The sequence below is a fragment of the Hibiscus syriacus genome, unplaced genomic scaffold (genome assembly GCF_006381635.1).
Source record: "Hibiscus syriacus cultivar Baekdansim isolate YM2019G1 unplaced genomic scaffold, ASM638163v2 tig00110160_pilon, whole genome shotgun sequence".
In the NCBI taxonomy this organism is placed as follows: domain Eukaryota; kingdom Viridiplantae; phylum Streptophyta; class Magnoliopsida; order Malvales; family Malvaceae; genus Hibiscus; species Hibiscus syriacus.
In genome coordinates, this window is record NW_024062608.1 from 2,146,602 (window position 1) to 2,218,690 (window position 72,089).

The window sequence follows — 72,089 nt, forward strand, 5'->3', positions numbered from 1 at the left end:
AGGTGAGAATATCAGTAGATGTAACATCCCAAAAACTGGGTTAGTGACTAAAATAAAAGTTTTTGAAATTTGGTGATCAATTTAGGAAAATTGATAAGTTCATGGATTTAAAGTGAAATATATGGTTATTGGATTAAATAGTGAAGATAGAAAGAATGAAGGGTAAGGTGGTCTTTTCACTTAAAGGATATTTATCTCCTTATTAATAGATAATCATGTGGGGTTTAGAGAGTTATCTGGAAACTTATTTTCTCTGGTCTTCTTCTTCCCGTTAGTTCCAGCTCAAAGGTGAGTTGAATTATAATGGTTTATTTCTTGAATTTCTAAGTTGGTTTTTTTTCTTTGGGTGTTATATAAGCTTAAGGAAAGCTTAAGATGGTCTAAAACTAAAAGATGGATAAGTTATGAATGACTTTGTAAATGGGGTTTTTTAAGTGAATTTATGGAAAAGAATGAGTTAAGGAATTTTGAAGATATATTTGACTTGTCATAAGTTGAGATAAGAAGTATCAGGTGTTAGAAATAAATTTAGAACACATTGAAAGTTTAGTAAAATTCTTAAATTCAAGAATTATAGTGAGATATTGAAGATGGTGATGTGTTATAGTGCTAAAAGATGGTTTAAGTATGTATAGCTAAGTTTAAAAGCATGAAGAGAGTTAAATAAGTAGAGTTTGGGGTAAAGTGTTAGAATTTTCGGGTTTAAGAAATATATTATGAGTTAGTAGTATCAATATTGGTTGATTGAGTATCGATACTACAAGGCAAATTTTGGGATAATTATGCGTAGGGTATCGATATTGCATGAACAGTATCGATACCATAAGGAAGAAGAGTGATAGATCTTCATGAGGTATTGGTATTGAAGTGATAGTATCGATATCAGGTGTATCGATACCAATAGGGAGGTATCGGTACCATTCTTGCAATGAAATTATAGTATTCAAAATGGATATCGATGATGTGGAAGGGTATCAATACTACAAGAATGAAGGTATCGGCACTATAACTGTAGTACTGATACTATTTAAATTGGAAATAGGAAATTAGTGATTTGTTTAGTTTATATTAGTAAGAATCTTTTCGAATAGTTCAAATTCCAATATTTATTGGATTGTGTATTCGTGTAGATATCGATCTAAAGTAAAGTCCCGACAAGTCGACAAAGTAAGATTTACCGAGAGAGCGATAAGAGATTTGTATCGACTAGTGAGACCAAGGTGAGTACATAATATTAAGTATAGGTTATGATAGAGAATTAAGACTTGCGATGAGTCTAATTCCAATATTAGATTACATGAGTACCTGAATACAAGCATGTGGTGATATAATGCTTATGTGTACATGAGTATGTGTATATGTCTAAATGTTAAGTGCATCTTTATATGTGATCTATATGAACGCATGTATGTGTGATAAATTATGTGTGACAATAAGTTATGTGATCATAAGAGATAAAATATATGACAAGAGATATGTGAAAGTGATATATGTGATTATATGTCTATATGAATATAAGAATATTACATGATATATGTGATATGAAGCTAGGAGCTTATATGACTATGTGATATGACTGTGTATATGTGAAAAACATAAATGCTAATGCCCATGTTATGTGATATGATAGCTAGGGGTATAGTTGGCATGCCAAGAGTCGAGGGTTTTATGTGGTCCTTAGGGATATATATGTAATTCTTTGGAACATGTATGCGGTTCTTCGGGACACATATTTAGTCATTTGGAATATATATGTGATCCTTAAGGAGTGGTCCTTCGGGACATCTATGTGGTCCTTTGGGACATTTATGTGGTCCTTTAGAACAAATTCTATGTACCTCTAGTGGGAATTTATACGAGCTGTGGTGACAGTATATGTGCACAACCTCTATGTACTCACATATCTTTAGTTCTCAGAAGTATATATGGGCTAATAAAGAAATAAACAAATACACTGTATGTGATATATATATGTGACATGTTATGTGAAATAAATTATAGAATTTGTGTGTATTGCTTGGTTAATGTATAATATGATGATTACGAATGTTATGTATAAGAATATATAATTATAAGGACTAGTGATAAGATTGATAATAATGAAAATGATTGTACATGAGTAAGAAAGAATTGGTATATGATTTGGTGTGATATTATTGTATTTAATGTACAAGCATTGTTAGGTAGTGAAAGTTTTTATTAGTCATTTATATGTCTCACTAAATCTATGACTTAGTGTGTCAGTGTTTCACACGTAGGATCCGAGAAGTATCAAAGAGAATATAGGTAACAGAGACAACATAACATCACTGAAGATCATATCAGAAGAAATTTTATCAGTATGTCTCTTTGTTGTAATATGTATATATAATGTTGGCATGTACTTAAAAGATGAAATTGTATAAGCTCTGAACGGTATTTGTAAACCTTTTTAGTTGATATATGTAAATTATATATGTTTAAATTATATCTGAATTTTCCTTTATTTTATATAATTAAATGATTTAATAGGTTGATGTGACATCTCAGACTTGTATTCGGGTCGGATACGGGTTGGAGGTGTTACAGATGGCCTGGGTATTTTATGAGAGTCGATGAGATTAATGGATTGGTTTTCATTATCAGATGTAGTGGTGTTAAGAGGTTATGGAGTGATAGTTTTTTTAGTAGAAGATAGACTGATGGGTAACTCGGTAATAATCGATAAAAATTGAAATTCAGACTCACTCTCTCCCTGGATTTCGGTTTTTGAGAAGAATGGTTTATGCTCTTGAAAAGTGACATCCATAGATGTGAAGAACCATTTTGTAGAAGGAGAGTAGCAACGATAACCTTTCTGATGGAATGAATAACCAACAAAGACACACCGAATTGCCCGATGATCAAGTTTAGATTTATGAGGATTATGGTCATTGACAAAGGTAGTACAACCAAAGACACGAAGTGGAACAGAAGAGGTAAAAGTTTTGAAGTGAGGGGATTTAGTGGAAATGATATCTCGTTGACACTTAAAGGCAAGAATCTTACTAGGCAAACGATTGATTAGAAAAGTAATTGTTAAGAGAGCCTCACCCCAAAGGTATTTTGGAACATTAAAAGAAAAAAAGAAGTGCTCAGGTTACCTCAAGAAGATAACGTTTTTACGTTCGACGACCCCATTTTGTTATAGAGTGTCGACACAGGAAGTGAGGTGGACTATTCCATTTTCCTGGAAGAAAGATCCCAACGACTGAGAGAGGTATTCCTTACCATTATCAGATTTAAAGATGCCAATGGAACTTTGGAATTGTGTTTCAACCATTTTGTTGAAGCGTTTGAAGATGATAGAAGACTCAAATTTATCTTTCATAAGAAAGTTCCAAGTGGTACGAGAGTGGTCATCAATAAAGGTAATAAACCAATGAATTCCATGTAAACCTGTAACTCGTGAAGGTCCCCAAATGTCACTATGAATTAAGGAAAAAGGTTTAGGTGAACGGGGGGAGAACAGGGATAAGAGCTCCGAATGTGTTTGGTAAGAGAACAAATTTCATAAGAACATGATGCGGGATTTTTGTTAATAAATAATTTGGGAAACAATTTTGCAAGATAAGGAAAACTTGGGTGACCTAATCTAAAATGCCATAACACAATGTCGGCAACCGCATCTGTAGGAGAAACTGAAATAAAGGAAGAAAAAATGGTGCGAGTGAGTAGTTTGGAACGGGAGCATAAGGAGTAGCGTTAAGGATGTAGAGTCCACCACGACGCCTAGCATTGCCAATCACCATCCCCGATGTCAAATCCTGAAATTCACAATGATCACGAGTAAAATGAGAAGTACAACCCAAATTGGTAGATAATTTTCTAATCGAAAGAAGATTGCAAGTCAAACATGGAACAAATAGAATATTAGACAGAATAATTCGGCTATTATTGTGAACCAAGCCACTGCCCTTAACCAGTGATAGGGAGCCATCAGCAATACGAACACTGCATGAAATACCATTTTTTGAAATGTTGAAAATAAACTGAAGTTGCTTATCATATGATCACTTGCTCCAGAATCAACAATCCAAGAGACACAACCAACTGAAAGGGATAAAGAGGCAAAATGAACTACCTTCACTAACAGTGCCGACAAACTTGGGCTTAGTAGCAGATGGAATCTGTAAATGACCAAACATCTGTTGTAGATCATCCAGCTGTTGACGAGAAAAAGAACCACTTTCCAATGTTGTTATAGCATAGCTACTATGGGATGGACGCGAAGAGGATTTTGATGGAGTCCAGTTGGTCAGACGACCATGTAGCTTTCAGTATTTATCACGAACATGACCAGGTTTCCGACAGTGATCGCACCAGGAACAACCTTTTTTGATACGGGTGTCACTGGAAGAATTGGTATTCAGGGCAGAACTTTCAACAGATGGCGGAAGCATCAGAGAGCGGTGACTTTCTTCGCGATCAACCTTAAAGAACACTTCGCGAAGAGACAAAAGAGGCTTGATACCCATAATCTGGCCACAGACATCATCAAGAGAGAAGAACAGCCCCAACGGGAATTGAAAAATATGTCATTTTTCAAGCAGCCCTTTGTAGAGTTTGGCATCTACATCGGTTTGCCAAACGAGAGCTTTGAACAGATCAATTTGCTTCTATAAGTGAGACAGCTAAGTGAAGTATTCTATAACAGTAAGATCGCCCTGCTTCAAGTCATTGATCCGACATTCAATGGCAAACAGAGGGGACGAGTTTTCCTGATTGGAGTATGTCTCCTTGGAAGCATTCCAGATTTTTGAGGCGGTGTTGTAGAGCATGAAGTTCGCGCTAATGTTAGGCAACATAGAGTTGAGGAGCCACGACATGATTGTGGTGCTCTCGGTGAGCCAAGTGTCGTATTGGGGATCAGAGGGATTGGGGATCGCCTTATTATCCAAGAGATATTGTTATTTTTGGCGACTAGTGATGAACAGACGCACTGATTGAGACTAGGCAATGTAATTCTCACCATTTAAACGATGACAAGTAATGGACGAGGAAACCGAGTCGGAAGGAGACGACTAAATAATGGAATTTGCAGCCTCGGTTGGAAGATTAGATGAAGAAGAATACACCATAATAGCCAAGAAAAGGAATTGAAGGATGTGTTACGGGGAGACCGAGCTGGCCGAACAGTGACCAAACAGCGGGGAAAGATTGATGTTGTGATTAGAGCAGCACTGGACCAGTGATGCGATGAGAGCAGTACAGCGAGGAGAGCAACGGCGCGATTATGCAGCAAGGAGGATGAGTCTGCGACGGGGTTGTGCTGCGATGTGAAGAGAACAACATTGCGATGATGACGGCACTACGAAGGGTTTGTTGTTGTGATGTGTACGTCGTGTTGACTGGATTTTATGATTGGGAGGACGACAAATGGCGGTGGCAACGAGGCTGGGATCGACGCCGGCGACTGATACCATGTAAATAACCAGATTTTTCCGGTAGTGAAGGAATTGAAATACTTTTATTCAAAGGAAAAAGTGAATCTTACATGAGAGAGGACATGGGGTATTTATATACATGAATTAAAAACGTAGATAAAATAGGAGTCATATTTTCTACAAATTAGGAGATAATTTTAGAGATAAATTAGGATTAAGAGTTTAACTTAAACACTACTTACAGAAATAAGCTCACCATTAGACCATCTTGTTTGAGATATCAGGTTACAATCATTTGTTTCTTACTTCCATTATGTGCAAGATAATAACGGAAATGGTTTTAGGTAAAACCATGTTCTCTATGGTTTCATCTATGAGCTCAAGCAGACAATCCAAGATGCCATGAATCGGAAAGAGACCAATACATACCATATCAAAGGGACAAGCAGAAGAGAAAACCATCCCATCTCATGGATTAGATATAAGGAATGAAACAATTTAAATCCATGCAGCACCAAGCATGTCACAAGAGTAAACAAGTTTACAGTAGCAAGACCGTAAATAAACAAACCGAAATGATTGGTCATATCAGATGAAAAAGGCATATAGTAGATGATAAAAGCTCAAACCACAAGATCAACAACAGCAGGCCAAAAACTCACAGATAGACTCCATTATTAATAAGCGTTGAACAAAGCAAACAGAAAACTATAGATATCAGAGAGATAATTGCTAAGCTGTTTGTAACTAGTAATAGTTGCACTATACAATGTTAAAATGTCAAATCTCCGGGATTGATGCCACGACCTATATACAATCTAATCAGATTGATATGGAACTCTTGTAGCCTTTATAATTATCTACTTCGTCACTTATATAATAATGGTATAGCCAAGATCCATGCTAGAATGGACTTGTAATACTAATTTTCTTCCAATCTATCATTTACAATGTCAAAACATTTTTATTGAAGGCGATTTTGAAGTATAATACATTAGCTAATTTGTAGTGAATTTTCAAATGAGATCTGAGCATTAATGAAAAGATACTATAATTTTTCTTTTTAGAATTTTTTGAAGGCCTTTACTCGCACTCATCTTATGTAAAGAGAAAATAGGAGTCACCCAAGGTATTGTAGTTGAAGATTAAGAGTAATATAAGAGAGATTTTGTTTAAAATTATTTTCCTTTTTCTTTTTTCTAAGTTGATTTTTTTTAATTTTTCTATTAATACCTATTTTTCTTTTTATTCTTTTAAGTTTTTTTTTTCTAATTTTTTAGTAAGATTATTTTCTTATCTCTTTTTTATTTAATTTTTCCATTTTAACTTGATTGATTTTATTTATTTAACTTGATTTTTATATTTATTTAATATTTTTAATAATATTTTTAATTTTAAATAATTATTTTTATTTTTAATTTATTTGTTTATTTTTAAATATTTTGTATTTATTTATTTGGTATAATCTTTAAATTTTGCATTTCTCATTACTTTTTGATATTAATTTTTTTTTGCATATTTTTTATTTTGGTACTCGTAACCATTCATTTTATTTTCGTAGATTAGAATAACTTAATCTCATATTTTTCTTTTATTTAAAATTCTCATATTTTATTTTATAAAACTCTCAAAGGTAAGTCATTTGAATTTTTTTCTTTCAATGTTGGCTCAAATTTTAATTTTCGACGCTCGAACCCTTTCAAATGAATTTCCGATAAGACGTAGGTCCGAAAAAAAGTAAAAAAAAATAGATACACAACCTTACCTAATCTAAAAGGTTGATGATAACTTTAAAGAAGATAAAATTTACTTTAAGTCTATATTCGATCCTGAACCACTCTAAAAACCGTTCAGACAACATAAAGTACCCATTGATGTCGGATATATCCATCCTTACATCACTTTGTTTTGATTTTATTTTTCTAAAACATAAAATCGAGTTAATCGCACTATATGTCTCTAAATTATGGCTCTCATTTTAAAATAGTTTCTAAAATTTTCAATATTTTAATTTTATCCTCAAACTATGATACTCATTCTAAATTAATCCTCAAACTTTCGAGCATTCCACTTTCATCCTAAAAAATATGACCCTTATTCTAATTGATCCCTAAATTTTTAAATCTTCTAATTTCATCCCCAAGTTCATCCAAATATGTAATTAATTTTAATCATAGTTTAACCTAAACTTTATTTTTTTCAAACATATAATAATATAACTTGAACTAAAGATTTTATTAACATGTGATTAGTATATACATATGATTTGGAATGAACTTAAAATGATGAAAATGTTTGGGGATCAATTTAGAATGAAGGATATAGTTTGGGGTGAACTAAAATGTTTAAAAGTTTGAGGACTAATTTAGAACGATAGTCATAGTTAAAGGATCAAATTAGAACATTTAAAATGTTAGGGATTATTTTAAATAAGAACCATAGTTTGAGGACGTATGGTGCAATTAACTCCACAAAATCAATAATTTTATTTTAAAGATATAATATAATGAATAATTATATATTTGGACACAACGTTACGTTCAGACCAACCCCTAAACCCAAACTTAATCAACCCAGATCTTTAAAACAATATCAGACCCAGATTCACTAGGCCTGGACACTCAACTTTTTTTTAACCCAAATCAAACCCGACACTAAAATTCGTACCAGACCACCACTAATGGTCGAATTTAATCCCAAGAATTCTATCCCCAAAAGTTAAGCCATCTATCCCAACAAATCTACACGTAACTGAATCTTAAAATCTTTTCATTTGATTTTACACGTAGACCTCCAAATCACCTTTTATCAAAGAGTATCTTTAAAAAAAGAAGAAGCAATTTTTAAGTGTTTAAACATACATAATCTAAAATAATCAATAACTACTTCATCTTTAAGAAAATCTATTTTCAAGAAAAATATGTTTCAAACGTAAATAATTACGGTTTATTCTGATTTTATTTTATATTTACACTCCAATCTATCCCGTACTCACTGCTAAAAAAAATCTACTCCATTTAAGATGAATTGATATAAAATGTCCAACAGTTCAAATTTGTAATCTCTAATTCAATATATATACAGTAAAATATAATTATATATTATAAATTCAACTTTTTCTTTTTCTTTTACAAGCTAGGTTCTTCCTCTCGGGTTAACATAGCAACCGCTTCGGGGTGGTTCTTCCCTCTCATGCGATCCCTGAGAAAAAGGCCAAGCGTATTTGACTAACCCATTGGTGACCCAATTTCCTTGTCGTTTTACCTATTATACACATGTACATATGCATATATAAACCTCTAAAAGAAAACTTGAGTTCTAAATTCCAAGTATGGTGTGTGCGACAGTGCGAGTGACCTTTTCTTTCCTGGAAATGCCAATTAACTAACCAACCCCAGAAGTGATATTTTCAGGCTTTTGGAAACACGAACTGATTAGCACCTATTATGACACATGAAAGGCCAGGATATGGATAAATTATATCACATGCATGCATAATAATGATCATATGATCATGATGTGATGGTGATGGGAACTAAACGACAACGTGGCAGGTCCTCTGAATTTGTTCCTATCGTTTGCCATGGTCCCCCCTCTCACCATGCAATTGCCGACATATCAACCTTTTCTTGATCGATTATCTTTGAACAACTCGGTTGTTTTTAAACTATGATACTCGGTTAATTGTAAAACAAAACATCTGGTTTCTGTCTATGATTTCTCTTACAATTTCAGCTCTTTTAGGGCAGATAATCCTTAGGTTGTCTTGATAATTTTCCCTTTAAGTTTAATGTAAAGTTTTAAGGTTTTTAGGCGATGTCCCCATCCTCCCCAAACAAAACATTGAAATAGATGAACACTGAATATCCTCAATTTCTTGGCACGGAATTAAATGTTTTTATGTTTCTTTTTTCTTCCAATTATTTAACAACTAGGCTCATTTGAAGCAAGTTGGTTTTGTTTTTGCTCTGCTTTTCTTCTGGGAAATTAGTGGAGACAAATAATATCCCAAACATGATGGACAGTTAAATATATACGGGGAAAGATATTTTCTTAAAAAATAGTTAATCTCAACTTTTGATTATTCTCAATCCAACAATATTAAAAAAATATAAAATTAAAAGAATTTTACACAATATATACATATACGAGTAAAAAGTATTTGATATACTGTTAGTTGTTTATAAATTTCACTAAAATGTATTTAACTAACTTCAAGAAGTCGTAGATTTGAACGTTTTCAAATACACATTATCGTTTAATTTAAAAATCTAAATAATTGAAGTATTGTGCAAAGAATTTACTAAAATACTTTTATAGATTATATTTGTATATAATATAATAAACAATATCAATTAATTTTTTTTTCACATTTGTGAATTTTAAAAATACCATGGACTCAATAGATTATTCACAATGTGGTGTAATTGTTTTTCTTTTTTAAATATTAGTCCAATGATAAAAACAAAACTTTGTAAAACATTGAAGGAACATATGTGATTTTTTTTTTTTTTTGCTTTGAAAATGTGTGTGAAGAAGGAGGTGAGTTAATTTTGGGTAGAGTCAAAATTTTTAGAAGACTTGATGGTAAAGTCCCATCCTGTTCTTTGCAAGGATTTACTCAGATGCGGGGTAGAGGGAGCATAACATGAGCGATAGAATAGGGCCCTGGAATAGCAAGGTTAAAAAAAATTAGATTTATTACAATAAAAATTTCATTTTTTTTTTTGGAGTTTAATTTCATTTTACTATAAATGAACTCATTTTCATGATCTCTCTATTTCATACTGTTAGGATTTGAGTTAGTAATATCACCAATTTCTCTATATATATTGCATTCAAGCTTTGCAATTTTTTCTAAAGAAATTTGCAAGGGCCAGAAATAACGAGAACATCTTTTTAAGAATTTACACAGGACTTCCAACGTCGTAACCCGATCCTGAATTTACTGTAACTAATTAACGAAAAGAAGGGAAATGTAGAAGTTTGTAATATAATACTGAAAAATGTAAGAAAGAAAAAAACATGGAGGGCTGTGATTGTGTCTGGGTGCTTGGGATTACAAGTCAAGCGCATGTTCCCAACGTGTCGCCATACAACTCAAAGGACATTTCAAATCAGGAAAACGCATGCGTATTGATGCGACTGTTAAAGGGAGACGGAGGAATGGATTAAAAAAAACAGAAGGTTAGACGGAGGGGACGTGGTGCATAATGTTGGGGATTCGGCCAAGCCAGGGCCGCTCCCTCGTGTCGGATTCGTGGCACACAAATTTGCTAAAAACCAAACAAATTAACAATTTCAGAGAAATGACACCTCCTCTCTTGCTTGTCCCCACCTTTCAAAGCTGCACTCCAATTTTTAACAATTAAACTTGCCAATTTGTGATTAAAAATCATGTCTTTAATGAATAACATGAAATATTCTACTTCATTAAATCTCAAGCTTATTAAATTTAGAATCATATCAAATTCGCTTTATAGAAAACACGAAGAGAGTGGGATTAATAATGGAATGAGGTTATAATATGCCATAAAGTTTCGATCATTATTTTTTTGTCCTCATAGTTTTAAGGTTTCGTCTTGATTATTCCGAACAAATTTGCATCGCACACTTAGTTTTGGTGAGTGAGTCTCACAGCAGGTATTTTCTACATATACAAATACTCGAACTTGAAACCTTACTTAAACGATATCAAGTTGCTTACCACTTGAATCAATCTATGTTGGTTTCAATCGATATCTAAATTGTTTAGAAAATTGCATGTATTGGTGTATTCATAAAGGTCAAATGTAGGTCTTTTCAAAGGGTACTAGCAGTGCCGGTTTTGACTTTTTATTGACCCGGGGCAAAATTTAAAAAATAGGCCCTAATTTAAAGGAATATTAAAAAATATGTAATGTAAAATTTTAATTATTTTTTTATTAAATTAAATAAATATTAATTCATTACAATATCAAAAATGTCAAAAACATATTTAAGCATATAAATACTTATAAAAAAACATTGCCTTCGAGCATTTCTTGATGCAAAATCATTGATGATAGTGTCAACATCAATACTTTCCAACATATTTTTCTCAATATATAACATAGCTAGCCCATTCAATCTTTCTTGTGACATTGTTGACTTCAAGTAACTCTTCAATAATTTTAGCTTTGAAAAACTTTTTTCCGCGGATGCTACCGTTACCGGCATTGTTAATAAGATTCGATAAGCAATTGAAACATGAGGATAACAATCTCTAGCTTTAACAAACTCAAGAACTTCAAGCGTTGACATGAATACATTTGGCAAAGTCAATTGCAACACTTTCATTTCAGGAAAAAAATCATCTTCATCAACATCCGACAAATTATTATGAGAAAAAATAATCTTAAAATTATTACAACATTCTTTTAATTTACTGTCATCCAATGACTTCAACCTTGTAGAATCAATTAAAAATCCAAAATAATTTTCAAAAATCTTTAACTACTCATATCAATCTTTCAAAGAAGCAACCGCCATATCAACATCAACAAAATAATTAACTTTAAAAGACTTCTCTGCTGATTGTATTTCTTCATCATGGTCATTCTCATCAACTTGTTTTTTTCTAAAAATACGACGCTTAGTCGAAAAAATTGTCTCTATGTTCATATCTAATGCAAGACTTTTAGCAATATCTATACTAGCTTCGAACCCCTTATTTCTATAGTTTTCAAAATTGACATTATGATTAATTTAGTTTTTAGTGTTATGATGAGAACAATAAGTCAATAAAAAATAAGTTTATGGGCCCTGCTTTTAATTTAGTTTATTAATATTTATGGGTCCTGCTTTTAATTTAATATATTAATATAATTTTTAACGTTATGATGAGAAAAATAAATCAATAAGAACCAAGTTTATAGGACCTCTTGCATTAATTAAGAAAATAGTATATTAATATTTATGGATCCTATTTTTAATTTAATTTATTAAAATATAATAAATTAATATAAATTAAAATTATAGGACCTGGGCGGGTGCCCCTGCCCAGAGCCGGCCCTGGGTACTAGGGTGAAGCTTAGCTTCCTATATAATATATGCCCCCGACTCACCGTCCAAGAACAGAAACATGGAACGAGAAGCTCTCATTTTAGGTCTTAGGTTTTGGCTTAATATGATATTAACCTGTTCTACCAGAAAGTCTCAAACTATGTCTTCTGTGTAGGTCAAATATTTGAAGCTCTCGATGACAAAATACCTTGGCTGGAGCTGGACTAGGAGCCAGCCTGAGTAATAAACCTCCTTTATATTTTACTATCTAATACTCCTTTTTCATATCCTTCTTCCTCGAGCTACACCGTCCCAATAACTTATTAAAAGGAAAAAATATTGATGTTTTTATGGTCAACCTGCTTACCCCTAACCTTTCCAACTGTATTGATACATTTTTAATTAATCTTCCCATTAACAAAGCTTGTTATATAATATTTGGATTCCATTAGACAAGACAAATTGGAAGACAATGGTAAACATGTTGGATACTTGTTAATTTCTTTTTCTAATCCATTATTGGTCTACTACAATCACAATAATAATTTTTTTCAATTATTTGACGTTAGCATTTCAAACATAGTCACTCAAATCTCGTCACCTTATGGTAGCTAACATGCTAAAACAAATTTTAAAAACCTAAAACAGATGTAAATACAAGACACTATACGATATTGCATAATCTGAGGATTTAATGTTTCAAATCGGCCCTACAGTGTTAGTTGTGCTTTGAAGCTGTTAAAGTCATTAATTAGTACATGATGAGGTTAAAAGATGCACGGGAATAACAAACTAGGTGACATGCAAGAGGGAACAAGATCCCTACAGTTGTCGTTTCGAGGAACTTGTTGGGTAATTTGTCACTGACAGCTTTATTTATTCTATTATTTACTTCTAGATAAAGCATGGTATGTGATCATGACACATTCTTTTTTGACTTGTATTTCATTAATTATATACATATATATAGTTTTATCATCATACGTGAATGTGATCATGCAATATCATATTCTTGGTATTTGGGTTTTTTTTTTAAAAAAAAAACTTAAAACCCTAGTTACGTGACAGAGGAACAAAATGTGGAACAAAAGGCGAGAATCATGTGTTGTTGTCATCGTTAAAATATTTTATAATTTTAAAAATAAATTGTGAGTTTATATATATATTTTTTTAAAAAAATTATAAGAAATATTACTTAAAATATTGAAAAATTATCAAAAAATATTTTTTACGATTGAGGGGGAAATAAAATTATTTTATTAATTTAATATGTCACTACATCCCTTTAATGACAGTTAAATATGTTATATTCATTTTATAAAAGAATTAAAATTCAATATTGATTTTATATAGTTTTTGTAAGTTTAATAACTAAAAAGAATATTCTAACATAGTTTAGTGACCATTCAAACATTTTATCCTACAAAATTAGTGGATTAACCATAGAGTAGTCCTTTAACTTTTTAATATTTATTTTATAAGGACAATTTGGTTGGTGGAGTGTTTTAATATGTTACATTAATTATGTATTTCAATGTATGATATTTACTGTATACTCATCCATGATGTCAACGTATCCAATTTAAGATCACAAACAATTTCTGAACAAGGATAAACAAATCGCGAGTACAATAAGACCTATTGGACGTCATTTTTTATGCATAACTGTGTAAATCAATTATACTAAAGTTCAAAGGGCGCCATGAGTAAATGATTTAATTTGTATATGTGTTCCAGTTTTAACTAGGATAAATTATACATGTAGTACCTAAGTTATTAGTTTTGATTAGTTTCAGTATCTATTTTTTTAATTTTTTCAAACAATATCAAACGTTTAGTTTTTGTTTCGTTCTAATACTTCACATTTAAAAACTTAGAAGGTGATTTGCATATGACACCTTTTTATGATTAAGTTATATCATTCATCACTTATCTATCTTCCCACACCTATTTTGGTCTCTAAAGTTTATTTTTTTAATTTTAATTACTTAGCTTTCAAATTACACCTAATTTAGTCACTATAACTTTCAAATTTATTTTTTTACTTTTAACTATATATTAATAAAATAATAATAAAAATGTCATGTCAAAAAAGTATTAATAAAATAAATTAGAGTGATTAAAATAGGAGCAATTTAAAAGCTAAGTAGTTAAATTGAAAATTTTTAAACTTTAGTACCAAAATAAGAGTAAGAATATAGCTGATGGATGAATGATAAAATTTACTCATTAAAAAATGCAGTGCCGTTAAGTTTTTCACATCGAGAAGTTAAAATGAAACAAAAACTAAATGTTAGGTATGATTTTGAAAAAAAATAAAAATGTAGACATTAAAACAGACCAGAATTAATAGTTTAGGTATGAACGTGTAGTTGACCCTTTTAATTAATATATTTTACGTACAACCATCAACAAAATATAATTATTTTGAAAATCGGACCGGCCGGTTCAACCGGGAATCGTTGCCTCGTCCGGTTCAATCTAGACCGGTTGAACCGCTACTAGTGAACCGGCCAGAACCGCTGAACCGTTCAAACCGGACCAGCTGAAAACCGGAAAAAACCGAAAAAACCTCAATTTTATTTTTTATTTTTTAAAAAATTAAACAAACAACGTCGTTTGTTAAATGAGCCAAGTCGAACTCGAGTATTGTTGAGCTCGACTCGAACTTGAAAAATTTAAAAGTAAGCTCAACTCGATTCAAACTCACGAGCTAAAAATTATGAAGTTTAACTCAAACTCGAAATATAATATTAAAACTTGAACTCGAAAAGGCTTGAACTCAAAAAAATTTTAGAAGCTCGATTGAAGCCTAAAATTCGAGCTTGATTGAAGTGAAAGAATAGTTCACTCAATGCTTACCATGATTTTGAATGCCAAATTACCTCTATATTTATAGAAGTTAGTTGGGATGATCTTCTATGTTTCTTAGCCATGTGAGATTGTTTTTTTAAAAAAAATTAAACCAAACAATATCATTTTGTTATGATTTTTTAACCCCAAATTTATTTTTTAATTATAGTTATATAATTATATTTATTATTTAATATGTTTTACCTTAAATATTATGTTGTAGTTAATTCGAATAATTTTGTTTCACTTGATTTTATGGTTTTTAACTTATATATGTTATGACTTGCTTTGAATATGAATTGTGATATAAAAAATTATTTTTTATTAAATATTTTTGGTATTTTTATTTAATTTTTTAAATAATTATGACGTCGTCCGGTTCTTCCGACCGGTCGGATCGATTCGACCGATTGAACCAGTGAACTGGTAGCATGACCGGTTCGCTAACCGGTCCGGTTATGAAAACCATGCAAAATATAAAACAAAATTCAAAATACAATGCCAGTTACCACATGTGTTAATATTGAAAAGGTAGATTCTAGTGTGTGGATAGGACAGCAACTTTATCCATAAGAGTATTTTATCAAGTAAGGATGATGGAATATTGTTTTAGAAACAGAGATGAGGAGCTTGTAAAGGAGATACAGTTTTTTTATTAGTGCAAATGGAGTTCAGTTTTTGGTAATGGGAAAGAAGATAATTGTAGTGAATCTTAGAATATTCTGATATTTGATTATGCAATGTTAAGTATGGGTAAACGTGAAAATGCTCTCTTTTTCTTTCCCATAAATCTTAATTAAAACAAAAACAAATCCTATACTTAGCACCAATAATTGCTATAATACAAGTGAAAGAGTGAAGATCAACTCCCAATGATCTCACACTAACTCCACCACCCAAACCACATAGATTTTTCAAAAGGATGTCCCATTTGATACTTCAATGAATCTAGTTGCTCGGATCTATGCTATGTTTTTTAGATTTCGTTTCATTTAATTTATTTTTTTTATTAAATTTATTGTAATTTTAAATATATATGATTATTAGCGATTAATATCGATTTATATTTACTTTTCCCTCTAGATTAAAAATAAATTAATATGTATTTTTTAATTCTTCTCTCAGAATTTCAAACTTCGATTCTATCTTCTTTATTCACACGACTTTTCAATGAATTTTTTTTCTTTACAAAGTATTTTGTAAATAAAATAATTATAATAAACCCTCCATAATTGTAGGTCACTGTCAATGTGTTAATTTTTAATTAGCAAATTAATACTGTTATTAGTACTTTAATTTGTAGCAATGATGGTACAGTAAATAATTTATCATATTAATGACGTGCCCATCTCCTTTTGGAACCCAATCATTGTCGAAACCGTTGTGACTGGTGGGCTTCCAATTAAACTCCCCCACTATCTCATCTCATATCGCTAGCATGTAACGCCATTCCATCATCAGCCACGCGGATCAACTTTTGATAAATGTAATTTTGGAAAAGTAATTTTGAGCCCCCCAACGAAATACATTTTATTGTTTAACTTTTATGTTTCAAAATAATGGGTTAAATTTTAATTCAATTAATATTATAATTATTATGATAAATTATAAATTTGAATATATAAGCATTTTAGTATAAAAGATTAACAATAACTCAGACGTTATATAAAGATTACATATTCTTAAATTGAATGTTAAAATGAATAAAACAAAATTCTTTTTCAATTTACAGAACATGTTGGTCAATTTCAAGTTCCATCAAAATTATTATGAATATGATATGGGCGTATCATATAATAAATACTGCCGTTCAAAACAAGGGACGTGGAAGAAGTCTAAGCAATCGGGACCCCTAAGGGAGACATCGTGACCGTCAATTTGGATTCGGATTAAAATGCAATCAAGGATAACAATTTAAAATATTCAACAAAAATACATATTTCTTTAGCAAAATAAGTTGAATCTGTATCTAAAGATTAAGCAAATTCTGTATATGATTTAATAGATATTGTTTTTAAGTAATTAAATAAACCAATAGAATTAAATCTTAACACATGTACATAAAGACCCAGAATGACAGCGCACCCGTAGCCGCCATTTCCACTTCCATCCTTTGGTGATGATTAATGATGAAAATCATTACTGTTATAATTTTTCCAAATAATATTTTATTATCCATTTAACTTTTATAAAACCATTATGCTGAAAAGAGAAGGAAATAAGTTCAACACTGGTATAGATTAATATGCACAGACAAAAAGACTAGATAGAGACTTTAAAAAGCACTGAATAAATAAGACGAAAAGGCACAAGGGGGAAAACCTAGCAAACGTATAGGGATTCTAAACATAGAGCGTACAAGTTTATATTTTTAAAAGCCATCGTCAAACCATAGCAATGAAATTCTCAGAATTCGCTCTTTGAGACCTATGTCAAACAATGCTTAGAAAACCCCTCTTTTAGGCTATTTACGATCTCTTATTGGTTGCTTGTTTAATACGTTATTCACCCAATTTTCTAACCTCGAGGAAACTGTGTTTTTCACCTATATAAACTCTTTCTCCGGTTCCCATTCATCCCCACTCTCATTTGCTTCAGTTGAAGATATTGAGTAAAATGATGGGAGACGATGAGTGTGTTATAGTGGTAAGGGAGTATGATCCCAGCAAGGATGTAACAGGCGTAGAACAAGTAGAAAAAAGATGCGAAGTTGGTCCCAGCGGCAAACTCTCCCTCTTTACCGACCTCTTAGGTGACCCTATATGCCGGGTCCGCCATTCCCCTGCTTTCCTCATGCTGGTATAACTAATCACATTATTTGTTTCTCTTTTTCTTCGCTTTGCTTCTCCTTACTCAAATCCCACTCTTTTTGTCGTTCTTACGTGCCATTCAAAACAGGTGGCTGAATTAAGCTCCACCAAAGAAATAGTTGGAATGATCCGAGGATGCATAAAAACTGTTACTTGTGGGAAGAAACTCTCGCGCAATACCAAAACCAATGATCCCATTAAACCCCTCCCTGTTTATGCCAAACTCGCTTACATTTTGGGTCTCCGTGTTTCTCCGTCGCACAGGTATTTTTGCTTTACCTAAATTTGGCCACCTAATTAGCCTAAACGATCCGTCGATCAATGGTAATCAAGTATCTTAATTTTGGGTTTTATTTTTTTCTCAGGAGAATGGGAATAGGGTCAAAGCTGGTGCTTAGGATGGAGCAGTGGTTTATCCAAAACGGCGCTGAATATTCCTACTTAGCTACTGAAAACGATAACCAAGCTTCCGTTAATCTCTTCACTAATAAATGCGGTTATTCCAAGTTCCGTACACCGACCATTTTGGTTAACCCGGTGTTCGCTCATCGACTCACCGTTTCCAACCGAATCACCCTGATCAAGCTCTCCGTTTCGGACGCCGAGTCGCTGTACCGACGGCGTTTCTCCACCGTCGAGTTCTTCCCTCGCGACATTGATTCCGTGCTTAAGAATAGACTAAACCTGGGAACGTTCTTAGCAGTACCACGTGGATTTTATGCGCAGGAGTCGTGGCCCGGGTCGGATAAATTTTTATCGGACCCGCCAGAGTCGTGGGCGGTTTTGAGTGTTTGGAATTGTAAGGACGTGTTCAGGTTGGAAGTTCGTGGCGCGTCGAGGATAAGGAAAACGTTGGCTAGAACGACAAGGGTTGTGGACAAGCTGTTGCCGTTTTTGAGGGTACCGTCGATTCCGGAGGTGTTTCGTCCGTTCGGCCTGCACTTTATGTACGGTTTGGGTGGGGAAGGGCCACGCGCGGCTAAGTTCGTTAATGCGTTGTGCGCACACGCTCACAACTTGGCGAAAGATGGAGGGTGCAGTGTGGTGGCGACTGAAGTGGCGAGTCGTGAACCGTTGAAAAATGGGGTCCCACATTGGAAAAGATTATCGTGTGACCAAGATCTATGGTGCATCAAGCGCCTAGGGGAAGACTATAGTGACGGCTCTGTCGGTGACTGGACTAAATCACCCCCAGGACTTTCCATTTTTGTAGACCCCAGAGAATTCTGAACTTCAACAAAATTAATAATAAGTTAATACTCTTTTTCTTTCCCTGTTTTTTCATTTTTAAGATTTAGACAAAGGAAAAGGAAGGGAAATAAAATTGATGTGGCCTTTAAGATCATGTTCCAGACAAACAAAGCCTTATGTTTTTTTATGTGGGGTTGAATCTCTTTTTAGGGAATATTTCTTTTTTCATTTTCCAAAGTTTTAAAGGGTTTCTAATTACAACTTATAATTAAATTAATATTCATATTACTATATGAGTTTATATTAAAAATTGTAATACATGGTTTTCTCACACTTTTAATGTAGGGACATAAAAAATGTTTTATATCTTATAAAAATCAAGGGTAAAGTATGCAAATGGTCCCTTTATTATAGGATTTTATTTTGTTGAATCCTCTGATTATTAAAGTTACAAAATGGTTACTCGATTATAGGGTATCATTTTGTTAAGTCGTCGATTATTAAAAGTTATAAAATGGTCAATTGACTATTCATACATTCCAAATTTGTCATTTTTGTTAAAAATTTGATGATAGTTTGAGATGAACGTTAATCTGTTGACTAGGATATGCCATTTATTTGAGATTTTAAAATCATATTTTATCATATCACAGTCATCATGTTAACGTCCAACTTAGATCTGTGTCAAATTTTTAACAAAAATGATGAGTTCGGAACATATGAATAGTCGAGTGATCATTTTGTAACTTTTAATAGTTAGGAGACTCAACAAAGCAACACTCTTAGTTGAGACACCATTTTATAGTTTTTAATAGTTGAGGGACACAATAAAATATCATCCCATTATCGGGGTCCATATATGTACTTTACACAAAAATATATAGTAACAAAACGATATATATTTATATAATGGGCTTGGATCTAATTATATAGTGTAAAATTTAAAAAATACACTATTATAAGATCATTGCATGAGTAAAAATTAGAGACTGAGGTTAACTATTTATTTTTTTTCAGTGAATATTTCTCATTTTCTAATGTTAATCTCAACATTTGATTTCTCAGATCCAACGATTTTAACTTTTAGGCTGTGTGCAACAATGTTGAACTTTTTTTTCCTGACAATTTTAGTTTGACCGAAAATGTTATAAATAATGTGACATTTTGATTCAACCGAAAATATTAAGAAAAAATTAATATTTTAGGTTGCACCCAACAAAAAATATTAAGAAAAAAGTATCATTATCATTTTCGATTACAATCATTTTCTGTCATTCCTTAGCCTTAAATTAAGCTATTCTCCCTTAGACTTTCCCGAATATTTTAGATAATTCTAAGGGTAAACTATACCAATAATTACTGCATTTGAAGCGATCTCTCATTTTGATAACTAAATTAAAATATTTATAATTTTATCACTAATTTTTAATTATTTTTTTGGTGTGAAAGAGTCATTAAAGGTCAACGATGTAATGATGTGATCGTTATCTTTTTCTATTTTATAAATTTATCAACTCCTCCGTCTCATTATTGATCAATTGCCATCAAATATTAATTTTCATTCACGATATAATTAATCTAAAAAATATTTATAATTTATCACTAATATTTTAATTAATTTTTTGTGAAAAGGGTCATTAAACATCAACAATGTGATGATGTGATCGTTATCTTTTTCTATTTTAGAAAAGTATCAATTCCTTTGTCTCATTATTGATCAATTGTCGTCAAATATTAATTGTCATTCACAATAAAATTAATATAAAAAAATTATAATTTTATCACTAATTTTTTTAATTATTTTTTGTGAAAGGGTCATTAAACATCAACGATGTGATGATGTGATCGTTATCTTTTTCTATTTTAAAAAATTATCAACTCCCCCGTCTCATTATTGATCAATTGCCGTCAAATATTAATTGTCATTCACAATAAAATTAATATAAAAATATTTATAATTTTATCACTAATTTTTTAATTATTTTTTTGTGAAAGGGTCATTAAACATCAACGATGTGATGATGTGATTGTTATCTTTTTTTATTTTAGAAAATTGTCAACTCCTTCGTCTCATTATTGATCAATTGCCATCAAATATTAATTGTCATTCACAATAAAATTAATATAAAAATATTTATAATTTTTCACTAATTTTTTTAATTAATTTTTTTAAAGGATCATTAAACATCAACGATGTGATGATGTGGTTGTTATCTTTTTCTATTTTAGAAAATTATCAACTCCTCCGTCTTATTATTGATCAATTGTCGTTAAATATTAATTGTCATTATAATAAATATATATATATATATATATATATTTATATTAGATTGATTTTCATGGAACCTTTTCAAAATAACAAAAATCTATCTAAAAATCACATGTAATCAAGAATATCCCTTAGAATATCCCATAGTCAATTGTTCTCTTTGTAAAAACTTTGAACATATGCTTTAGAAAGGGTACCCTACGATATATACCCCTATCTTTATATTCATTAGATTGATTAGGTTCTTAGTATCTTTCTAATCACTATAACAAAATAGATTTTTAGCGGTGTTTTTAAGCGCCGCTAAAAACACTTGTGTCGAAACAAAAAGTGCTGCAAAAGGTAGCGACGTTTGTTATCCACAAATGTCGCTAGATGTTATGATTTTTAGCGGCATTTATTCCACAAACGCCGCTAAAGGTTTCGATAATTAACGGCGTTGTTGAGAAACACCACTATATATATTTTCTTTTATGGCATTGGTAAAAAAACACCGCTAAATGTTCTGACATATAGTGACATTTGTTCCCAAAAATGTCGGTAAAGGTAATGACATATGGCGGTGTTTGTGAATGTAAAACACCGCTATTAACTATGGCTATAGTGGCATTTTCTGTATAAATGCCGCAAAAGATCTTGAACTTTAGTGACATTTGTTCTAAAATGTCGGTATTGAGTATGTATTTAGTGGCATTTTTTTATACAAACGCCACTAATTAAAACTAATTTTCCATATGCTTTTTCTGTTTTTTGTTACCCAAATTAAAATTTTTAACCTGTAGCATTATCCAATAAACTTGACATACATAACAACAAACTTGAAATCTATAACAACCAACTTGAAATCCATAATAATAAATCAAAGTTTACATTAACGTAAAATATAATGTAGTTCAACATTGTTAACTAGAATAAACAAAGCATATATATAAAATAACACCTAAGATGGTGGACTATGGGGTTGATTTTTTCGTATAATCAGCATCATAGCTTGAAGTCGATTTTCAAAGTCTTGACATTTTTGCTGATACGTTGCATCTCTTTTTTCTTTCCACGCTTCATTTTCAACTTTCATTTGACCAACTTTTGATCCATTTCAACCAAATGTTGTTTTAAACGACTAATTTCCAATTGAAAAGACTGACTCTGTGATGACATGTACTGAGATAAGCTGAATCCAAAATATTTGGTTGGAGTAACGAATGATCCTTGACAACGAACCCGACCATATATTTCAGGACCCAAAACTTCATTAATAACTTGATTTTCAATGCCATCCGTATTAACAATACCATGACTTGAAGCCGTAGCTTCATACTCCGCCCTTTTATTCCTTAATTTTTCCTAATAATCAATTCAATAATTATTTAAAATAATAATGTCATACTATATATATAAATATAACATAATTCAAATCTTGTGTCCAATAAATGTACCATAATTTATACAACTTCATCAGTCATAAGAGTGTCATCATTTTTTGTATGTGTCATGTCGAAGAGCTTTATTCATCCAACTTTACAACCAGACGTATTTTTCTACATTGTAGAATAAAAATTAAGTCTTACAAAAAATTAATTAATAATATAAATAATTTTCGTTACTATGTGCTTCCTACTGTAAATCATTATGTGAATAATCAATAATACCTCATCATTAGCTATACAAGCAAAGCTCTTCAATCCAGCTGTGTGAGTAAACTTTTGTTGTTATCTGCTAGCAACACCAACGTGTTCTCAATTCTATAATTTTTAAATTTGTACTTATAAAGTCAATATTATAATAACATTGTATTATTTTTGAAAAATACATCATACATGTCATTTCTTTAAACTCCAAAACCTGACTGCATCTTCCCATTGATACCTGAGCATTCCAGATGGGACAATTTGTAGCTTCTCTTCAAGGCTGAGATCATTCTTGAAGTATTTCTTTTTTAAAGAACTCTTGTGGTTTTTCCATCTCTTCCTTAAAGCTTACTTTAAATAATCGTCTGAGACCTCTAAAGAAAATTTCTCCTACAAATAATATAAGTGTTCAAATTAAATATAAATTACTATTAAACTGTTATGGATTATATATTATAATGACATTATTACCTTAACAAAATCCAAAGCCTGATTTTTCTTACTATTTAGCATTTCACGCCATGGCTCATAATTGATCGGTAAAATATTAGCATTACGTGCAACAATGCCTAAGTAACCAGATAGAAGACGTGCTTCTGGGCCAATAGGTTGATTGATACCATTTCTTGAAACTTTCACACGATTCCCATGAGGAAGTTGCAATACCCAAAATCGGGGCTGGTGACTAAAATAGAAATGTTGAAACTTTGAGGTTTGATTTTGAAAGATTGAAAAATTTGGGGACTAAATTGGTAATATTTTGTGGATGATTGTTTAGTAAATATTAAGTGAAGTAAGGGGTAAAATGGTCTTTTCTAAGAAATGATTTTATTTCCCCCCTTTATATATAGGAGATCAACACGTGGAATGTAGAAGAGAAAATCAAAGTCTCCAGAGTTTTCTTCTTCTTCTTCAGCCGTGAACTTCAAGAGCAAATATGAGTTTCTTTGTTATTTGATTAATTATTGAAGTTAAGGTTGGTTTATGATCCTTAGGTGATACTTAAGCTTAAGGAAAACTTAAGTTAACTTTAAATCAAAGGATGAAGGAATAAGGAGAGATTAGAGATTATGAATTTCTAAATAAAATTTTGGAAAAGAGTTGATAAGTGGAATTTGAACCTAAATTTGACTTTTCAATGGTTGAATTAAGAGATATGAAGTGATAGAATTAAAATTAGAACATATAGAAAATTTGGTATGATTCTTGATTTCCATCTTGAGAATGAGATTTTGAAGATAAATAGGTATTGAATACATATGAATTGGTTTGGGTATGTATAATTGAGTTACGAATATTAAAGGGTTAAGATATAAAGGATTTAAGTTGTTTTGAAGTAATTTTTGGGCTTAAAAAGTGAAATATGGGTATAGGGTATCAATATTGCTTAATTAGGTATCGATACTTCAAGTCTGGAATTAACAAAGGCATTCAAAGGGTATCGATACCTGAGAAGGTAGTATCGGTACCATAGGTACCGATACCATAAGGGAGGTATCGATACCAGGAAATATCAAATGCAATTTTGGTATTGATGATAGTCTGGGTACCGATACCCCAGCTAGGTTACTATCGAGACCCTATAATGGGTATCGATACTACTTCAAAGGGAAATTGAGAATAGAATTTTCTTTTAGCTTAAGAAATTAAAATGAAATTATAATAATTGGAATGTATGATTATGTAGATATCGAGCACAAACAAGTTTCGGAATGACTAGAAGGCTATAATTGATCAATAAGAGAAGTTAAGCCATAGGAGTAATTAATAGCAAGTGAGGCCAAGGTGAGTGCATACTAGTGACATGTATTGTTTAAGGGAAATGAGACTTGTGAAGAGTCTATTTCCTAGAGTAGTATGCATGAAGTCATGAACATGAGCATGTGGTTGATATGAATCTATGTGCTATATGTGATTATATGTATTACATAATTTGTATGTATGCCTGATTATATATATTGATATGTTTTGTATATGCTACATGATTTATGTAAAATACAATTATGTGATAATGGGAGAACCTAAATAAGTTATGTAATTATATGCTTATAAGAGACAAGCCAAGTAATTATATGCTACTGATAGAATAATCAAGCCAAGGTTTATGGTGATACATAAGAATGTAATGTAAGTTATGTATAAGTGATAAATCATGAAGATATGTGGATAGGGGGAAATTTAAGAGAACAAAATATAAACCGTAAGAGTGCTATATGTAAAAACATAACGGCGTTTTATCTAAAACGCCGCTACAAATCTGTTTTGTTGTAGTGAATTAAAGGTAGGTGGAGGAGAATAAAGGTCGATATGAATTAATGAATGTATGCAATCTTTAGCGTCGTAGGTAGGAGTGCTTATCGAGCGAGTCGATAGTAGTTGGACAGTGCTCGATTCATACTTGTTAAAAAATTTGTTACTTGATTTCACTTGTTGGTCGTTAAGCTCGTTAAAATTTTGCTCGACTCGTGCTCGTTAAGAAAATTTGTTGCTCGACTCATTGCTCGTTAAGCTCACCTAAAATTTTACCTTATTTTATTAAGTATTGGTAAAATCTACTAATACTATATAGAGCTTAATAGAATCATAATTTAATAAATTTAATCAAAAAATTATCAAAAGAATGTATGAAGTAATTTTAAAGTATAAATTCTAAAATAACAAACAATTCTCAAATACATAAAATAATAAAGAGAAAAAAGCGTCAGTGACCGAAAATGTCTTATAATATACGATTTTAATCAAATTTTTTTTGATTTGCCAAAATGACCAACAAAATCGCAACGCGATATCAAAACCGCAACGTGATTTAGAAAAGCGCAACGTTGAAAAGAAGATCGCAACGCGATCTTCCAAGAATCGCAATGCGATTCATAAAATCGCAACGCGATCTTCCAAGAATCGCAACGCGATTCAGAAAATCGCAATGCGATTCCAAGAATTGCAACGCGATCTTCCAAGAATCGCAACGCGATTAAGAAAATCGCAACGCGATTAAGAAAATCGCAACGCGATTAAGAAAATCGCAACGCGATTCCAAGAATCGCAACGCGATTAAGATAATCGCAACGCGATTCCAAGAATCGCAACGCGATTCCAAGAATCGCAACGCGATTCCAAGAATCGCAACGCGATTCAGAAAATCGCAACGCGATTCCAAGAATCGTAACGCGATTAAGAAAATCGCAATGCGATTTAGAAAATGAGTAAATTCTTTCAAAAGCTGTTGCATTTGTTTCTTTCTTAAGAATTTTCTCTAAAAAGATAGTATCCGCGCGGACGTGTCGAAGACACGTATTACCACGACCACGACCACGACCACGACCCGAGACGAGAAGGCGGCGGCGGTGGCGCGCGAGAGTCCCCCTTGTTCTCTTTCACTCAACAAGGAAATGGGAAATCCAAGCCTTAAATACACTTCCCAATAGTGTTTCCAATACTATGTGGGATTGAGCATTACTCAACACTTCAAAGAAAATATAACAATTTTTGTAGCATGTTTCCCGCTTAATCCATATTTAAAAATATTAAAACATTTTATCATATTAAAACCATATGTATAAGTTTGAATTGAAATGTAGATATCTACAACTCTTTTAATTCTCTTGATAAAATGTTTTAATATTTTTAGATATGGATTAAGTGGGAAAATACTACAAAAATTGCTATATTTTCTTTGAAGTGTTGAGTAATGCTCAATCCCACATAGTATTGGAAACACTATTGGGAAGTGTATTTAAGGCTTGGATTTCCCATTTCCTTGTTGAGTGAAAGAGAACAAGGGGGACTCTCGCGCGCCGCCGCCGCCGCCGTCTCGTCTCGGGTCGTGGTCGTGGTCGTGGTCGTGGTCGTGGTAATACGTGTCTTCGACACGTCCGCGCGGATACTATCTTTTTAGAGAAAATTCTTAAGAAAGAAACAAATGCAACAGCTTTTGAAAGAATTTACTCATTTTCTGAATCGCATTGCGATTCTTGGAATCGTGTTGCGATTTTCTGAATCGCGTTGCGATTCTCTTAATCGCGTTGCGATTTTCTGAATCGCATTGTGATTCTTGGAAGATCGCGTTGCGATTCTCTTAATCGCGTTGCGATTTTCTGAATCGCATTGTGATTCTTGGAAGATCGCGTTGCGATTTTCGCATTTTCTTGAATATCGCGTTGCGATTTTCTTTTCAACGTTGCGATTTTCTAAATCGCGTTGCGATTTTGATATCGCGTTGCGATTTTGTTGGTCATTTTCGCAAATCACAAAAAAGTTGGTTAAAATCGTATATTATAAGTCATTTTCGGTCACTGACGCTTTTTTCTCAATAATAAATTAGATTTATTTTTAAGTGTAGTAAAATATTAATTAAAAATTTAATATTATTTTGTTGTTTATTAAAAAATTAATTGATTATCAATTTATATCTTATTTATTATCTATTAGTAAATTAATAATTTTTTTGAATAAAATAATTTTTTTAATATAAGTACTAAAAAATTATATTAAAAAATAACTCGTTAAGGTCTCGAGTTGAGCTCAAATTTATATTAAATCAACATGAATCGAGTTTTTTACCAAACTGTGATTGAATCAAATTCAAACTATTCACAAACTGCTCAACCCGTTAATTTGAAGTGTATTTTCACTTTTGTTTATATATATAAAAGAGATTGAGATTGATGATGGGAGCCTTGACTTTTAGCTGCTGTTTTTTAAAAACCAAATCCAACATTTGAAGGTATCATCTATCAAGGAAGCTGCTGGAGGTCTTTCACGAGAGCTGCTGGAGGTCTTTTACGGAAGCTGTTGGAGGTCTTCCACGAAAATTACTCTCAACCTGACGTTAGGGGTAACCTACTACTTGTCTCCCTCTTACTCCATTACATATGAGAATATGATTTTGTTGTTATTATTGTTATTTAGTGTAGAGAGGTTAGATGTGTAATTGGAATTGCTATTGATGGGATAGGATAAGGTGGATAGGAGTAGTACAAATGATTTTTGGTTCCATTTTTAATTTGTTTTTTGTTTCTTTTTTTAAAGTGGTTTTTTTTCATAACAATGGGCCATGTAGGAGGTTCTATAGGATTGTGTTTTGTCCTGATCTTTTTTTATTTTTCTAAAAAAGACAAAAGCATAAATTACAACAATACCTGTCACTGTTCGAAGGTTCTTTCATTATTTGAAAACTAAAATGGAAGGAAAGAGATATTTTCTTGAAAGAAGTATTAAAATACTTGCCAAAACTCAATGGGTTATCTGTACACGTCTTTAAAATAAATAAATTGATAATTAACACGTATATGAGTAAAGCGTTCGATAATTTTTTTATAGGCTGTTTAAATGTTTATTTGTTTTTTATTTATTAAATTAAATAAATGAATATAAAAATATTTTTATGCTCATATAATAAATAAACGGACACGAATATATGTGTGTTTAGTTGTTTATATTCATAAATAAATTCTCTTAAAAGCTTGTTTATTGACTCATTTATAAATTTATTTATCGATTCCTTTATTGAATTCCCATTTTTCTTTTATTTTTTAAATTGATGAACGTATGATGAACTTTTGAGTTCAAACGATGAAGTCCATGGAATTTAAGGAGTAAGTGACAAAATTCACCAATATGTTGACGAATACTAAACGGACATATTGAGAATATATAATGAATTATTCATTAAAATCAAACAAATATGCTCACAAATACTAAACAAACCAATCACAAAAACCTTAAAAATAAGCAAACAAACACGAACAAGATATTAAAATTTCAAATAAACATAAATCAAATACTTTTAAAGATAACTAAACAAACATAAATATAATCTTATTTTTCTAAACTCGATCCATTTACACCAACCGATAGTCACAGGATTTTGCACCAAGTGATAATCACCAACAACATTCATATAAACCATTGCTTTTAAAGGTATAAATAATCAATGCAATTATGCAACCGTTTTGTAGTTTATATAATATGATACCGGTTCATTGAATAATTAAATAATAATTTATTAACGATGAATGTTTGGCCAATTATATCATCAATACAATTATAAAAGATTCCATAATTTATAATTAACGCCAAATCTAATATAATGTGGACCCCCTTGGCCTCTTCCTTATTCAAGAAGAAAAATGTAGAGTAAAAAAATCCCCAAAATTGAAGGAACCTTTTTGCCTAGAGCAGTAAGGGCTGATCCTTCTTTGGATCATTTAAACCAAGCAACTGTTGCATTGGCGTCCGCTTCAATAAGTAGCGATGTGATGTGTGTCATTTTATATCATGATAGGAAAGCACCTGCCGAAAGAGCCGTGACTTTATGTTCTTGTAATGACTTTAATTAAAGAGGGGTAAATACTCTTATATAGCTGTCTACCATTTTATTTTGGGCAACATAATAATTCCAAACGAATCCAACATTAATCTCTTGAAAAGCTATTCTGTTTTATTAAACATAATTTCATGTAGGAAAATTATCAAATAACTTTTTCTTTTCTTTTCTAAAAAATCATTTTCTTTATGGGGAAAAAAGTAAGAGTATGTTATAGTAACTTGGAATACGCACATAACACGGGGATGATTATAACAAGTACATTTCATAATTGGGGTACAATTAATAGTTGAATTAGAAATACAGTTAATCAAGTCCATGATGTATGGTAAAGAATATTATTTCAGTTTTGATTGACTGTGAATTTCAATACTACTTCTAAATTAAGATGAGTAAAACTTGATTAAATAAAAAATAATAATTTTAATTTTTTTATAATTTAGTTTTTGATTTATTTTTTTAAATTCTTCTATCATTTTAAGTTTCTTTCAATTAAATTTGAACCATACACTCTTAAATTATCCCTGTAGCTTCTGTTTGTTTTCGAAAACCAATATTCTATTTTTTTTAAATTTTTTTTCATTCAACTTTGATTGATCCCTGTGATTTTTTGCAATTATTCATTCATTTTAAATTCTTTTTTAATCAAATTTAAATCGCATGCTTATGGATGAGCATGAGATCCATACTCAATGAATTTTGATCCAACACTATAGGTTTGGTTTTTTCTCTTTAAATTTTGAGTTAAAATTGTGTCAACTTTTTTATTAAAAACAATCTGAGTTGTGCAAGATTGAGATTTGAAGTTTTTTTATTGGAAAAAGGAATTTTGTATATAATAATATATATACTAATAATAGGGTCTCGTTAAAAAACTTTTTTAAACCTAATCGGTAGGAAAAGAATGCACCCGATCCTTGTGGGAACAAACAAGTACCAGGCATAAATTACAACCAACTATACAAAGCGATCTGGACAGTACTTGATAACCACTTACTTATGGCTTATGGCTGTCCCGAATTAATTAACTACCCGACCCGGCCCAGGTTAATATATAGGTTTTTTTAGTTGTTATCAATGACAATTTATTCATTTTTTATTCATTTTTTATTTATTCTAATTTTATTCAATTTAATTATTTGATTGATTTTCTTTTTACAATTTCTTCTTTCCATTAATTCTTTTTGACCCTTCACAATTTCATCAGTAATTTGTTCTAAATTTAAAAAAAATATTATAAATATATTTTATAATTTTATATATGATTTAATTTATTAAATATTGTTACAAATCTTACTTGCATGTGTAAAAAAGAACGAATAAATATTTCTATATCTTTTATGACTGCATAAAACTGTTTAAATTCAAACCAATATATATCATAATATTATAAAAGAAATTACAATTACATTTAAAGAGAAAAAAAAGAACAACTCAATTTGATTTGAATTTTATAAATTCAATTTGGCTTGAAAAATTTTCAAAAAAAATTTAATTATAAAATAAGACTCATCAACTTAACTAACACAAAATTTTTTTTAACTCAATCGAATACTCTCTTATACTCTAAATAACTCACGCCCTAAGAAAAAAACTACAAATATAGTATATTGAATAGTAATGACAATCTTATATATATTGAAATTAGTAATTAATGCAACACATTATTTCCAATTGTATGGGCCAATGCATGCATATAAGTTTGGGCTTTCTAAGTAGACTGATGAGGCCAGCAAGTCCTTTATACTCTGAACTTTGCACTATGTCCATTTAAGTCTGGCGGGGCTCCCAAAATGAAAATGCTCAAATTTGTGTAAATGTTTTTTTAATGGTAAGAAATAAATATAAAATAATATTTATTTATAAATTTCTTAATCAATTGATAACGTAAATATTTTGCAGATGCGATAACTCAAAATCTCTATAGAGAACAAATTTGTTTTAACCACTGAAACTATTTGGTAGGTTCAAATTGTCTAAATATTAGACACGTAAGTCATAATAATAAGTTAGCTTAAGTTTATACGACAATTTTTTTATTTATTTTTGCAGAAATATTCCAATTATTAGTTTAGTTGTATATTATAATAATTAATTATAATTAAATAATATATACTAATTAATACTGTACTCGTAACCTCAAAGTTCCTAAACGTTATTTGACGCTTCACACTTGAAACAATCTTATTCAATCTCCAATCTCTGGATGACCTCTGAATTGGACTTTGTTTATCCTCGGTGATGATTGAATTTCAAGGTTATAAACTCCAATTTAACACATTATTATTTTACTTCAATTTCAAAAATTAATAATAACCGACACCATGTAAATTTATTCTTGGTTAAACTATTTATGATAGTTCCAGTTTAAATAAAAATTATGGCAGCCAAAAGGGGCACAGCATATGGAACAAAACACGGGCTTTGAACATTTTAGAAATCAATTCCCGAGGTATTCAATGTGCGTCCCTCGTTCCATTTACTTGAGAAAAAAAAAGTAGTAAACCAGCTTGAAGAGCCGGTTCTATTCCCCCTACTGTCATTTAAGATAAATTTTACAAAAGCCAATCTCCAAGCCTTTGCTAGGTGTAGTCTGAACTAAGATTGTGAATGTTTCCTACTAGCGGAAGGAGTAGACTTTGTTTCTTCGGTATTCACCGATCTAGGACTCTCCGATGTATCGGTGCTGCTAATTTCTCCGTTTCTTTCCTTACTCGACAAGAGTTTTGAGAAGATCTTTGACATTGCCAGTCCTTTCATTCTACTTACAGAAGCTCTTTCAACGTCGTTCTTGGTTGCATCGTTTCTGCTTCCATCGCTGCCATTACTGCCTAATCTCAGATTACCAAGCTCCCCTTTCAAAGCCTTGATATCCTCGGCTGTTGGCACCGAATCCCAGTCCTCTTCGGTGTTTGTAGCGGTGGACCTTGAGCTGCTGTGGGACCCTCCGGGAAGAAGGGCTCTAACGGACCCCGGAAGATCAGGGGTGCTATTGCCGGAGGAAGCTGTGGCCCTGACTTGCACAAAGAAGAGAACCTGCACGACAACACGCAAGGGAAGCCTCTCATTTTGCACAGCATGCATGCAGGCTTCAGCCGACAGCTTCTTGCAGTCCATTAACCTGCATATTCTCTTTCTCTCACTTTTGCTGATTCCAGGGTGTTCCTATATTGATAGAAGACAAAGAAAAGCTTAAAGACCCGACTTTCCAACAATATAAACCAGAGTTGAGATACTAGAAATTACCTTCAGATACATGTCTATGGCGCGGTAAAGTCCATCATGAGAAGGTCTTGAGACGGAAGCTATATGCTCAGCAAGATTGACGAATTTAGAAAGCGGTAAATTTGGATCTCCTGCAATTTCCGCTAGGTAGCCATCAATTAGCTTTGCAACCAACACTTTAGAAGCATCTGGTCCAAACTTGGGACTTCTAGTGCCCTCATTGAATTCCTTTTTAGAGGAATCGGTTGAGAAACGTGTGTCATAAACTCCTCGACTAAGTTGTGAACTATGTCGACATCATATATCGTTGCTTCTCCAGCCGGAGATCGAATCAAGAGATCAGTCACTGTTGCTTCGGGGAGCTGCTTACTGATTCTCCTTGTCAACTCATTTCTCTCCATTTCACCGCAATCCAATAAAATTGCTGCTCTTAATAATCTAAGCAAGAAGCTACATGAAACAGTTCCTTTCTCAGTTGGGAGAAGCCACACAATGGTCTCCACCAATGAACGATACTTTATGATATCGTTATTCGGGATCATACCCTTACTAAAACCCGGCAATCTTCTCAGGGCATATGCATGTACTGCTTCTCCAATTACATCACCTGAAACTCTTCCCTTTGCTTTAATTGTTGTTATCACTCGCTTGTATAAATCAATATGAAGCTCACAGAGATCTTCTACCCACCAGTCCTTTGGAACCGTTTGTTGTTTTCTTACACCATTCCATTGAGGACTGTTTCCGTTCTCTGATGGGAGCTTTTTCCTATTATAGGTGTATGACCACTCCACCAGGGAAGTATCGATTGAAGCCTTGGAAGCTATGGAATCAAGGCTGCGGCTGATCACCTTTAATTCCTCGGACCATGCAAGTAGAGATTTTGTTGTTTGAAGAACTGTGATGGAATCTTTCCAGCTCCTGAATATACTTGAATTGAGGAAGACATCAATCTTATAGATAAGGTTTCCTTTCTCAACAGTTTCATACATTTCAAGGTACTCCGCTGCACAACGAGCTGCAACAACATTGTATGCGTTGAGAGTCACTGTCATGCCATAACAAAACTTGGCACATATTTCGAAAGCTGCAGGTCCACCAGGTATGTCCTGAATGTGGGTTTCATCTCCGATCTCATCATTAGATGTTGCAACCAGCTTTTGCAAGCGTGCACTTTTTGATAACAATGGAAACTACAGGAACAATATAGCCAATAGATGTTAGCAATAAAAAAACAAAAAGAAAAAAAGAAAACCGTATGAACTAAAAGAAACGGCAATATATAATTATTTACATCTCTTATGCAAATTAAAACACTGTATCCTTCGCATGATGACAGATTGATACGGGCTCATACCTTGTGACAATAGAATTTCACATCCCCAACGTTGACGATTATGTCGGTTGCCAACTCGGTTGCAACATACCTGACATTAATGTTTGCTAGGACATATCAGCAAAAAATTAAAGCACAAATAATTACTGAACTTGAATGTAGGAAAATATGAGCAGAATTATGATAAAACTTTGAAAAGAAAATCAACATATCCCAAATTCCCAATACACAAGTATTACACAAAATCAAAGAGTTGAAGCAACATAATTTTAAAGTAATAATGGGTTTTTAAGGTCAACTTGAAGCAACACATTCGAGAATTCCTGATACATCTGAAAAATACGTATAGAAGTTTACGAGATGCCTCAAAACCCAAAAGCCCCATGAACACTTACACAACTGATGCTTACCAAATATGCTCAACAGAGAAGAAAATTTTGAAGGGAGGACAAGTAAAAAAAACGTCAATAAAAGTAGATAAATGATGCCTTTCCTAGACATCGAGAGGGGAAAAAAGAAAGAACTTAAAATTGTTAGGTACCACCATAAAGTAAGATCTCAAGCTCACCTGATACTGTCCCCATCAGTCTGAAATGAATCAGGCTTGGATCCCAGTTTCATAAACTTCATCTTGCTAAACAAATATTGAAAACTCTTCCCCACTCAATATTTCAGCTCCTCTTTGATCTACAAATATTCAATCAGAGCAAATCAGTAACTGATTTTAAAAACCTCGGAAGGGTAATGGATCAGATGCAAATCATGTGCATTTCTTAGTATTACTGAATCTTTTGACACAAAATAAGGCCACATAAGGGGAGGGAAGAAAAAAAGAATAATACAAAGTGGTCAATTGACCGAGAAGAGACCCCAAGGAAGAGGGTTACTTCCTCGGTTGGTTAAACGCCAAGTAAAAGGACTCGAGGGTGAGCAAAAGAGACATGGACAAACACATGCTCACAACATATATAATTCTCAAAAGCCAGACACCCCCCACTTGCCCAAAACTGACACCACCGCCCTTTATTTGTTTATCTTATTGTATTTTTTTTTCTATTACCAAGAGCATTTTTTGTCCACAGAGATCTCTATACCCCAAAACCCACAAATTGCACATTCCTTTACAACTCATCTCTTAAGATTTTAAACCCTTTTTTACTAACCTGAAGGATAACATCAGTTGAAGAAACCAACAAATTAGTGGACATGGAGAATCACTTTTGGTTTTTGAAGGTTCCTAAAGGGGGAAGAAAAGTTTCACTAGCAATCATCAATTCCAATGAAATTGCTCCAAACTCTATCGTAAGATTCTGAAAATTCAGAAAATGGTACACAGCTATCAATTCGGGAACACAAATGTTCTTTTACCAACACAACGGCAAGATCAAAACGATGAATGGACACTACATAGACTCAATAACACAAATAAAGGCATCACATCAACAAGATCTTGTGTTCATTGTGAACAATTTCTATGTGGTAATAACAAGAGAAAAAAAACTAAAAGAACAAGGAATACAAATCTATCTCAAACTAACGCAAAACAAAGTGCTTGATTATCATAAAGAACGTGAAGAAGAAATGAAGATGTAGAGCATTAGAATCTGAGCATACCTTGGAGGGATAACTAGAAAAAAGAAACTTAAAATGTCCCAAATCAGCTCTCAGGTCCAAAATCAAACCCGCTGAAAGAAAAAAGGCCAAATCTCAGATATGTTCCTAACCCTCTCTCTATTTTATCTCCTTAGAATCAGCACCGCCGTCACCACCACAAGATCTTTTTACCCTCTCTTATCCCTCGTATATTCATATTTCAACCCCCACACTCATTCAATTTAAAAACCCTAACTTCTTTTTTTTATTTTCTTTTCTGAATATATAAATAAAAACCCAAACTTGGGCACACTTCCTTTCTGGGTTTTGCAGAAAAAATGTATCAACTTTTTATAATTAACCTTTGTAAAGCAAGAAACTTTGAAAGAGAAAAGGAGAGAAGAAGAAAAACAAAAAACAAGGACCACACCAATGGTATGAATTCAATCTTTGTTTTTGGTATTTGTTTTCACTGTCTGCAATTGATAGAATCCAAATGCACGCCAATTCTGACATGAACAGCTGTGCTGCTCCCTTTATTGAATACAAACTTCACTTTCACTTGGTTTTAGTGTGGTGTGTGATGAAAACAATCCTCTGTATACTAGATAACGACCCATCCATCCCCATCTCGTACTTTGATAATAATGCTATCCATCTCATGAAATTGCTTTATTCTTCATAAATTTATTCATTTTTTAATTCAAAGTTAGTAATAAGTATGAATTTTAATTTATATAAATATATTTATTTTAATGATTAAAAGTTTTAAAATTTAATATTTTAAAGGTTAATATTAAAATTTTAAAAATAATATAAATAAATCATATAAAATAAATTTTATATAATATATATGGACCCAATTAAACAATAATAAATATAAATATAACGAAATATAGGTATTGTTTTCTCGTGACATGGTACAAATTATCGTGATATAATGATATGGGCCTTGGCCCCGCTCTGGGTTTCACGTGGTTAAGTAATGGCCCTTCTTTTCAATTTTGAACACCTTTCACTTTCATGCTCGCCTTTTTATTTTATTTTCTTCTCTAACAATACTAAATTTTTATTTTAATTATAAGCAATCATGTGCAGAATCATATAAAAATAAAAATTATATATAAAAATATTAAAAATAGATTTAACACCACTTCAAAATAATGTTAATATTATTTTTAAAATTCTAACACTACAATTTAATTTTTTTTAAAATATTAATTGATTGGACCCATCTAAGCAATGCTTAGGATTGGTACAATGAAAACTAATTTATATAGAAAACTACTTGATACTCGATTTGAAAAGCTCCTAAACCACTCGAAAAATAATATATTAATTTTTTTTAAAAAATATTAATAAAAATTTATACTTATAAGTTGGTTTTTAAATGCAATATAAGATTTTGTGTGCTTAAGATTTAGATTCGAGCTAAGTCTAAGAATTCTAAATTTAAGATTTTTCGAGCTCGATTTAAACTTTAAATTATTTATTTATTTTGAGTTTAAGTCAAACTTGACAATTTTAAGTTCATGAACTTTTGAGTTGAGTCGAACTCGAATTTAAACTTTTTAAGTTGAGTTTGAATTTAAACTTTTTAAGTCGAGTCAAACTCAATAGTATTCAAACTCGACTCAACTTATTTACAGCCCTAGGTAGTGGGATATAGTAGAGGTCATTAAGACCACTAATTTCCCTATCTTAATATCAAATATACTAGATAATGAAGCTCATTACAGGTAATCAATAAATTCCTTGACAATATTTTATATTATTGTTTGTCTAATCATGGTACTAAGTGACCACAATCTTTTATTCCCGTCGCCTAACATGCAATGCTCCAATTATATATTCAATCCAATGTCACAATTATATATTATTCTTTTCAACACATCCCCATAACTATTCTTAGTTTTATTAATAGTATTATCATTGTTTTTGCATCAATATTCTCATCACTTGCATGCCCATCAACTTCTAAATTCTTTCTTTCTCTATTAATTCAATTTATACCTTTGAGATATGCACACACACCATATTTAAAATAAATTACAATAGACTCACTTTGTATGACATGTAGGAACTTTAATATTTAAGTTATTATTATTTTTTGTTAATTTTTTATCTCTAATATTTTTATTTTTATTTTCACTTTCATTTGACTTAATTTTTTCACCTAAACAAATGGTATATTTCTCACATAATATCATGTGACATAATAAAAAAGTACTGCTTGATAAAAAAATGTAAAAAGTAAAAGTATAATTTTTTATTAAAATCAAATATTTTTTAAAGCAATATGAATTTTTAAAAATATATTTGAGAATATTCTGAATCGTTTATATATATTTTTTTAAAAATCCAAAATTTGTAAAAATATATACAAGATTTCTCATATACTTTTAAAATATTTTTTCCAAAAATTTTTTGATTTTTTTTTTAAAATTCTGTACGTTTTTATTTTGTGAAAAATAAAAATCAACTGGATTAACATAAAAACGATAAAATACAAGGGTGTCCCAAGATCAAATGTATATAGGGGGTGTTTGGTAAACAACTGGTAGCTGATTCAGTAGCTGGTTTGACCAACTTATTTGATTAGTTAATTTTGAAAAACAAATTTAATTAATTGTTTATATAGAAGTGCTTGGTAAAATTTAGATGATAGTTGATATGTGTAAAATGACAAACAAGAGTATGATATATTTAGTTGTTAATTACATATATGTTTTATAATACTTTATTCTTTATTGGGGTGAAATTATTCGGATAAAATGTTTTTGACAAGGAATTAAAAATTCCTTAAGAAAATTAGTGAATATTTTTGAAAATTTTGAATATATTTTTGAAAATTTATTATTTACAAATATTAACATTGTGAGATTGATACATACTATTAACTTTGTATAAAATATCAACATTACATTTTTTTACTTTCATGTTTTGGTGTATTTTCTTAATTAAAATATATTTGAGAATCTACAACTAAAAAATAGAATAATAAAATAAAATTTCAGCTTAAATATATTAGGATGAATGCTATTTCATTATATTAGGTTTTATGGTAAAGATGTAATTATGAAAAAAAATAAGTTTAAATATGTCATTTAACATCTTATTTTGCAATTAGCTCTTCCAAACCGCTATATTTTCCAGCGTTTTTATTTTCAGTTTATTTTGCACAATAAGATCTTTCAAAAATGTGTTTATCAAACACTAAAAATGGAGGATTCAACTACCAATCAACTATTTATACACAAATAAGCTAAAAGCTCCCTCATAGTAATTATTTATATTCAAGTCAAATATTCAACATATATGATTTCTCTATTTTCCAACAACTGTTTTATTTTTTAAATAACCATTAACATTAAATCTATTGATTGATTAATTTGGATCGAGTACTATAGAAACGGTGACAATCCTTTTAACTCAATTTACTCTAAATCATATGTTTTATTTTTTAAACATTGAAAAATGAAAACACAGAGACGTGGCTAGCTAGATTTGTTGCCAAAATTTAGCATGAATGGAATCTATGCTATGTGGGATTGATTGTCGATGAAGTGTAATATTGGATATATAAAAATAAAAATAAAAATATTTCCAAAGATCCAAACTATCAACTAGAATTGGCATTGCATGTTTAGAGTTATGGTTAAGTCAAAAGCAAATCATTCACGCAAAAAACTATTCTTGCCATTCTTCCTGAAGACTCAGAGGTTCCACACTACAACTTACAAATAAACTAATTATTTTCATTTTTGGATTAATACATATTAAGAGCTTGTTCTTTTATATTTAACAGATTATGATTTGACGTATATATAAATATAGATACATAAATGGACAAATATGTTAATAATAGAGAATAATATTGTTCATGAAAAAAGCATACGAGCAGAACCAAATATGCCAACTCGAAGGATAAAAAGGCAAGGATTGTGGATGTCAAGTCTGTGTTTTAACCTATTTGACCCATACCACGTGTTCTGGTCCATATTAACAGTTTTTGCCCTACATTATCTCTACTTTATACCACCTTTTTTTCCTTTCCAAAATTACAACATACCATCTTTCCTGCTCGACACCTTCATGCAGGGGACCAGCCACATACACCGATACAACAAATGTTTCTGACCCTTTCTTTTCCTAATTTTTTAAAATAATTTAAGATGATTATGAGATAATAATTTTTCAACCTCTTTTTTATATAACTGTTTTAATCTAATATTTTTTAAAAAATAATATTTTTTTATATAAATTAACGTAGTTTGGAAATTATGGCGAAGCACATGGCCACGGATTCTGATGGTCTTGTTAAATGCAGTGGGAAGTGGTTCTAGGTTGAGGAGGAGCGTGAAGTGTAATGATGAAGATCATGTGGTCCAAGTTTTGATAACATAGAAAGTAAAGATTCATCTCCCCGACACGTTGAAGTAAAGATAAGTTTGATGGCTTTCTAGATTCATAGTTTCAATGGGAAGAGAAATAAAATACATCTTTGGCATTGGTGGTTCAATGGAACTGCCATTTTCCCTTTCCAAAGATTCTTGCTCATATGCAATTCGGCTCTTAGGGTCTTAACTTTATGGATACGAATATGATAGTCAAAATCAATTTAGAATCTTTTCAACTTCCAAACCACAATCATGATTGCATTCTTTCACCTATTTGGACTATGAAGTCTTGAGATTAGTTTAACCCCTTCATGTATTTGTCACTGCTAATCAAAATAAATTATATTTCTTTATTAAAAATACACTCAAAGTAATTTTAAAAAAACCATGTATATGCTTTTTCTAGTTATTTCTTTTGTATAACTATTAGTATCCGATCTGAGAGTGATTCTTCCAATTTAATTTATCTTATTCGATCATAAATGATAAATTCAAACTTCAATTTTATTCAAGGAGTCTAATGCCTCCCACTAGATCAAAGCTCTTCTAGTTGTTTTAATTTATGTTTTTATATATTTTAGTTATTAATCCGTCCGTTTATATGTTGTATTAAGAAACTCAAAAGTAATCAATGGGACACTAATTTTTTTTTCTCAATAGAGGGGCTTTTTTTTTGGTTTGAAAAAGGAACAAAACTAACTAAGCTATGAATAATCAATCCATTTACAGCATTCCAACCAAACAAGATGATTGAATCTTGAGATACTGAATAATAGAATTTAAATTCTATAGTATTATAAATATTATGTGTAAATATTATTCAGAGTTATTGTATTTCAAATTTAAATGTATATTGATTATCGATTAGTTTATTTGTGAATTATAATTGATTCTAATTTTAGTTATATGAATATTGTAAATATAATTCTATTTATATGTTGATATTAATTAAATTTTTTTAGGTAAAAGGGTAACTTTTGCCCCTTCAGTAGACCCAATTAATCACTTTTCAAAGATAATTCTCAACCATTTGATATTGAACACTCACACTCCTGCATTCCTAGTGCTCGAACCAAAACATTAAGGAATAACAACAATTCCTTTATCATCGAGATCACTTGGTTTGTACAATATTACTTAATAATTTTAATTGTAGTTGTATGTAACAGTTTTATTTAAAAAAAGAAAAAGAAAAATCCTTGAAATATTAATAATTTAAGGAGTCTTGTTATACTTTGTTCTAAAATTTATCAACTATTTAAAGGCCAAAAGAAACGATGAAGTAATGGACTGAAATATATTTTTTATTCGACTGTAACTCCATAAGGTTGCATGAATCTGGTACGTCATTTGAGTAGGTATATAAATTAGGCGCAGATAAAATAACTGAAGTGGAAAGAGGAAGAAGAGATCCCCACTAGACACCAATAATGTCCTTGACATGATAACTGCATGTCACCCTCTATGTGAAAAAAAAATGAAAATCTAAACTTTGAGCTTCATTGAGGTGTTTTAATGGTGTGGTCCTTCTTCCGGAGATATTAGCTTTTCTCTTTTACAGCTACCCAATTTTTTTAAAAAAAAGAAGTTTGTTTAACAAATCACAGACCTTTAAAATCATCATCTTTTGCTTCTTTTTTCCAACAACCAAGTACAGCCACGACTCACATGAATCATTCATGGCCTCACTAATATGCATAAACATAATAACAAAGTCAGATCCGTATATGTATACATGTGTGTGTATGCACGCGTCTGAAAGAGAAAAAGGGGAGTACGTATGAGAATCTAGGGGTGAAAGAGAAGACAGAGTGCATGAGATAATTTTGCAGATTTACGATGATGGTGATGCTGAAGCTGAAGAGGAGGGGAACAGTCAAACATCAGGCTTTTGGTTGTGTGAATAAACAAAACATATGGAGATGGGGAGATTCCAATATCCATGATATTCTTCGCCAGTTCTGGACAGAAATGGCAGAGCTAGGCCGTTGGCGACGGTTGAAGCCTGAACCCAGTTATGGGCCTACATTTGTGGTTATGGAGTGGCTTTTGAAAAATTAAGGTTGGCCCATAATACAATAATATTACTGATCTTTGGGTTGTATCTAGCAGCTCATGGTGGACCGTCTGATACTGTAATTAGACTTTTTCAACAAGTTAAATGGGGCTTATATCTTGTATCGTGCAAGGGTGCTGGTAAAGCACCGAAAAGAAAATATGTATAATATCACATGCCTACTTTAAGTAATCAATATATGAGCCACCCCACCCAACTATATTTAATGGCAGGTTTGATCTTTGCTGAACATGCATCCAATTACTTTAGTTTCAGGCAATGATCTCATCTCTAATTAAGGGGACACTAATCATTGTTTTATAGTAGATATCCATAATGGTTAAGAGAAATAGAATAATTAGGCATTAAAACGTACGTGAAAACAGAAAAAAATTGATTATGCGTGATTTGAAAACTCACATTTAAACCTTTATCTTTAATATCTATTTATAAATACAAGTACTTGAATACACAAGAAACTTAAAGAAATCTCACTTAAATTCAACACCTAACTATAGAAGTGTGATTTTATACAAATTCAACTAGTTAGTACTACGGGAAAGTGAACAGGGATATTTGGTGGGCTTCAGTCCAAACTTCATCTCCTACAAAACCTTGCTTTTGCCTTCTATTTTATTTCTTTAATAAATGAGTGCACCTTGAACTTTTGAGTAGAATAAAACGAAATTCAGGTCACACAACTGTAATAATCTTTATATCGTCATAAATCATTGACATAAATCCTCGACGTATAAGTTTTTAATCTCTTTTACGAAATCCCTCAAAGGGATATTCTGCAATAATGAATACCGATAAAGTTCAATCAATATTTAAACTTTACTGTAAGTCATCATATATGTAGGATTGTTACGAGTGCTAATTTTCCTCACAACAATATCAATATGAGCTTATTATATCACGCACAAAATAATATCGAACATTAATGTGTTTCATCTTTTCATGAAACATTTGATCCTTTACCAGGGAGATGATATTTTAACTATCACAAAACACTTTACTGATCTAAAGTTCTTAGCCAAGTTCATTAAAAAATCTTTTTAACCAAATTGTTTCTTTACAAGCCTTAGTAATCGCAATGAATTCAACTTCAGTCATTGAATTGCAGTTTGCAAAGTAACTTTCTAAAATAGTACAAACTCTAATATAAAAATGTACCTTACGAGAGAGATTCATTTATCAAGGTTGTAAAATCATAATCAATGTATTCAATAATTTCCCTCTCTAGTTTTTCTAAAATGTAAGCAAACACCAGTCGTAAGTATATAAAGACCGAAACAGATCAGGTATGCCTCATGTATTTATTTTGTAATACCCTATTTTCATATCGATCACCGAATAAGAGTTATGAAACATCTAAAGCATTCCTTATTCGAAAATCAGTAAAATTTTATTTCCTTAAAAATCATTTGATTTAACATCAACGACCAAAAGCATTTTAATCGCATAAAATCAAAATATAATATTTTAACATTCAAATCAAATCCATTTTAAGGAAGCAACCGAGTAGTTTGTAACTATATCATATAATAAATAAAATTGCCTAAAAACTACTTAAAATAAACTTTATTTTGATACCCAATTTAATTAACCTTACCAAAATATTCATCGACAAACCATATTTATAACTAATATAATTACCTACAAAATATTAAAATCCATACATATAATATACTACAACCCATTTAAGATTCATAGTCACGTCAAAGTATCATTAACACATATTATGTACACGCCAACTAGAAATATCAAAGAACATAAAAAAGATGTCATACTGATACGAGGAAGATGATCCTCGATAGGTGATGTCAAACTAAGCTTCTTACTCCACTTGATTTTCTTTACCTTCGAGTGAAAATCATCACACACTAAGTATACACTTAGTGAAGCATTTTCATATCTAAAGTAAAGCATATTGATATATAAACTCAACCTCATGGCATGCCAATTATACCAAAGACTCTCAATGTACATACAATGGGCATTTCATCAAAACCATATATTATCCATATATCAAAGATATCAACATCGATAGTTATATCAAAATATCATACGATAATGCATCGGGCAATGCATACCCGAAATCATTCAAGTTTCATTTAACAAAATATCATGAAAACGTATCATAATACGATTCAAATCATTTTCATTTCTAAAACATCCAAGGTTGGCTCATCGCAAGCCTTTCTTGTATCATATATAATAGCATAAGTATAGTAATGCACTCGTCTGGTATACTTTATTATCAAACCTTCTTATCGATTTTAAGCCTCACTTCTGAACTTTTTCCTTAGCTTCTAGCTTGCTTTGATCTCGATTTTGGTCACGATCTATACGTGCATCATTAACAAAATACATACATTTCAAAGTACATGTTAATGTTATTATCTTACTAACATAGGTGCATGATAAGAAAGAAATTCCTAAAAGTTCTTTCAATTCTTATTCGATACTAAATCCATTTCATATGACCCATATCGATCCTAAAACTTCAAAATACAACTTCAAGTCTCCCAATATTCAAATCAATTAATAATTCATCTAACAATTTCCAATTCACAATTTAAGCATCAAAATGAGTTCTTTTAGAATTCATTCTAATATTTCCAATATATTCAAAATTGTCTTTTACCATTTGACTCCAAATTCAAGTTTCCAACCATTCAATTAAGCATTATACATCAATTTCTAATCAATTTCCATAATAAGGCCATTATTCCTACATATTACGATTTGGTCCCCTAACCTTTACATACTTCCAAATTGGTCCAAACAACATTCTAAAGTTTTATAATCATTCATTCATCATATCTAACCTTAACAAAAATTTTCCATAATTTTTCCTATTTTTCTTCAATAGGCCGAATATGAAGGATCACTTTATACTTGATTTCCAACTTGATTAAAGCATAAATTCAACTTCCAAACATCATTTCTAAATATTAGCAACAAATCCCATATAAAAATCAATTAAAACTTCAATTTATATAATAATCCTAGCTTGGCCGATCCTAGTATATGCCATTTCCAATTGATTTTCATCATCTTTCAAACATGGAAATAGTTTAACAACATCAACTATATCATAATCAAGTGTTAGTACATCAAACCTAACATACCCTTTATCTTTTCAAATCAAGAACTTAGGGTTTCAAGCATGAAAAACATGAACAAATGGTACCAAATGATTGAGAATTTCACGTAGATCAATTTTGTATTTCAAGCTTTCATTCAAATTCCTAATAAATTGGCTTGAAAAGAAAAAAGAAAATTTTCTTTCTTAACGTATGAGAGATCTTGAAAATGGCTAGATGATGAAGAAAAATATTGAAAAAATTCTATGTTAAAACCATAAACCATTTGTCATTTATTTAACTAAAATAAATTAAAAATTTATTTTAATACTAAATGACCATTTTACCCTTATAATCAAATGCTCCATAACTTTCCACATGTCAATTTGTTAATCACAATGTTAAAATTAAACCAATAAGTTAGTAGTTACCAACTTTGCTCTTTGAAATTTCCAAAATTACAATCTGGTCATTTTTCATCCAATGACTCAGATTTAGCATGGAAAATCAAGTTAAATCCAATGCTCCATATTAAATCCTACCATTTTAAGGAATGGAAATGACATTATTAACCTTGAATTATCATCCTTCAAAATATATAAGTTATTCAATTCAATCCAATTATATGAATTTCTCTATAAATTTATCGCTCTATAACCATTAATACAAACTCTGTACGAAACATTTGCGTAACAAGAAAATGAAATTCTTGGAGGTAAACTATTCATTTAGATGACTAAAATATATAACTTTTAAAATTACAATTTAGTCCCTAAACTTTTCTTAAGTTTATACTTTAGCCATAAAACTTTCAATTTATTCATTTTGGTCACTAGCCAAAATTTTGGGGGTATTACATACTTAGTCATTTTTAGCTACTAACCATTTAATTTGTTATCAAAACATATTCGTTAGATGGACACAAGTAATCAGTAGCTCCAAAGAGTAAACAATATAACTGTAAAAAAAGACAACATGGGTTTGAAGAGCGAACAATATAACTAAAAGAACAAACAATAAAACTATAAATGGAGAGCCGTATAATTTCAAAAAGTGAATAGTATAGATTTGAAGAGCAAGCCGTAAAACTTCAAAAAGAACAATACATTTTTGAACAATGAACAATATAAATGTGAAGAATTAACCATATAACTTAAAAGTTCAAAAATATAACTTTGAAGAACAAGTCATATAACTCCAAAGAGCAAACAATATAGCATAATAAGCATACAAGTTGGCAATTAAATATATTATTTATATACTTTGAGTAATTTACTGTTAGAGTTTGATTCGAATTGAAAGTGATGCAAATAAAATAATATTTAATTTGAGAAAGTAAGAATCCTAGTTTGATTAAAAGTAAATAACTTTATTTAACTAGATTTTTACTTTATTTAGTTTGATTAAAGGGTAAAGCGTTAGATATCAAATTTTTCTTTCTCCAAAATCCTCTAATATTTTCTTCATTCATATTAGTGAAATTCTTCCCCCTGCCCTTGGTTTTTCCTTTTTGGGTTTTCAAAAGTAAATCTTCGTGTTCTTTGTTTTTTGATCATGTTTATTTGTTTACCGATAATCATTATGATATTATAACAAATTGGTATCAGAGAGTCGGGTTCAAGGTTATGGAAGCAATGAAGTATGATATTTCACTGTTGGATCGAAACACCAAGTTCTCACCGTGGCAGGTGAAGATTCAGGATTTCCTTGCACAGTTCGACTTAGATGATGCATTGGAAGGATTTGATGAGAAACCAACAACACAATGGATGAATGAGGAAAAAAATAATGATCGTAAAGTTATTTCTCATATTCTTTTATACTTATTAAATCAAATTTTGCAGGATGTGTTGAAATAAAAAAACAACTACTTCTTTATGGGCAAAACTAGAGCAACTATCAATGTAGAAATCGTTGACTAGCAAGTTGCACTTAAAGCAACATCTTTATTCACTCAAGTCGGTAGAAGGTTCATCTCTTGATGAGAACCTGTCCGCATTCAAGGAAACTATTTCTTATCTAGAGATTTCATAAGTGAAGTATGATCAAGAAGATTTAGGATTTATGCTCTTGTGTTCACTAACTTTTTTATACTCATCTTTTAGAGAGACAATTTTGTACAATCATGAAACACTCACTCTTGAAGAGGTATACACTGGCCTACTCTAGTTTGACAAGATGAAATATCTTGAATCTAGTTCCGAGCCCATGGTAGAGGGTCTCGCAGTGCATGAATAAACTAATTCAGAGTGTGGAAGAAAAGACGAGCGTTCTTATAGTAGTTAAAAAAAGGGTAGATCAAAATCTTCCAATCGAAGTAAAACTTGTCACTTTTGTAAATGGAAAGGTCATGTTAAATTGGAGTGTTACAAGTTAAAAAATAAAATCAAAAGAGAAGATGAAGAGCACAACTCTGGAATTCTGGTGAGGCCGATGTAGTAGAAGAGTGCGATGACGGAGAACTCCTAGTTACGTCTGATGACAACTCTATAACAAGTGATGAGTGGATACTTAACTCTAGTAGCAGTTTTCATATGGGTTCCAATTGTGACTTATTTGCTATGTATAAAGTTGTATCTACATGTGATGTATTTTTGGGAAATAATGTCTCTTGTAATCGCAGGTATTGTCACAATCAAGATTAAGATGTTGGAATTGTTCAAACACTTGGTAATGTGAGACATGTTCTCAGTATTCTTGGAATTGTTGGGAGCAAAGTTGACAGCTATGATAACCATGTCGATGTGTGGATTAAATCCAAGCTTAGAAAAAGCTTGGATTCGATTGGTGTTCATTACTAAAGATAACCCTTTTAGAGGTGTTGTGGAAGAGGTGGAGAACTTGATCGTTGAAGTGAAGAATTATTTTTGTTGAGTTTGGGTGACTCACTGAATTTGAGTGTTTTGTCTCGAAACCTTCACACTTTCAAAATTCGCGTCAAGGTGGAGATTTGTTAGAGTTTGACTCGAATTAAAAGTGACACAAATTAATTAATATTTAATTTGGAGAAGTAAAAATCCTAGTTTGATTAAAAATAGATAACTTTATTAAACTAGATTTCTACTTTATTTAGTTTTTCTTTTTAATCAAGAATATATCCCTATAAATGTGTTCATTACTAAAGATAACCCCTTTTAGGGGTGTTATGGAAGGAGAGGAGAACTTGTTCATTGAAGTGAAGAATTGTTTTTATTGAGTTTGGGTGACTTATTGAATTTGGGTGTTTTGTCTTGAAAACTTCGTAATTTCAGAATTTGTGTCAAGGTAGAGATTTGTTAGAGTTTGTCTCGAATTGAAAGTGACACAAATTAATTAATATTTAATTTGGGAAAGTAAGAATCCTAATTTGATTAAAAGTAGATAACTTTATTAAACTAGATTTCTATTTTATTTAGTTTTTCTTTGTATCAAGTATCTATCCCTATAAATAGATACTAAGGGTAAAGGGTTCTATATCATATTTTTTTCTTTTTCCAAAATCCACTTGTATTTTCTTTCTTCATATTAGTGAAATTCTCCTCCTCTGCCAGTGGTTTTTAAATTTTGAGTTTTCTACAATAATTTTGGCATTCTTTGTCTTTCGATCTTGTTTATTTATTTGTCGTAATTATTCTGATATTATAACATTTACATCATTCAAGAACACATCACATGAGTAAATGACACATCAATCAGAAGAGGGGTTAATTAAAAGCCCTAACTTATCCATCAATCACAAATATACATTGTAAAGGCACTCCGTTCATGCCATCAAATTCACATTTGACGTAAATAATCTAGTACTCATGTAGTGCTTAGTTATAAATTTATATCCAATACATACTTATAACTTTATTTTCGGGGATTAGCAAGTCAAATTTTGCCTTTGAGACATCTCACGCATCATAGAGACATTAAACACTTAATTGCATATATATATATATATATATATATCAATGAATGAAATTTGCATCTACTCAGAATTAACTGTCAAGATTAAGTGAAAAAATACCACATATATGTACAAAATATAACTAATTTCAAATAATCAAAATTCCAATTAGTTAGTAGCTTGTAGAGCTTACCTAATATTCAACTATTGATGATTCAACCAAAAATTTACTAAGTTTTTTGTGACCACAATATAGCAAAACTGTTATGTAGCAGTGTTTTTAGCGATGTTTTGAGAGTAAACGGCACTAACTTTAAACATATAGCGGCGTTTACAATCCAAATGCCACAAAATGTTAACTTTAGTGGAGTTTCTTTAACAAACGCCACGATAGAGTAGTACTTTAGCGGTATTTTTATACAAACATCGCAATAGGGTTCATTCATAGTGATGTTTTTTCAACAAACACCGTGACAGAGTAGTACTTTAGCAGCATTTTTATACAAATGCTGTAATAGCGTTTATTCATAGTGGCGTTTTTAACAGATGCCACGACAAAATTCTACTTTAGTGGCATTTTTTTACAAACACCGCAATAGTTTGGTTGTGGCAATTTTTTTATATCAAACGCCACTATTATGCATAATTTAGTGGCGTTTATAATAAAACAACGTAAATTATAATAAAATAGCTAAATCTCGATCATTCAGATCCCATTTTGTTTCAAACAGATTTCCAATCCCTAACCCAACATAACCACCGTAGCGCAGCCACCAGCAGAAGCTACCATCGTCATCGTCGTACTTTTCCGGCCAACCAGCAGGTGTGTCTTTCTTCTTTGTCGCACCCTATTTTTTTGGGCTTTTCTCTGGTTTTTCATAAGCGAAAACTTTGGGTGTTTCTCTATTTTTCATAAATGAAAACTTTGGGTGTTTCTCTATTTTCCATAAGCAACCATCAGACATTTTCTTTTCGGTGTTTCTCTGTTTTTCATAAGCGAAAATTGTCTCTCAGTTTTCCATATGCAAAGGAAACTTTGGCTGCCTGCTGCGGGAGGAGTAATCTGACCGTCGCCCAAAGCTTGCATTGTCATTTGGTTACTCATGCATTTTGGAACAAGGGAGACTACAACCCAGGTACATTCTATCCTATGTCATTCTTGGTTTTTTGGTTTTTAAGGAAGATAAAACCACCTGCATTTAGAGAAAGTAGTTTAAAGATCAGTTTTGATTACTGTTTGATGTATTCTTGTTGCCAATTGTGAGGAGAAACTAAATGACTAACAAGTTTAATCTGATTTAGAGGAACCTGTAGATTGTTTCTCGTTAAAAGAACAAAAGAGTGAAGATACGTGAAGAAACTAAATGAGTATATACAGTTGTACACTGAAATATGTGATTGCATTTTTGTTATTTCTATTGAAAAATGAAATGGAGTGGTTTATTTCCTTCTCTTAAAATCAAAGAATTAGGTGTTCTTTAAGTTTATGTAGGTCCAGCAATGCGGTGCTATTCCATCTTGAATTATGATGGGATGAGTTGTAATAAATTGACTAAACCAGTAGGATTCTAATGTTTTCTTTTTCTGGTTTTTTTTTTCTTTCTAATGTCTTGTCCAAATCATTGCTTATAAGTTTTTGTTGGATGAATACTAGTCTCTTCACAATGCTTTGTTCCTCCTTTCTATATCAATGGAGTAAATAGGAAAATTCTCTTCCTTATTTATACTAAAAGGTTGGCTGGAAATATATTTTTACAGCTTATTTATACTAATTATAAAAAATTAGCTGACCCTTATTCCATATATAATGGATAAGGGGGAGGTAGGATAGTAGGTTGCCCCAACACTAGATTGAGAGCAACTTCCGTAGGAGACCTCCGAATTATGAAATGCCTATCCTAGCCCTAATTTCAATTCTCTTCCTTATTTATACTAAAAGAACTTATATCTTCTAGTGTTGGGGAAAGAAGACATAAAATGCCATCTTACTCTGTTGGGGAAAGAAGATTGAAAAATCTTTATTTGGCTATCTTCTAGTGTTTTGGATCTTATTGATATAAGTCAATGTTATCTTCATCCTTGTTTAAGTTTGTATGATACTTATAATTATCTTTAGAATATGATATTTAACTAATACTAGATTTAAATTTTAATATTTATAATTCCTATACTTATCTGATTATGCTTTTATCTTCTTAAGACAACCTTAGTAATTAGTATACAAAAATTGAATATTCATAAATAGTAGCTCATGGATGTCTTCCCCTGATTGAGAAACATCTATCTTATTTATACTTGTTTTTCTAATATTATAAACATATTTTTTTGATGAGATGTTAAACAGGTCATTATTTGAGTTAATAACAAATATGGCCATAAAATTTTAAATTGATATTTATTGCAGAGGACTTTTGATCTATTTAAAAAAATTAAAATGTTGTTTATCATGTAATTAATCATAAATCTCTCGATGCATATAATATTGTGCTCTTAGTCCCAAAATTTTATCTCCTGACCTTAAAGAAAATATGGAAAGCATCTCCTAATTTCGTATATCACTAGGAGAATATAATGAAAAGTTTATATTTTAAAATATACCAAGAGAATACTATTATTATAATATTACATAAGCAATGCAATTAGACACAATACACACACTAACACAATATTCATATGCACTCACCTATTTCGAGCTAGCTATCAATCAATGTTCCAATATATCAATTTATCACTTTACTTTTTCCTTTTAAATAATATTCTAAGAGCTGATCTTAAACTTCAAACAAATCATTTCCACAATTAAACATTATAATCAGTAAGATATCAATTAAATGAAAAAAAGTATCTAAACTTGGATCAAGATGGTCTAACCCATAATCCATAAATTCAAGCCAATCTAAGCTTGTTTTTAAAGGGCTTTTTCTACCGTATGATTTCTCAAAATATGCGTAGCACTAACCTAAGGTCGAGGATGAATAGTTATAGCAAGGTTTGACAAACCTGTTATGAGAAGAAAAGTTTAGAAAATAAAGTCTATCGAATAAATAAAATTCTCTATGGACTAAAAGCTAGCACTAAGGGCTTGATACAATCACATAGATGCCATTTTGCAAAGTTGGAATTTGAGAAATGTTCTTCTAAGCATATCATTTATGTCAAGTCCGATATAGGTAAAAAGCTTATTTTGTCTTTATGTTGGCCACTTGATATTTTTTCTATAATAATAGTTAATTTTATTAAAAATAGAAAATATTCAAATTACAATATAAATTTACAATTACAATCATAAGCTGAACACATAATAAACATATTTTTCTAAACACGAAAAGACTAGCCACTTAAGATCACAATGACCATACGAGGAAAAGGTTAGAAAACCTAACCAAATAAACTCGAACAAAAGGTAGATACAAACAAATATGATTGCATCAGCAAACAAACCATAAAAGGGTATTAAGCTATTGAAAGGCCATCGACATATCGCCAATCAGATGTACATGCCCCATAAAACAAGGGTCTATGAGAATACATGCCCCTAAATGACTCAACACATACTCTGAACTGGTGCTGATCTGGAATACGACTACGCGATAGGCTCTTCAACCACCTTTCTACTAACCTGTGCACGAAAATAAATTTCAAACGTTGAGCTAACAAGCTTAGTGCCAGACTAATAACTATGCTATACTACATGCATTCAATAAGTGCACATGCTAGCAAGTGAAGACATGGACTTGACTTGCATATAACGACATGCTGAGGTAAGTCTAGTGGTGTGATCAGAGGAATTTTTAGTATCTCAAGATGACACCCCTATACTACCTAGGATACTCTCTAGTATTGAGGTGAGATTAAGAATTTACTACATCAGAAACATTCACCCGACCATCTTACTCTGTCGAGTCTTGGGGAATCTGCGCTCAGTCGACAACTTAAGTACCTAGTACGCTAGTTGAACTATGTCCAAATATTTTAACATACGAGACGATTGTCATACTAGTAAAGTGCTCGAGTGTCCTGGTTGTTTCCCAAGCGTCATACCAAGCTAGTTTTCTGTCATCATATTTCATATGGTTGCTAGCTGTGTTTGGTATTCATTTGTTCTTATTTGTAGTTATATTTGAAGGAGTTCTGTTGCTAATTACCATCTTCCCCAATCCCTTGATCATATTGGGTTTCTTACCCAAATCAACGATGGTACCGATACTGACCCATTCAGTATCGATATTGACTCTTGGGTATCGATACCCATCCTTAGTACCGATACCAAAACAAGCTATTGGAGTCTAAGAATGTTTATCAGTATCGATATCCTCATATGAGTATCGATACTTATATTCTAGGGTATTGATACCATCCTGAGTATTGATACTGAATCTAGATTTTATGTTTGAAAAATTGACCCAGTATTGATACTCTTATCTGGAGTATCGATACCCATGACATAGTATCGACATTCCCTTGAGTGTCGATACCAAAATTGCCTACTAGACTTGAATAATGAAAGCGATATCGATACTCTACCCTTAAGTATCGATACCCAACATATAACATCGATACCCGAAGGACGAATATCAATACTCTCAGCCAAAGACCTCTTGTTTAAGGCTACTCGAACAATGGTATCAACACTATTCATCTAATATCGATACTCGAACCTAGAAATACCCTGTTTTAAGTGCAAAAATCTAACCCAACATTCCCCATTTTCCCCTTTGAGACCTTTAAGCATTATTTAAGTCTTATGTGAGTTATTAGGGATTACAAGGAGCCAATTTTCATACTGAATAACATCATAACTAAAATCTACCATGAAATACACATAAATGCTTTATGAACTCAACCAACGATCAATGCATACCTAGTGAGCTACAAGTGGTATATATAAGCTAAAAATGTGTTACCTTTATCCTAAGTTACTTAAAATGCTCAAGACTCAATCAAGAACTAACTTTTCCTTGCCTTTGGTTTTAGAGCTTTCTTCAATCTCTTTCACTAATCAAAGAGGAGGAAATGAGTTTCTAACTCATTTAAAAACTTAAATTTAAGTTAGGTATACTCCCTAAGGCTTGAATCTACAAAAAATGAGTTGGAACAAAGGTTTCTTAAAACCCCACTAAAAGCACTTAAGGTCACAATTGCCAAAACTTGCATTTGAAAGCTTGAATGAAAACTTGCATTTAAGTTCATGGTCACTCTATCCCACTTCCACCATGGAACTGAATGGGTTGGAGTAACCCTAAGGGAACTTGATGTTAGACATTGACTTGTTGATATGTTAAACACCTATAGACAAACTAGGATACTTCTCTTTTCATGCCCGACCACCAATACAACTATATAAGTTCTTGATCTGGGTGCACTAAAAGTGGGCTGCAGTGTGCTTCATAGAAAATCTTACAATGTAGTTTCTCATCTGTAGTCAGAGATTCAAATAGTAGCCAGATAACGGTAACGAGACCGTTATATCGCGATCGATGCGGCATCCGAGACTTCTATCATGGAAAATAACGATGTGTAGTGGAATCACACTAATAGTTGCGAATTGCGACTGTAATTTAATGGATAACAAGTAATCATGACAATAGCAGATCCCTATTCCACTATTTTTTGTTATTTTTTTTTTTTTTTAAAAATATCATTTTTTTAAATATCAACTCATTTGAAAAAAAGTTCACAACCGTGATACCCTAATGATTGTGATAGCATCCATTATATCCGTAATCGTGATAAACGTAACGCGATTGAAAATGTGACCTTAACTATAATTTAAACCCTGTCTGTGGGTACACACAATCGATCCCTAAAAGTTAGCACATCCCTAGCTTACAACTCAAAACTCTATGCTTTACCTCGACAGGCTTGCTCCACTCAAGCTCTTAAGTCGCCGTTGGTTCTCTATAACCTCTTAACTTCGCCCACTATCTCGGGATTGATTCATAACTTAACTAACAAGAAATCTTCACTAGACAAACTCAAGTGCTCTAGCAAGGATCGTAACTATGACACTGATTTCCTGATCAAGGCATCTGCAACAACGTTCATCTTACCCGGATGATAGTCGATCACACAGTCATAGTCCTTCATCAACTCAACCCATTACGCTGCCTCAAGTTCAAATCTTTTTAGACTAGTAGATACTTAAGGCTATTGTGATCTGTAAAGATGTAGTACTTTTCCTTGAAAAGATAATGTCCCTAAATATTCAAGGAGAAAATTACCGCAACTAATTAAAGGTTGTGAGTGGGGTAATTACGTTTGTGTGGCTTGAGTTGACTTGATGAATAAGTCATAACATTTCTTTCTTGCATCAGAACGTATCCTAAGTCATTCAACGAAGCATCACTAAATATTGTAAAGTCCTTACCATACTTCAGTTAAGTCAACATAGGGGCCTAAGTCAAGATGACTTTTAACTGCTCAAAGAACTTTTGTCATTTCTCGTCCCACATGAAAGAAACCCCTTTCTGAAGTAATTTGGTCAACGAGGCAGCTATCATTGGGAATTCCTGGAAGAACCATAAATAATACCCAAATAGACCCAAGAAGCTGCACACTTTTGACACATTCCTTGGTGGCTCCCACTCAAATATAGCTTGAATCTTCTGAGGGTCTACTCAGATGTCGTCTGTAACAATGACGTGACCCAAAAATGATACATCTGAAAACCAAATTCTCACTTCCCGAACTTAGTATATAAATAACATTCTGAAGCATTTACAGAATAATGCGGAGGCACTGGTCAGTTCTTCTTATGATCGCGAGTACATAAGAATATCATCTATGAATACCACTACGAACTAATCTAGGTATGAGTGAAAGACTTAGTTCATCAAGTATATGAATGTTTTTGAAGAATTGGTGAGTCCAAACGGCATCACGAGGAACTCATAACAACTATATCTTATCCTAAAAGTCATTTTTGCTACATCCATATCTTTTACCTTCAACTAGTAATACCCCAACCTTAGACCAATTTTAGAAAACATGTAGGTTCCCCTAAACTGATCGAAGAGACCGTCTATCTTAGGGAGTGGGTACCTATTCTTGATGGTCAACTTGTTTAACTGTCAGTAATTGATGCATAACCTCATCAACCCATCTTTCTTCATGACAAAGAAGACTGATGCTCCCCAAGGTGAGACACTTGGCCGAATGAAACCCTTTTCTAGTAACTCTTGGATTTGATTCTTTAACTCTATTAGCTCCATTAGTGCTATACGATAGGGAGCAATGGATACCAGAGCCATACCTGGCAACACATCAATGCTAAACTCTACTTCCCCACCGGGTGACAATCTATGTAATTCCTTTAGAAACACATAAAAAAATTATTACACAAACGAATATCTCTGAGTGACAAAATTACAACTTTGGTATCGACTATGTGAGTCAAGAAGGTTCACATCCCTGATTGAATAATCTCTGAGCTACTATTGCATAAACAACCTTGATAGAGCAACTCAACTTTCTTTTTAGTCATCACTACTTTGATTCTATCATTCTTCCTAAGTTTGAGTTGTCTAGCTTTGCACCTAAAACTAGCATCATGCTCTGAAAGCTAATCGATGCCTAAGATCATGCCAAACTCTCTGAATGGTAACTCTGTTAGGTTAGCGAAAAAAGTCTGTCCTTGAATCTCAATAATGCATCAACCATGAACTTTATCAACAAGGACGTCTAACCTTAGAGGACTAGACACTCAGACCCCTATATCTAAATCCTCGATTGGAATATTTCTTTCTTGGATCATGTCACAACATATATAATAATGTGTAGACTCTGAATCTAATAAATTAGTAACTTAAATAGAGAATATGGTAAACGTACCTAAAATCACATCGACTGTGTCACATACCTAGCAATGCCCCTACTGAATTTTCTAGAAATAGCATCGCCACCTTTTAAGGACCCTCAACCTTGCTGAACAGATGGCATTGACCTCTGTGTCGAAGAATAAACTGTGCTCTGAGTCTTAGGAATTTCTTTAAAGAAATTCTTAACTAAGCCACAATTAAAGTAACCTCTAGATACTTGATGACACTCTCTACGGCGTCTCTTCCCATACATCGGGCACACTGGGTGAGATGGAGTCCACTCTGACCTACTGATGGTTTTCCTAGAAATTAACGATAAAGGCCTCCTACGAGGGTCAAATCTACCCCTACAGTCTAAGCTTTGTGTTAATCCTCTGAACGGACTTGAGGATAACCTCCACTATCCCTGTGAACCCCTGGCTCTCTTGGTCAACTACTGAGAGGGTCTGGCTGACTTTAGGGATCTCTGGATCTCTCCTAATGAACCGCTCGATGCCTGAGCTCTCCTACTCAAAATCCTCTAAACTATTTTTGCCTGTCGGGTCAACTCCACGAAGATACGATGAGAGTCAATTTCTAAGTGGGTGAGGATGTTAAGGTGACGACCCTTCTTGAACCTCCTACATTGGTAGGCCTCTGTCACCACTATCTCTGGTGCATGTTGGCTGAATCTGAGAAAATCTCACTCGTACTTGAACACGGTTAAGACCTCCTATGTCAGATGGAAAACGGATCCCTCAAATCGTCTGTGTGAGCCTCTCCAATGTACCTCTATCAAAACTCTCACAGAAAGTACTCTTACATATGACTCTAGCTCCATCACCATCACAAATGTCTCCCACCAATCTATCATATCAACATTTTATAAGAGAGGTGACACACTCTAGCTTGCCTTCGGGGGTGAGGTATAACTGGCATAGTATACAGAGAGTCTCTCTAAGCTATTGGTCTGCTACTATGGGGTCACCATCCTTTGATCCAAAGAAATCAATGGTCTTTGTATCTATGAAGTCCTTCAACTAGAGACTCATGGGGGATTACTATGAGTGGGACTGTTGGGGTAGGGGTACAGCTGGCATCCTAGGAATGACACAAACTATCTATCTAAGCGTGGACATGAGGTCCCCGAGAAGGACGCCTCGTCGACCCCTACATCTCTCGCGATCCCATAATCCTCAGAGTTTGTCATGAACTTGTCCCTAGTGTCTCATTTCTACCCTCATAACTCATTCTCAATGTACCTTTAACACTCTAGAGGTATGTACTAATATAAACACTTATTGACTTTGAATTGCGGGTCCTAGGAACGACTAAACCTGACGCTTTGATACCACTAAATGTAATGCCCTAATTCGATCCGACCTAAAGATCGAAGGACTAAAGAATTACACGGGACCACTGAAGTGACTAACCCAAAAATTTCTTTTAAAACCTTTATAAACATCACATGAAAACCATCCATAGAAGTTATAAAATAAAAGCATTACATTTAAGTTTACAAAATGTGAGGAGCTCCCAATGGTAAGTCTCTAAAATACATAATTTCTTAATAGAGTTTACAACTTGAAATAATACAAGGGTCTATGATAGTACATATCCCCTAAAAGACTCAAGACGTACTCTGAACTATTGTTGATATAGAATGTTACTGCACGATAGGCTCCTCAACGATCCTTCTATTAACCTGCTCACGGAAACAATTTTCGAACACTGAGCTCATAAACTCTATGCCACTCTAATAACTATGTTATGCTACATGCATTCAATAAGTGAACATGATAGAAAGTGAAGACATGCGCATACATTGCATGCAACAACATGCTAAGGTAAGTATAGTGGTGTGATCAGAGGAATTTTCTACATCTCAAGACTATACCCCTAGACTACCTAGGATATTTTCAGTATCGAGGTGAGATCCATAATTTATACGTCAGAAGCATACACCCAATCAACTTACTCTGATGAGTCTTAGGGTATTTGCACTCAGTCGGCAACATAGGTACCTAGCGCACTAGCTGAACTATGTCCGAAATATTCTAACATGCAAGACGATTGTCATACTACTAAAGTGACTCAGGTGTCCTGGTTGTTTCTCGAGTGTCATACAAGGCTAGTTTTATGTCATCCTATTTCATGTGGTTGCTAGTTGTGTTTTGTATTTATTTGTTGTTATTATTTATAGTTTTATTCGAATGAGTTTTGGTGATAATGATCCCTCTTCCACAATCCCTTGATCATACTAGGTTTCTTACCCAAAACAACATTGGTATGGCTACTGACCTATTTAATATCGATAACAACTCTTTGGTATCGGTACCCACCCTTAGTACCGATACCAAAGCAGGGTACTAGAGTCTAAGAAGGTTTACTAGTATCAATACCCCCATCCGAGTATCGATACTTATATGACAGGGTATTGATACCATCCTAAGTATCGATACAGAATTTAGGTTCAATGTTTAAAAAATTAACCCAGTATGATACTCTTACCTGGAGTATCGATACCCCCGACATAATAAAGATACTCCCTTGAGTACTGATACCAAAATTGGTTACTGGACTTGGATAATGAAGGAGGCATCGATACTCCACCCTTGAGTATTGATACCCAACGTACAATATCGATACCCGAGGGATGATTATCAATATTTTCAGCTAAAAATCCCTTGTTTAAGGCTAAAAAATAATATTTGTACTGTTCATCTAGTATCGATACTTGAACCCAGAAATCTCATGTTTTGGGCAAGAAAATCTAACCCAACACTTCTCATTTGCCCCTCTAAGACCCTAGAACATTATTTAAGTCTTATGTAAGTTATTAGGGGTTACAAGGAGTCATTTTTCATGTCGAATACCACCATAACATAAATCTACCATGAAATGCACATACTTGCTTCATGAACTCAACCCACCAACAATGTACACCTAGTGAGCTACAAGTGGTATATATAAGTTAGAAATGTGTTACCTTGATCCTGAGTTGCTGAAAATACTCAAGGCTCAACCAATAACTATCTTTTCTCTTGCCTTTAGTCTTAGAGCTTTCTCCAACCTCTTTCATTAATAAAAAATTACTAACTCATTTAAAAACTTAAATTGATGTTAGATATACTCCCTAAGGTTTGAATCTACCAAAAACTAGCTAGAACACAAAAGTTTCCTAAACCCCCACTAAAACCCACTTAAGGCCATTATAGCCAAAACTTGCATTTGAGAGCTTGAATGAAAGCTTGGGATGAGTATATTAAGGTTCTTACTTGAAGATTTTATGACAAGGTTTGAAATGCTATAAAACTTTCACCTTTTCTTGAAATGCTAGGGAGACAAAAGGGGTTTGAAATGGAGAAAAAGAAGAAGACAAAAGGATGATGAAAATGAGATATGAGAGAGGGACAGACGTTATATTATCCATTTTTAATGGATTTCAACCTTTGAAATTAATATTGGTATAATTGCTTCCCTGGTCCTCCCAACTTTGGTCACAATTTAAAAATACCATTTTTATTATCTATCGGGCCCAACACAAGCCCAATTTGACTAAGACTTTCTTACAAAGCTAATGGATTTATCCAAGGCCCTCACGGTTTAGGCCGAAACTCCTAACCGAGATTTGAGGTGTTACAATCAACACCAAAATTGATGTGGTTACAAATCAGAAAAAAAGACTAATGTCGGCTAAAAACCTGCAAAACTGTTACAGTAGATTATTTTATTTTTCTATATAAACTCTAAAAATATGTTGACGAATAATATAAGTTTTATTCAACTAAAAAAATCTCATTCTCCTTTACTAACAACAAAATTCAACAGATCGATGTATAGCTTGGGTATTAATCTTAATTTTTTTAGGAAACTCTATGCTGTTGTGCACTTTAATAAAACATTACATATTAAAAGGAAATTCAGATATATATTAAAGGAACCGTAAAATATTCTTCTATTTGGCATTAAGTTACCGACATTTTCTTTGTTGCTTAAAAAACATGTTTGATTACAAAAGTTGAACCTTTCATGGCTTTTACAGAAAAGTTGATATTTTAGGTAGATTTGAACGCACAAGAATAATTCATTTTGATTAGTTTGAAACGGATCTTTCATGTTCCATATGCTTATTTTCTCTATGGCGGAGCCACCAAACATCATTACAATTAGGAGAAAACAAGCTAATTCTGCTTTCTTACAATTGGATTTACAAATAAAACAAATCATCCACATTGGAGTTTAGGTAAAGGTGTACAGTGATGAGGTTGTAGTTGGGTTAAAAGAGTCCAAGCTCGAAAAACTTGTGTCGGACCCATCCATCCGTGTCAAGTGGGTTCACCAAGAGATGGAATCTGTGGGGACAAAGAATGGTGCACCTCCTATTCTCCTCGTGCTCAATATCTTTTTCACCAGCATATTCCACTTCATCTCATCCTTCTTGCCTTGTTTCTTCATCTTCTCTTTGAAATTCCTGAAACCAAAGGTTGGGTTTCAATACTCTATATCATCACAATATATAAAACTGGATAAATAATTAATTTATGCAGATTAGATTAATTATATTTGTGAACATAATTGACATCAAGCATGTTGCAAGAGAGAGGAACAAGAGTCTTAATTACCCGCATAAGGGAACTCTGCACAAACTTGAATTCGCACAGAGACAAGCGTGTAACTCCAGTAGCTGCCACATTCTTTTGCAATGGATGCAGCCTCCAGGGACTCTCAACTTGCAACAGGATAAATGGCGAACGAGCAATTCTATCCCTTTGCAGGCCGCATAAGTGCAAGGTTTCTGGTCCTCTTTGAAATCCTTATCATAAGGACCAATGGTCCTGCAACCACCTCTGCAGATGTGAACAAGAGCCTCCATTGCTTCATATAATACAAGGTAGATCTTCCGCTCATTTGATTCTCAGAGTTTCTCCTTTCAAACCTGGTAAATTACATTTATCATTGGATTTAGAGTTTAAGTCAAAATGCTAATAACAACAGTAAACAGCTTTCGAAAGAAATATCCTTACATTTTCTTCATAAATCATGGCTTCCACTATTTCTTTTTCTAGAACGGGATGGCTCTTCTTCATGGCATTCCATCCTTCGGTCACAGAAATAGCCTTGAGTTCCTTAGGATCATACAGTAACTAATCAGGGGATGGCTCTTCTTCATGGCATTCCATCCTTCGGTCACAGAAATAGCCTTGAGTTCCTTAGGATCATACAGTAACTAATCAGGGCAAGCCGAGGTGCGTCACAAAGTAAAGAAAGCTGGAAGACGTCAACAACATTTTCTAGTGTAAGCAAACCATCCTCTAGTTGCTGCTCACAAATTCGCTTCAACTGAGGAACAATATATGCATGTGACAGCACCAACAATGGTAGGACAAGTTCCTTCATTTCTTCTTCCTCATAACTTCAAATATAAACCAATTATGATTAGCACATGGAAGCATGATGTAGCCAGAAGATATCAGAGGCAATTACACTAATTTTTCCTTCAATTTTGTTTGACATTTACAAATGAAAGTAAACATGCTTACAACACTGTTTCCCAAAGCTCAGTAATCTTTTGAACTGGTTTACGAACTATATTCGACTAAATCTCTAATGACTAATGAGGAAAGCGTAATTACTAGGAAGAGTACAAGAATCGGATGAAAACCCGAACTGCATCATGCTGAACACCAGAGACTGAAATTGATCTCTTATGACCAAAGCCTTTTTCTTGTTTAAATATGGATGACAGGAGAACCATGCCCTGTAGGTAAATATCCAATGAATGGAATAATTTGATAACTTACGGTACCATGTCAACATGGTGAAACAGTTATTATATGCCCTACTTTCTTATACACTAAATACAGCTTGATGTAAAAAAGACATAAAGGTAAAGGGGCTTTTACTATCATCAAAATCAGAGATGGAATAGAGAGAGTGACTTACAAGAACAGCAGCATGTGCATAGATGATTCCAGCATTATCAGTTCTAATGGTAACATCGGCCCTAAAGCGTCCATCAAAGAGATTATCCCACATATCTCTCGTGGCTGTTGACACGCAGCTGTTTCCTTTTGTAACCGATCCATTATTCATCATAAACAAACCCTTTGGCCGACAGTTTGTAGTTAGGCCTGGTAATGAAGGTGGCGTTGGAGGAACATTATTGCCACCTTCAGTAGTTTGCCTAACAATTGCCTTCTGTGCAGGTTACTTCCCTTTTGGAAGGATTTAACAAGGGATATTTTTCCTTGAATCTGAAAAAAGATTGAAATAGCAGGGATTTGATAAGCAACCCAAAATGGAAAGTATTGAACTGACAGAATTTGCAGTGCAAAATCGAAGAAAAGATTGTTAAAAAAATGGTGCAATGAATTCAAATATTTATACCATTTTCCTTGAATTTCTCATGTGTACAATAAAAAAATAACACTAACGTGCACCCATTGACAAAACAATATAAGAAATAATAGAATTGAAACATTATTTTAAAAAAAATAGAGAGAGGGAGAGAATTAAACCAAATATTCACCAGAGCATTTTAATCAAATCAAAACTAGACGAAATATGGAAATGCACATTCAAAAAGACTAAATAAACAAAATTCTCCCATAAAACATCACATAAAAGTGAAACTAAGAAAGATAATGAATATCACACCTTTCGCGTTGGATTCTCTTCCGAACGTAATTTTTCAACAAAAAATGGAGCAAATGGAAAAGGCTAAGACCGATTGCTTCCTTTCCGGCTGGAAAATATTGAAATGTAGTGAAAGAGCCAAAATTTAACGCCGCTTGAATCCGTTATTCCAAACAAACAAAGCTGTCAATAAACACCGATGTGAAGCGCCAATGCTAGTGCCGAGAGCATAGGTACAGATGTTAAATAGAGAAAGCATAATTGAAAAAAAAAATCGAAAGCCAGAAACAGAAATATATCAACGAAAAAAGAGAGTCAATACATTTGTAAAATCGGTTACTTCCTTTGCTCCTTTCGACCAAATCTGTTCCCAGAAATATCGCTACCTTACTTCCGCGTTATATCCCTCCTCGCTTCGATTCCCGCGTTTTAATCCCCTCTCCCTAAAAATAATTAAATAACAATTGGATAAACTACACCAATGATTCTCCACTATAATGATACTTTGTTAAATCTAAAATTGTTAAAAATGACCAAATAATTACTATAAGATATTTTTTTATTGAGTCATTCAATTATTAAAAATTATAAAATAGTCATCAAATTACAAGGTGTTACTTCGTTATGTTCCTCAACTATTAAAAATTATAAAATAGTCATCAGATTACAAAGTGCTTCTTCGTTATGATCCCCAACTATTAAAAGTTATAAAATAATAACTCAATTATTCATATGTTTCAAACCTGTACTTTTTATTAAACTATCCAAATTATTCATTTTTTGCAATTAATTAATTAATTTTTATTAATCTAGCGTAAGTATAGAGTAATATCCGTTTAGAAATAACTGTTATCAATTTGACATTGAATGATCCTACCATTAATATTCATGATACCCGAATCCGAGATATCAAGAAATAACAACAATTCTTTTACCGTCAAGATCGTTTGATTCGTGCATTAGTTTCATTTATTTAACTTTAAGTGTAATTTATATGAATTTTTTGAAATAAATTTTTTAACAAGATTGATGTCTGTCCGACCAACAAAGATAAAAAAGAAAATAAATTAGTAATACTTATTATTTTTTTAAAGATACCTATTTATTGTCTGGACAGAGCCACTTGTTTAGTTCGTTAATCAACTCGACTACATACAATATAAGTGTCAATAGTTTTGTCAAAGACACATTGCCATCATACTTTATTTATGAATATATAGAGAGTCTATTTGTTTCCTATAATTAATTTTTTGGAAAATATTTTTCTAGTTTTTCAGTGTTTGGTTGACACATATGATTAATGTAATTCATTTTTATTGTCAACAAAATTTTCTTTTTATTTTCTAAAAAAATGACTTACTATATAATTTTTCGTAAGTTATTTTCTGAACTTTTCACTTTAAAGCATAAATACTCAAAATAATATTATTTTATAATTATTATTAATATATTTTTAATACCATTTTATAAAATTATTAATTATTAACATATACTATTTATTAATAATTTTAATATTATAATATTATAATATAATTATTTTATAATAATATTCTTAATTTAATAATCTTGTTTTAATAAATAACTAATATAATTTAAAATATTTTATTTTAATAAATATAATATTCATAATATTTTATTCATAAAATTATAAAAACAATATTTTTATAATAACATTGACATAAGTAACATTAAATAAATTATTGTAATATTTTAAAATAATGATAATAATTTTTCTAATCAATAATATTATTTATTGTATTCGATATTTAAAATAAATAATTTAAAAAAAATATCAGATAGTGAAAAATGATTTATACAACTTCATCCAAACACCATAAAATGATTTCCAAAAATTATTTTCTAAAAAATTTGATTCATTTTACAAAAATTATTTTCTGAAAATCGTTTTAAACAAATGGACCCAAAGTGTTAGTTAGAATAATTGTCGTAAAATAAAATGCTAAATAATGATCAACAAAATAAATTATATATAATTCAATATTTTAGGTTTAATTTCGTTTGAATCTATATAATCTCAAATGTAGACTTTAACATTAAGATTACTATAATATTTTAAAATTTTATATTTAAAATAAATAAATGGAACTCAGTAAGTGTTAATCATTCCAAAAGAAAAAAAAAACTGATAGAACGAAAGGTAAAAAAAAAAATAAAGTATAAAATTATATATATATATATAGGGGTAAATTACGAGTTTAATACCTAAACTATCAATTTTAATCCGTTTTAATACCTAAACTTTTAATTTTTTAAAAACATGCCTAAAATTTATTTTTCTCAGTTTAAAAACACTTTAGTTTTTGTTTTATTTTAGTACCATAATTTAAAATTTAACGTTAAGTTTTTTAAAAAGATGAAAGTTTAGATATTAAAACAGACTGAAACTGATAGTTTAGATAATAACTGCGTTAAGTTTTAAAGATTAGATTATATATTTTATAGTAGTAGTAAAAAAATAGAATTATTCAATAAAAACTACCTATTATCATCACTCACATTAAAAAAGAAATGTTCCCAAATTATTTGACTAACTACAATAAAATGTATTATTTTTATTCAAGATCTCGAGAAAGATGGGGTAGGCTTCTATACATGGTTTCTCCTCCTCCTACAGTTAGAAGCGTGGATTGATGATGCATGTTTATCATCGACTATTATAGTATTGTGGATACATCTCTCAGGAATCTAAAGTTTTACCTTTCCATTTAATGTTGAACATCTTTCTACCTTTTACATATCTGATCAGGTAATATTTGGTTTCAGAAATAAATTTTGAATCCTTCCCCAACATGAATAATCATTGATCTTATGTCATATATCACACAATAACTTCATCTTGTTAAATTTATTATTATTACTCAAATTGTATTATTTGAAGCTCCATATTTTATATAATTTAATTTGCATTTATTTATCTTGATATTATGTTCATATTTTCATGATTAAGAAAATGATTTGAAAAATAGTTGGTATTTTTTTGCTATTTGGAATGGAATTTGGAATATTTTCAAGGTTATGATGTAATTATTTGGGTTTTATATGGAAAAACAGGCACGGTGATGGAAGATATTGGTTATATGAATGACCTCATCATTATGGGTATGCAAATTTGGATATCGGATTTGATCGATCTAAAAATTTTGGATATCTAAAATAGTGGTTCGTATATGAATATTCGAATCCGAATTTAAAATTTAATTTGAACAAAAAAACTAATTTTAAATTTTATGATTTAATGTAACTTATTCGATATTTCTAATATATATATTCATTAACACACAATAAATAATTAAATATCTAATTTTTGTTGGGTTAGAGCTTTAATTAGTTAGTGAGTTACTCATTTATTAGGCTAAAGATATCTAATATATATTTTCGAATTTTCGGATAATCCAAAATTGAAATAAAAAACGAATTGGATATATGGATTTTCGAATAGAATCATTAGATCAACGGATCAGATCGATGAATAATATATTTTTGCACACCTTTAATATCATGGAAAACCACTATTATTAGAACAAAGCGCAAAGGCAAGGGAGGTAATAAAGCTCAAACTCAGCATAGTAATTAGGGAAAATATAACTTTTGGTATCTAACTTTTATATTTATCTACAATCTGGTACTTTTTGGTACCAAACTTTTATTTATGTACAATGTGGTACTCAAATATTTTTGGTCAATTAGTTGTTTAACTTTTTTAATGGTACAATTAGGTACCTAACATTTTAAATGTTGTAATTAGGTAACGAAATTTTTGTGTAATTAAGCACCTATATATATACTTTTTGAATAATACATGTTCATACTTAGAATTTTAACACAAGACCTTTGAATATGCAACACATATAATCTTTCTAACTAACCCGTATCAGAATTATGAGGACGAACCTATCAAAATTGAAAATGCTTAATTAAGAAAAAGGTTAGGTACATAATCGCACCATTTAATTTATATTTAGCCTTGCAATTACAATGAACTTTTTGTGTGGAGCAAGGCGGGTCTCACTGCATGGTGGACTGGAAATATTTGATTGGGTTAGTGAAGCCTTGTGAAGTAGACATTTTCATTGCTGTTATGTGTCCCAAATAATATGGATCCCATCTCATGGCTCAAAACTATACCCCCAAGGACGAGGATTTGGTTAACCTCATTAAACAATATTAAATTTAATTAAATGAAGTTATATCAATGATTAAATCATTCACAAATAATATATTTCAAATATAAACTCATATATAGTTTTTTCCCCTTGTCTTATCCTGTGAGCGTAATAATGAGTGGGAATAGTAAATAGAAGGGAACGACCCTTGAATCGGATAGGACTGACCAACTCGGAATTTAATAAAATAAAAAGGATTTTGTATTGAACCATGACTGAAAAATAAAAAATATTATAATTTAGAAACAATTTCAACATCTAAAAGAAAGACCTTATAGGGAAGATCAGTCAAAGTTGTTGCTTTGACCATCTTGGACTTCCCTTCCCCCAAGGTTTCAGTCAAAGGGTCAAATGTTTAATAGTTCTCACCACCAAAACCCTACACTTAAACTACACATTTCTACAAATGATATATTCACCTTTCGTCTAAGAAAGGATTTTCAATTGCCAAATACGGGTGTAAATGAACCGAGCGTCCGGTGAACTGTTCGTATAACGTTCATTTATGTCTTTGTTAAGCTAAATAAACAAGTATGAACACAATTTTTTATGTTGATTTAATAAAAAACGAACATGAACAAAGGTGTATCCGGTTCATTTATGTTCATGAAATAGCTTGTTTATGAGCTCATTTATAAGTTCATTTATCGACTTGTTTATTTATGTTCATGAACAAGATCGCTTACCCAATTTTCCTTTTTTTATATTTTAAATATTGGTGATGGTAGTGGCTAAATTGAACACATGATAAAAACCGCAATTTAAACTGTGAATTTTAAAGAGTTTAAGCAGTAATGGTGTAATTTTACCATTTTATTTATATTAAAAAGGTAAAACTAAAAATTTAACATAAAAAACGTTAAACAAACATTAAACTAAGACTAAACAAATATGTTCAAGAACGTTAAATGAACATGTTCGTGAATATATAAATGAACATGCACGTTCACGAACATTAAGCGAACATGTTCGTGAACAATAAATAAACGAAAACGAACACCTTAAAAAACAAACAAACAAACAAACACGATACTAAAAATTTAAACGAACACGAATTGAACATGAATACCTTAAAAATAAACAAACGAACACAAACATAACTTTGTTCGTTCAAGCTCAATTTTTTTACATCCCTATTACCAAAGTGTTGATTATCCTAATTATTCTAAGGAGATAATGTTAAAAAATTATGAGTAAAAAAATTTAACCGAAAACAAAATCAACATAAGATAAAACATGTGTAAAAAATAAAATTTAATATGTTTTGTATTGCCTAATTACGGATTAAAATAATAATAATTCACTATAAATATAGAGATCACGAATGGTATAAAATTATGATGTCACGTATCTTAAGATAACATCTATATCAAAACTTAAAGTATCTCAAATCACTCTCGTAATATCTCTACAAAACTTTACAACTTAAACCCAAAAAATTATGGGGACAAAAAATTACATATCTCCAAAATATTTCTTTCTCGTGATTTTAAAGTTAAGGTATACTCTCTATTTACATAGTCGAATACTTAATCATCCAGTAAAAATTCTTAACTAAATAAACTCAATCACAAAATAATCTTCAATCAATAAAATCATGCCAAAATTTAACTCAAATTTTAATTAGAACTTAAATCAATATATAACAGATAAATCAAATATTGGAATATCATCTTTTACAATTTTTTACCTATTGGCAGACTGCAAGCATATATATTATTAATGGGGAGGGTCCAGGGTTTGGCACGTGAAGACGCTCCTCCGTCCTAGAAGCAAACTTTAAGTGGTGATATGATACCAAACCATCTTGGCATTCCCCTCCAAATCTCCCTTATTTTAACCAACCACTGCAACTTTAGGACCTTACTTTTGCATTTACTTTTTGTTGCATCCACTTTACATAATCATAAACCAACTTACTATAATGGGACAATTTTTCTTTTTATTTTGCATTTAAAACCAATGAATTCTTTTCTAAAGTGGAGGATCATTCACTAATCACCTAATCAAGTGTTGTAATAAGTAAATTGATCTAACTTTCAACAAGGTCCAGCTTAAATAAGTTCATAGAGTATGCTACTTTGTGGTAGATATGGCCTTTCTCACTAAACTCTAAAGAAATGGAGAATTGTATCAAAGTTGAAACATCAATATATGTATATTTTTTCCACTCGAGTTAGTTGCAGTAGCTCTATGCCTCCACATCATAGAATTTTTAAGAATTACAGCTTGTATTCACATCTTTCCTCTCCAAAATAAAATCAATTTTAATATATAAAGAAACTAACATTAATGTATATTGATGTTACAACTTGTATTCTTATTCATTTAGAGTGGTTGATTTGACAAAGTTTATATATGAATTTATTCAGCGCTACAAGGAATTGCTATATATGGCAGTTCTGTTTTTGGATGTTGTGTATCCATCCTTTAACTTTGATTTTTCTGTTCACATTTTTATTTTTACTTGAATAGAGTAAAGGGGCAGAAGCAAGGGCTTCCCAGTTTTAAGAAAGAACAAAATCACTGGCTATCATTCTTAAGAAAAATACAGTTGGTAATGGAATAATGCAAAAATTTTGAACATTAAAATTTTGCTCATAGAATCGCGCATAAGACCCCAATCCGAAAGCTCTTTTCGACGCGCACGCTCTCCATATTGAGCTACGCTCCATGTGGCCTTCTTTTCAACCTCAAATTCTGCCGTTTTCCGAATCACTAGATTTAGTTATTTTTACTATTTATGGTAATATTTCGATTGTTAATTAGGAAGTCAATTTAAAATCCGATTAGGCCGGATTTTTGGGAGATTGCTTATTTTATTCGAATTTCAATTTAGAGTGATTTTCGGGATTTTACTATTTTTGGCAAAATTCGAATAAAGACGATTTTGGCTATAATAGTCCGGCTTGTGGACTGCTTTTTAGATGGTTTTGATTTATAATATTTTATTAAACCCTAGAGACTTTTTTTTCTCTGGTTTTTGGGCGAATTTTCTCTTGTGATCGTCTGTCGGAGCTAGCCTACAGGATAATCACTATTCTGTCTGGCGTCATTGGTGTCAGAGCTTCAACATCTTTCTTGGGAAATTCACCAGTTTCAATGGCTGGAGGTCGTGGTCGTGGGTGTGAGCAGGTTTCGAATGAGGAAGCCCAACGCCGTGATCGCAGCGTTCAGGATGTGATGATTGCGGATTTGCAGAGGCAAGTCGCAGAATTAACCCAGCGCCTGGCGGCGCAGGATTTCGAGGATCGTGAGGCCTCTGATCACGATACCAATTCCACTTTCGAAAACCATATCACAATCGCGCAGGATTTCGGGGCGCAGGATTTCGGGAGCACCGTGGTCGGGAGGAGCGTCATGGAGACCTCGGTTTTCGGTCGATCTCCCTGAGTTTTCTGGTACGTTACAGGCCGAGGGATTCGTGGATTGGATTAATGAAGTGGAGCGTATTTTTGATATAAGGAAGTCCCCGATCGTGTGAAAGTGAAACTGATCGCCATCAAACTCAAGGCAGAGCATCTGCGTGGTGGGAACAGTTACGACGTTCACGAGAAAGACAGGGCAAAGCCAAGATCACTGATTGGGAGAAGATGAAAAAGAAGATGAAGGGTCACTTCCTTCCCTTCAGCTACGCAAACCTTATTTCAGCGACTTCATGCGTTGAGGCAGGGCGCGCGATCAGTCGATGATTACACGGAGGAGTTTTACTAATTGGTCGCCCGGAACGATTTATCTGAGACGGAGGAGCAGATGGTGGCGCGATACTTCTATGGTTCACTTGCTCGACAGAGTTCATGCTATCTCTAGTCATGGTACCTGACAGACAAGAATGCCACGACAAATCCTCTCGGCCTGAGCAACAACATCTAACATATTAATTAAGCTCGACTCCTATTAGTCATTAAAATCCTCCCTTAGTTTCTCTCGAACACTAACGTTGGATTAGGCTGTAGTTATTAGCTAAAACCCATTGTTCACGTTGATCTTCCCTTAGTTTGTCTCGAACAGTAAGGATCTTTAACTTAGTTTCTCTCAAACACTAAGTAATATACTTAAGAAATAGTCACTCTCATGCCTCCTACAATCTTAAGTAATTCAAAACAATAAACTAAACAAGTGATAAACATAAAAGCATCAAACATGCATTAAAGAAAAGCACTTAATCATTCATAAAAACCCACACCGAATAAGATTTAGTTCATTGCAGGGTTCGACACCTTAGCGTGCTAGCTCCTCTCAGATGTCTAGCTTGCCACTCCCTTGAGCTTGGCTATGGAGGTTTCCACCAAGAAGATGAAAAGGAAAAAAATGGAAACTTTCAGCCTTTCTTTTCACTCTTTCCTACCTCATTTTTTTCTCAAAGAATCATCTCTTGATTTTTATGGTATCA

At 32.0% G+C, this 72,089-nt stretch overlaps 2 protein-coding genes across 2 annotated transcripts; one reads left to right on the forward strand and one right to left on the reverse strand.

Moving 5' to 3' along the window:
* The first annotated feature begins 17,869 nt into the window (after positions 1-17,869).
* Positions 17,870-19,351, forward strand: LOC120216392 (probable N-acetyltransferase HLS1). The gene is made up of 3 exons (XM_039213832.1): positions 17,870-18,080; positions 18,180-18,355; positions 18,457-19,351. Exons 1-3 carry the CDS (start codon positions 17,898-17,900, stop codon positions 19,319-19,321), a joined length of 1,224 nt encoding a protein of 407 aa, XP_039069763.1. The 5' UTR covers positions 17,870-17,897; the 3' UTR covers positions 19,322-19,351.
* A 12,576-nt stretch (positions 19,352-31,927) lies between these two features.
* Positions 31,928-36,086, reverse strand: LOC120216393 (BTB/POZ domain-containing protein NPY4-like). The gene is given in 6 exon segments (XM_039213833.1): positions 31,928-32,669; positions 32,751-32,986; positions 32,989-33,922; positions 34,087-34,156; positions 34,634-34,752; positions 35,680-36,086. Coding segments are annotated over 5 exon segments (1,869 nt in total). The 5' UTR covers positions 34,696-34,752; positions 35,680-36,086; the 3' UTR covers positions 31,928-32,102.
* Between the last annotated feature and the right edge of the window lie 36,003 nt (positions 36,087-72,089).

Bases quoted from the DNA above. Each gene is read 5' to 3' on its own strand.
- LOC120216392 (XM_039213832.1), top strand. From the start codon at position 17,898: ATGATGGGAGACGATGAGTGTGTTATAGTGGTAAGGGAGTATGATCCC. The intron at 18,081-18,179 runs GTATAACTAATC...CATTCAAAACAG, and splicing joins CCCCTGCTTTCCTCATGCTG to GTGGCTGAATTAAGCTCCAC. The intron at 18,356-18,456 runs GTATTTTTGCTT...TTTTTTTCTCAG, and splicing joins CGTGTTTCTCCGTCGCACAG to GAGAATGGGAATAGGGTCAA.